The 72,089-nt window shown below is 38.8% G+C and overlaps 2 pseudogenes across 1 annotated transcript; both read right to left on the reverse strand.

Moving 5' to 3' along the window:
• Window positions 1-7,456: 7,456 nt before the first annotated feature.
• LOC143878982 (transcription initiation factor TFIID subunit 1-like) lies at window positions 7,457-40,614 on the reverse strand (annotated as a pseudogene). Its single transcript, XR_013251110.1, has 11 exons — window positions 40,611-40,614; window positions 40,160-40,417; window positions 39,763-39,929; window positions 38,124-38,295; window positions 35,464-36,578; window positions 34,360-34,562; window positions 33,918-34,154; window positions 27,657-27,993; window positions 16,611-16,820; window positions 16,322-16,414; window positions 7,457-7,964 (listed from the first exon to the last, which is right to left on the reverse strand). The product of XR_013251110.1 is annotated as a transcription initiation factor TFIID subunit 1-like (transcript).
• On the reverse strand, window positions 40,424-43,656 carry LOC143878983 (uncharacterized; annotated as a pseudogene).
• Window positions 43,657-72,089: the final 28,433 nt, after the last annotated feature.

Raw genomic sequence — 72,089 nt, forward strand, 5'->3', positions numbered from 1 at the left:
TGGGTGTATACCTTCCGAAGTGAAAAAAAAAACTTGGAATAGAACCTAGTTTACGTATCAGTGAAAGGCAAGAAATATCATGTCAGATACGATAAAGATACCCAGTTTCAAGCAGGGAGTGGTAGAAAGAATGAACCTTAAATAGTGGTCAATGAAAGGAGAAAACCTCAAGTGATGAACAACAGTGAAAGGAGAAATTTTCGGGCTCAGCAATTATCCTATCTTTATTCCAAAGAAAGAACCCGTGCAAATCCAAATTTCCCTTACCTACCCTGGTTCTTTCTTCCGTTAAGACTTTTGTCATTGAAGTACAATACACTAGGGGTATCTTTTATGACTTACGTCATAAAAGATATTTAGCATACAAAGGCAATCAGTGCCAATATTTTCATCAAGTTAAGATAAAAGAAGTACGAGCACGTCTCGAACCAAATCTCTAAACTCCTCAAATGAACCCTCTTTCTGAAAGAGTTAACTTTCAAAGAAAATCAATTTCCCCATCGGAGTCTAGAATTTACTCCCGCAATCTTCAAACCTCAGCAGAATGCTTTTCACCTGTTAAAGAAGGGTCAATATTCAAAACCCCGTCAAGTTACCTAAGTTCGGTTCTCAGGAAGGAACTCGTACTCCCAATTTCCTCGCAAGAGGCAATCAATCTTAGAAAAATGATTCAAAATCAATCAATTTTCAGCAACACCTATTGGTTCCCAAGGCTCTTCATGGTTAGCTAGTTAGGTACACCATGGACCCTTGCATTCCTGTGTGGCTCTTCATGATCTGTCTTTTAAGTTGTATCATGGACCCACTATCCTTAGTCATTCAAGGCTCTTTGTGGTTTATCATTCAGGTATACCATGGACCCTTGCTTCTTGAGTGGCTCATCGTGATCTATCTTTTAGGTTGTCTCATGGACCCACTATCCATACTCATTATATTCATCCCCATTACTTGTCATTGTTCATGCTGGGCTCTTCGTGGTTTATTGTCATGGACCCTAGATTCATTGCGTGGCTCTTCACGGTTTGTTACTGTGGACCCTCGATTTCTTCTTGCTTTTCGTAGCTTATGGCTATGGACCATCGATTTCCATTCTTCGTTCAAATCGATCACCCAACATCTTTCTTGCTAGGCTCTTCGTGGCTTATTGCCATGGACCCCAGATTATGGCGTGGCTCTTCACGGCTTGTTGCTGTTGACCCTTGATTATGGCTTGGCTCTTCATAGTTCATGGCTATGGACCCTTGATTTTCATTTTTTTAATAAATCAATCACTCAATATCTTTTGTGTGGTTCTTCATGGTTTATTACCATGGACCCTCGATTTACATTTTTTTAATATAAAAAACTTTTCCACGAGGCTCTTCATGGCTTGTCACCATGGAGCCTCGATTTCTGTTTTCTTGGCTCTTCGTGGCTTAATGCTACGGACCCTAGATTCCCGTTTGCTTGGCTCTTCGCGGTTTATCACCGTGTACCCTCGTTCTCTGCAAGGCTCTTCGTGGCTTGTCGTCATGGACCCTTGATCAAAATTTTCATTCTTTGAGTTGGAAAATCAACTCAAAGATCAATTGAAACCCTAATTCATTGAACATCTTATTTTCTACATGTAAAACGATTTTTCTTCCATCAAAATTAGTAATAATATGAATTGGCTCATCATAAATCATATCATGAACATGCAAGACAATATCTCATGAATTTCTCTACAAAAAATCATGGAAAAATAAGAAAAAGACACCCCTAAACATGTTACTAGTTTTACTCTTTTAAGATCATACAAAAAAATTGAAAGATTTTGTGTTTATTTATTATTTTTACTGGATTTTTTAATGAAAATATATTATTTTCCACATGTGTAAAAGAGATGTTACCAAATGAACTCTTCGGAAGCTGAAACTCGATAATAAGATGGATTGGCCCAGAAGAATAATATTATGAATTTTTTGTACATGATATAATATTTTTAGTGATTTTTATTTGAATCGGCTAGAACATAAATAAATCTATTAAAAATAGTAAATTTCGGAAATAATGCCTGAAATTTCTACTGTGATTTGTTAAACCTCCACAAATCATAACCCTAACCGTAACCTATAATCCTAACCATAACCATAACCATAACCATAAACCTTTTCCCTTTTATATATAGGGAAAAGGTTTCTGAGGTATCGTGCAGCCTGAGCAGCCCTCTATATATGCCATTTCCCATGGTGTCTGAGTCATCCAACCTGTTAATTCTATAGGACCTACCATAGGTAGGGTGCCCGTAAGAAATCATCTCTATAGGATCGTGGTATGTGTTGATTTGTGGAGTTTTAGAATGGACGGCTACAAACTAGGCGTCTATAGATCGAATGGTTAGGATGATTGTATGGAGCTGGTTTCTTTAAAGATCGAATGGTTAGGATGATTGTATGGAGCTGGTTTCTTAGGAACACCCTATCTATGTGAGATCCTATGTAATGAAGAGGTAGGATGAGTCATAGAACATGGGAGATGGTGTTATATAGAGGCTTGCTTAGCCTGCGCGATACCTCAGAAACCTCGCCTCATATATATATATATATATATATATATATATATATATATATATATATATATATATATATATATATATATATATATATATATATATAGAGAGAGAGAGAGAGAGAGAGAGAGAGAGAGAACATTTCCTACACACTTGTGTAGGTAAGTTACCTACACACTAGCTTAAAATACAGTGGGGGCCCACATTGTTTGGGTGATCCAAATAATTCATTTGAATGATCCTCACATAGATAGGGTGTCCACAAAAAATCAGATCCATAGGATCATCCTAACCATTCAAACTATGGAGGCAAAAAATGGACTAATTTGTGAAGGTTTATACACGTCCATTTTACCTCCACAAATCGTAGGGTTGGGATGATCCTATGGATCTGATTTTTTGTGGACACCCTATCTATGTGAGGACCATTTAAATGAATTGTTTGGATCACCCAAACAATGTGGGCCCCCACTGTATTTTAAGCTAGTGTGTAGGTAACTTACCTACACAAGTGTGTAGGAAATGTTCTCTCATATATATATATATATGAGGAAAGTGAAGCTACACCGCCGGTGTAGCTAACTTAGCTATACTGCCGGCTTAAAATACAATGGGCCCACATTGTTTTGGTGATCCAAACCATTCATTTGATTGGCCCTCACATAGATAGGGTGTCCACCAAAAATCAGCTCCATAGGATCATCCCAACCCTTCAAACTGTGGAGGCAAAAATGGACAAATTTGTGAAGGTTTTTACACGTTCATTTTTGCCTCCACAAATCGTAGGGTTGGGATGATCCTATGGAGCTGATTTTTGGTGAACACCCTATCTATGTGAGGGCCAATCAAATGAATTCTTTGGATCACCAAAACAATGTGGGCCCATTATATTTTAAGCCAGCGGTGTAGCTAAGTTAGCTACACCGGCGGTGTAGCTTCACTTTCCTCTATATATATATATATATATATATATATATATATATATATAGAGAGAGAGAGAGAGAGAGAGAGAGAGAAAACGGTTTCTACACACAAGTGTAGATAAGTTATCTACACACTAGCTTAAAATACAGTGGAGGGCATATTGTTTGGGTGATCCAAACCATTCATTTGATTGGCCCTCACATAGATAGGGTGTCTACAAAAAATCAGCTCCACAGGATCATCCCAACCCTACGATTTGTGGAGGTAAAATGGACGTGTATAAACCTTCACAAATATGTCCATATTTTGCCTCCACGGTTCGAAGGGTTAGGATGATCCTATGGAGCTGATTTTTTGTGGACACCCTATCTATGTCAGGGCCAATCAAATGAATGGTATGGATCACCCAAACAATGTGGGCCTCCACTGTATTTTAAGCTAGTGTGTAGATAACTTATCTACACTTGTGTATAGAAAAGAAACTGTTCTCTCATATATATATATATATATATATAGAGGAAAAGGAGTGTGCGGTCCAGCGCACCTAAGCTTAGGTGCGGTCGAGGGCCCAAACACATGGGTCCCACATTTTTTGTGTTGATCAAAACCATTCACTTGCAAGGCCCCATCATAGAAAGGGTGTGTACAAAAAATCAGCTCCATTGGATCATCCTAACCCCTACAAAAGTGGAGGGCAAAAATGGGCAAATTTGTGGCAAACAGTGTCTGTTCATTTTGACCTCCACAAATGGATGAGTTAGGATGATCCTATGGAGCTGATTTTTTGTACATACCCCATCTATGTAAGGGCCTTTCAAATGAATGCTTTGGATCATCCTAACAAATTGGGCACACATGAGTTTAGGGCCCTCGACCGCACCTAAGCTTGGTGCGGTCGACCGCACAATCTTATTCCTCATATATATATATATGAGGAAAGTGTTCATAAGCTATAGCTTATCTAAGCTATAGCTCAAAAACACATGTGGCCCCACATTTTTTGGGGCATCCAAAGCATTCATTTGGAACACCCTTCTATGGATAGGGTGTGTACCAAAAATCAGCCATATAGGATCATCCTAACCCAATCAAAGGTGGAGTGTAAAATGGGCATACACTGTGTGTCCATGTTTCTGCCAATTTTTTCCCTCAACAGATGCCAGGGTTAGGATGATCCTATATGGCTGATTTTTGGTACACACCCAATCCATAGAAGGGCGTTCCAAATGAATGCTTTGGATGGCTAAAAAAGGTGGGGCCACATGTGTTTTTGAGTTATAGATTAGAACTCAGGAACACTTTCCTTTATATATCTATATATATTATAGCAGAAGAGAAATTAGAGAATTTTTTGAATATTTCCAAAATTCTGTCAGATTTACACGTCCATGTTTACTTTTCTGAAAGGGAGGAATTTCGGGCGAAAATGCCATGAATAGCCCTATTTTATCTTCAAAATGATTCCCCATATCCCCTTCTAAAGGACGAAATGAAGTTTTATCCATCCTTGCAAGGGATTTGGCAGAAGGCATTTGCAGGTGAGAGCATCCACCTCATATATGAAGTCAAAATCTGCTGAAAAGTTAGCCTTAGTGGCTGCCCTCACCTTCAACAGACCATCCACCAAATGCCTTCCGCGATGGATGCTAGGAAATCCCAATTTTTAATATAAAATTTGAATGGAAAGTCAACATTTGCGGCTCTCTCCCTCTCTTTGCATATCTCCGACCTTATATGCTCTGTGGGCCCATTTCATATAAACGTTGTGGAATTTTTTGGCATTGGGCAGTGATAAATTCACCCCCCTTGCACTACAATATTCACCCCTATACAGCCCACACCATAGGATGATCCAAACCGTCTGTTTGATGGCCACATTTTAAATAGGTTGTGCCCCAAAATTGCTTTCCATAGGATGATCCTAGCCCCCCGATCTATAAAGAAACTCCATATAATCAAACCTCTATAGATCAGACGGTTAGGATCATCCTATGGAGATGATTTTTGAAGTAGAAGTTTTTTGGCATTGCGCGGTGATAAATCCACCCCTTTCTACTACAATATTCACCCAAGTTTTTTCAAAATGGACTATACAGCCCACACCACAGGATGATCCAAACCGTCCATTTGATGGCCGCAATGTAAATAGGTTGTTCCCCAAAAATCTTTTCCATAGGATGATCCTAGCCCTCCGATCTATAGAGAAACTCCATATATCCATTTTGGGTAGTGTTGAAATGAGCCTCATTTACTTAATTACTCTAATTCTTTTATCTAATTCCGATTCTTAACTATTTACAAATATTGCTTCACTTTTGTATTTTATAATGTACTATGTAATACGAAGCTAGCAAGCTTGGTACTTTGTTCTTTATCAAGAAGACCGACGCTATTCATGCCATGCAAACTGATTGAGAAAGTCATATGTTTCACTGAAAAAATAGAACCTGATTCTGTTTATTAAATGAATTCGAAGTATTTGTTTTTAAGGGATAAAATTGGCTTCCAGTAGTTTAGTCACATTTTTTCTTCCATCTTTGCTTTCGGATTGCCATTTAAGAGGCTTTGTTATGGTATGATCGTGTGCCTTGCTACCTTTTAACCTCTTTCAATCAAAAGTTCTTTCTGTTATATATGTCCGATTGAAATAATGATAATCAATGCATTTCTTTTTTTTTTTGTTAAATAATAGTAGTAAGACATCTTTTTATAACTATTAAGTTTTTTCTAGCCCGCGCATCGCGCGGGGTGCTTTACTAGTATATATATTATATATATATATATATATATATAGTAGAAGAGAAAATAAGAGAATTTTTTGTAGAATTACACATCACTCTTTTTGACTTTTTTTAACAAAGGCACCCATTCAACACACATATTTTCAATCATATCCCCTCCTTTATGCTTTTTAACAAAGGCACCCATTAGAGCCAAATAATTTCAATCCTACCCACCTCCTTTATGCTTTTTTAATAAAAATCCTATAGGGTGATCTTGACCATCCGATTTAAGAGGAACAACATATTATGGAAACCTCTATAGATTGGAGGGCTAGGATCAGCCTATGGAAATGATTTTTGGGGCACACCCTATTTATGTTGTGTTCCATCACATGGACGGTTTGGATAAACCCGTGATGTGGTCCGTATAGTTCTTTGTCCGCCTGTGCATCGCACGGGGTTTTTTACTAGTATATATATATATAGCTCGTGAGCTTGAGCTCACGAAGCTTATATGAGCTAGAGTTTCACAAACACATGGGTCCCACATTTAGCCTTTATATAGATAGGGCGTGTACCAAAAATAAAGTCCATAGGATCATAATAACCCATCCAAAAGTGGAGGGAAAAATGGATGGATAGACAATGTTTGTCGACAAATCTGCCCATTTTTGCCCTCCACTTTTGGCGGGGTTAGGATGATCCAATGGACATAATTTTTGGTACACACCCTATCTATGATGGGGCCTTGCAAATGAAGGGTTCGGATCACCACAAAAATTGTGGGACCCATGTGTTTGAGCACTCTAGCTCATATAAGCTTATATGAGCTCTAGCTTACGAACCATGTTTCAAAAATGAGCGACATGGATAAGGCGACAACGACAGTTGCCAGAGATGGCAACGGCGACGGTGGGCGTGAAGGAAAAGGCATAATCCTAATTCCTCTGCAAATGGCTTAAAACCAGTGACGAGGGTATTTATTTTGACATTAATCCCTCTGCAAATGGCTTAAAACCAGTGACGAGGGTATTTTTGTCCTCAAAATATTAACCGCAGTTAAAGTCATTCTCTCGTTAAACTAACGGACCGTCAACCGAGGGGGTCTACTTAAAAATGTCAGAAAGATGAGTGGATGTCTTTGATGAAGTCGATACCACGGTCAGGAGTGGAATTTGGCATAGTTGAGGGTGTGTAAATGTACTTCTCCCGTATTTTTATTTTCCCTCGTGGGGGGTCTGTTTTTTTCTTTTTCTTTTTTAAGAAGAGGCACAATAGATAGACAAAATTAAAGCATCATTTATTCCCTTCACTTCTTTTACCAACCGAAAATTGAAGAAATTTTTAAGCCTCCATATTTTTACAGATAAAACCAGCAGATAATGCACATTTGACAAAAGGAAAATAACGCTTTCGTAGATGTTTTAAGTATCTTTGAGTTTAATACCAGATTCAGCTTTGGTCAAGCCACCATCATGTTCCTTCAACAAATAGTCACAGAGTTCCAAGAGCTGATCCCCGAGGGGAGGGATGGAAGGGTTGCGGCTGTCGTTGTAGTAGTGCACATTATAAGTAATCTGCCACACATCATGCCTGAAGTCTTCCCTGCTCTTGTAGTTCTGCCTCCTCACCTTCTCTCCAATCGTCGAAAGATCCATCGGCATTGTTATGAAGTCCAGAAAATCAGGAGCTTCTTTCTTTGACACCGGCTTCAGGAAAAGATAAGATATTTCTTTCGCATCCCTGAGGCCTTCCACGATATTCCCTAAAATGTTTGACAGTGCAACCTATGCAGGAATTGTACAATCAGAGCCATGACAATGTATCTATGCATGCATGCATGCATGTAATTATGTACATTTTGAGTATATGTATACGTGTTTTGATGTGTATGCAGATTAGGATTTGGTTTGAGAAAGAAGTGGCAGAAGATACAGGCAACTTGGCCCAAATCTTCATGAAGTACCACAGAACAATGACTAGCATTAATTCATGATCATTCCATGGAGATTCCATAAGGCTACAAATATATATATATATATAGTAAAAAACGGGCCGACAAAGAACTATACGGACCACATCACGGGTTGATCCAAACCGTCCATGTGATGGAACACAACATCAATAGGTTGTGCCCTAATTTACTACCTAAACCTACGAATCAAGTCAATTACAAAGTTTCTGAAAAGAAAAAGCACCAAAAAGTACTGTACAGCTTGCACCATAGGATGATCCAAATTGTCCATAAGATGGGCCACAACGTAAATAGGTTCTGCCTCAAAAATCAAATACAAATTTAGGGATTAGAAAAATAAATGAAGGTTGAAATTGTCTAAAAATATGTAGAGATAACATAAAAAAAATTAATTGAATTTTGAATGTGGCATTTGCTAGGGAAAATTTGTGGGAAGCAGTTTCATGGCTACCTTTTGTATACGAAAATAACCACCTCAAATGAATAAAATGAGGACAAAATCTGCCGAAAAAATGAGCCCGTGTGGCTTTTCTAACATGCAAAAGTCAGCCGCAAAAATGGCTTTTAGTGAAATAATTGCCTAGCATATCCCGATGAATACATGCATTGTATCTTCCCAACCATGTGATGAGTTTTGGTAGGCCACAATGTAAATATGTTTTGGCGTAAAATAATTTCCATAGGATGATCCTAGCCTCCGATCTATTGAGGTTTGATTATACATAGTTTCTCTATAGATTGGTGGGCTAGGATCATCCTATGGAAATGATTTATAGGGCCCAACCTATTTGCATTGCGGTCCATCAAATCGACGGTTTGGATCATCCTATGGTGTGGGCTGTACAGTCCACAATATATTAAAAAAAGGAATTTGCTAGGCAATTTCTCGGAAAGCCATTTCTCCACAATCTTTTACATGTGAATTCGTGGATGCCATCATTTGTAAATAAAAACGGCTGAGAAATGGCTTCACGAGGTAAATTTAGAAAAGTGGTCTCAGCAGATGCATGCAAGAAGCAGACGTTACTTATATAATATGATGGATTTGCTAGCGTCCTTTGCAGAAAACACCTTTGCGCCTGCCCTTTGCATGTGAAGGCAGCCACGGCAGTGAATAAGACAAAATCTGTTAAAAGTCAACATAGATGCTGTCATCATCAACATAGATGGATGTCATCACATGCAAAGGAACAGCGCGGAGGTGTTTTTTGAGAAGGAGGGTAGCAATCCCCATAATATGATATTCTAATAGATTAGAGGGAGAGGAAAACAGCACACTGTATAGAGAGAGGGGTTGGGACAGACGTAAATGTTGACTTTACATCTATTCCTTCCACACACGGTATGGAGACAGGTTTATTTTGTCCTTTAGCAGAGGAAAGGGGAGTCATTTTGGAGAGAAATAACAGGCATTCATGCCATACTTGAACGAAATTCCAAATATGGATTTTTCAGAAAAGCTTATAGATTTTTCAGGGAAAAAATCTCTGACCTATCAAACCTGCTTTGATGTGACTTTGAGAGAGAGAGAGAGAGAGAGAGGGGAACTAAAAAGTCATAGGAAAAATATCTCTGACTCTGCAGCGGAGGACGTATTAGAAATAATCTCATCCTTACAATCTTACCCTTGTATAAGAGAGAGAGGTAGGTATAGCATAACTTTATGTTAAAGAAATGAAACAGACGTGTAAATCTCACAGAATTTTGAAAATATTCAAGAAATTCTCTAATTTCTCTTCTGCTATAAATATCCCCAATCCATATCCGGGATCAAATGGAAAACGTGGATCCTAGAAAATCATCAGAAAAAATCCTGAGAAAGTTCAATTTGAATCCCCACATACCCTGTTTGGATTGCAAGAAAGAATTTCTAGTGGAAATTTTTTCTTGGGAAAACTTTTTCATTCCACAATTTAGAGAGAAATGACGTGATTATGGTTAATTTCGATGGATATTTTCATAAATTGAAGGTTTCTCAAAGTAAAATTTGAATACGTTGGTTCAATTATCCTTTTCAGGGCGTAAAAAAGTTGGAAATTTTAGAATTTTTTTTTCCTTGGCCTAAAGGTAAATGTCCCTTCTGAATCTCAAATTGCTGTATCTCAAATTGTTTGTAGTTTATTGGAAGAATGGCATCAATACGAGTGGCTCGGTTTGCATTTAGAAAAAGTGAAATGAGAGCATGCCTTGTCTTTCCATGCAAAAAACATGGAGAGCATCCCAAAACTTCATTAGACTAATGATGGGTGTACCAGTATTATAAGACCAGACTCAAGCAATGTAGTAAATAGGAAGATGCAGGAATACAAGATTACCTCTCCCGCTCTACGGCGCTTTGTTGGAGGGGCATATTCTGTGGCATAATTCCCCAAATCAAACACAGGCCGCCTCTTGGCAGCTCGGTCCCTTTCCGGAATCCTTCGGTCTTTTCTATTTTCCCTATGCTCCTCTAAATACTCATCCTTTAACTTGTGTCCCTTATTTTTCTTTTGCCTTTCCTCTCGCACCCTGCCCTGCTTTCATGCCTTCCAAGATCTAATTCTCTCTGTTGCTCTTCTCGCATCTGTCTTTCTTCTCTCCAAGCCCTCTCGTCCCTCATCCTCTCCTTGCTTCTCCTCTTCTATTCCTCTTCCCAGAATCTCCTCTCCTCATAGGTTTTCCTTTGTGCCTCCTGCTCAGCCAAATATTTGAGGTCCTTTCTGCGGGGAATAAAGCTTGACAGGTCAACCATCTTCTCAGGCCTTCTAAATCCATCCTCGATTCCTGGGCCCAGTGCATTTTTTATTTGCTCCACATTAATAATCTCCTTCGGTTGTCTGAATGAAATCCTAACAAACCACAATTAGACCTTTCATAACAAATGGAACCCTTTGGAACCCTAAATGAAACCCTTGAAAACATAGAAACCCTAAATTAAATCCATCGAAACCATAGTCAAATACATGGAAACTAAGAAAATATTTGGTTTCTAAAATATATTTCTTTCATTCCATCCAAACCCTAAAAAAACGAAAATCAACAAAATGAAACCCTTTCCAAACCATTTGAAACCATTGATTAACCTAGAAATCAACTAAAACCTTTTGAAACCTTAACACAGGAACTAATTATAGCTTTATACAATTTCAATAATGGTTCCAACTATGTCATATCCAACCCCCCAACAAGAAAACCCAAAAAATGAACCCTAGATTAAATGGTTTAAAAATAACCTTGGGAGAGTTGAAGTAGTGGTTTTCGCAAGAGGAGCTACACTTTCCGGCGAGGAGCGAAGCTTTTTGACGCGGACCGAAGCTTTCCGGCAAGAATAGTCACCGTCGGCGAGGTACAAAGGGGAGAACGAGTGAAAAAAGAGAGAAAACGAGTGAAAAAAGGTAAAAGGGGGAGAAAGGGTAAAACGAGTGGTTAAAGTGATGGGAGGGTATTTTAGTCATTTTCCATTCCCTACCGTACCTGCCAGCCCTTTTCTCATGAATTTGAAAATCCCACCCTTGATTCACAATATAACGTAAACTTTGCATTTTTTTCATAATTTTTCCTATATTTATATATTAGAATTTGCTAAGCAATTTCGCAGAAACCCATTTCGTGGCTCATAATGCATCTGAGGTGGCTGTTCTCTCCGGCAAAAGCGAGTCACAAAGTGGCTTTCTACAAAATTACCCAGCAAAACCCTGATATATTTATTCATTGACAGTTACATATAATGGGAAAACTTGGGGCTTTCTACTCGGCTATTAAGGATTTGCTAGGCAATTTCATTGAAAGCCATTTCGTGGCTGACTTTTGCATGAGAGAACACACACGGGCACATTTTTTAGAAGATTTTGTCTTATTCATTTAAATGTGCTTGTGTGGCTGTTCTCTCATGCAAAAGTCACCCGTGAAATGGCTTTCCACAAAATTCCTATCTCTCATGCAAAAGTTAGTCGTGAAATGGCTTTCCGCAAAATTGCCTAGCAATTAAATAACTTATACATTTTTTTTTTAGAAATATTAAATAACTTATATCTATCGAGGTTTTTCATAAAGCCTTGCCCCATTTTGTCTCTGATCATAACCCACTTATCCTTGATCCTAGATTGGAGTCGTGGGGGCCTCCTCCTTTTAGATTTGAGTTATCCTGGCTTTGCATTCCTAATATGGTGGAAAAAATGGGTGAATGGTGGTTATCTGTTCCTGCAGAAGGTCCTACTAATGTTCTGATTGGCCTCAAATTGAGGTTTGTGAAGAAAAAATTGAAAGAGTGGGTTGGGGAGCGGAATCAGCAATATGGGGGTAGGAAACTTTAGATTGAGAATCACATGATGGAGTTGTCTGCCTTAGAGGAATGTGGCCTTGGTGATGAAGTGGAGTGGGAAGAATTGGGAAGATTAAAAGAAGAGCATAAAAGCGTGCTTCTTCAAGACGAGATATCATGGCGTCAAAAATCTAGAGTGAAGTGGTTCTTGGAAGGAGATAAAAATACGGCATATTTTCACGCTATGGCTAGTGCTAGAAGGAGGAGAAACATAATAGAGTCGCTAAATGTCAATGGAAATATGGTGAATAGCAAAGAGGAGATTTCTAAAGCTATCTTGGATTTCTATTCTTCTCTATACTCATCAGAGAACATGGTTCGCCCCATCCCTGAGGGTGTTGAGTTGTAACCTATCATTAGAAGAGTGTTCGAGCCTGGAAAAACCTTATGGGGAAGAAGAGATAGAAAGAGCTTTATTTTCCATGGGTAAGGATAAGGCTCCTGGACCCGATGTCTTTTGTTTAGTGTTCTTCCAATCGTCTTGGTCGTATGTGAAGTTTGACATTCTACAGTTTTTTAACATATTCTATCATGGATTGACTCTGGATAGGGGAACAGGTGCTGAATTTATTACCCTTATCCCTAAGGTGGAGGGAGCCTCAAAGGTGTTGGAATACCTCCCCATTAGCTTGGTGGGGTGCTTGTATAAATTGTTGGCAAAAGTTTTGCTAGATAGACTGAAAAGTGTCCTTCCATCAATTATTTCAGATAGTCAAAGCTCCTTTGTTAGCAAGAGGCAAATTTTGAACTGTTCTCTCATAGCGAATGAAGCAATTGACTACTATCAAAAGTCTGGGAAAGGTGGTGTCTTATGCAAATAGGATATGGAGAAAGCTTATGATAGAGTTGAGTGAGACTGTTTGGGTTACCTCTTTGGGAGGATGTGTTTTGGTAGCCAGTGGCGAGGATGGATCAGAGAGTGTGTTTCCTCGGCTTGGTTCTCTATTCTTATTAATGGTTCCCCTGGAGGCTTTTTGAAATAATCTAGAAGTCTAAGGCGGAGGGATCCTCTTTCTCCCTTTTTGTTTGTTATATTTACCGAGTCTCTGAGCAGGTTAATAACAAAGGGCAATATTTTGGGGCTCTTCGAAGGTTTCAAGATTGGTCGTGACTCTATGGAAGTGTCATTACTCCAATTTGCTCATGATACCCTTCTCTTTTGTGCTACTGAGGAATATCAGATTTTGAACTTAAAAGCCACTCTCAGATGTTATGAAATGATTTCTGGTCAGAAAACCAACTTCCAGAAATCTAGGTTGTATGCTTTGAATTCTTCATAGAATGATCTATGCGGTTTTGCTCGAATCTTGGGCTGTAAGGTGGAGGCCCTGCTGTCTTCTTATCTTGGCCTTCCAATTGGAGTTGGGAGACCCAATAAAGCATTATGGGAGCCTATTGTTGAGAGAATTGAGAGAAGATTAGAAACTTGGAAAAGGAATTTAGTATCTAAAGGAGGTCGGCTAACTCTTATCAAATAGGTGTTAGGAAACATCCCTATTTACTTCCTATCTCTTTTCAAGTGCCCTGTGAGTGTGGTGTTGAGGATTGAGCGAATTCAGAGAAGATTTCTATGGGGGGGGGCTCTAAGGATAAGAAAGGAATTCCATTGATTAAATGGGAATCTGTTTGCCTTCCTTTCGATAAGGGGGTCTGGGTATTAGAAGAGTTAGAGACTTCAATCATGCTCTTTTGGGAAAATGGTTATGGAGGTTTGGGCTGGAGGAGTCTTCATTATGGGTGAAAGTGATAGGAAGTAAATACGGTTTCTCGGCTGGTAAATGGGGCTCAAAGGATTTATATAATAAAAAGTCATTGACTGTGTGGCGGAATATTTACAAGCTGAGGCACCTTTTTTATGGTAGTATTAGATATAAAGTCTACACTGGTGACCGTATTAGATTCTGGGTTGATGCGTGGTGCTCAAGTGAACCTCTTATGGTTTGTTCCCTGACTTATATGTGATCGCTTCCCAGAAAGCGGTTTTAGTTTGTGAATGCTTTGTTTGGGAGGGCAGCAGTGTGAATTGGATGCCGAGTTTCAGAAGGAATTTTTTCGATTGGGTATTGGATTCAGTTTCCCAGCTATTAAAGTTGATTGGGGGATGCTACATCAAAAGATTCGAATTTGATAAGAGAGTATGGATTTGGAATTCGTCGGGCTTTTTCTCTATTAAATCCTTCTATCATCATCTTGTGCCCTGCGGTGTACCCTCTATCTCAGCCAAGGTATGGAAATTTCATTGTCCTCCTAGAGTTAGTTTCTTTGGGTGGGCGGTGATACATTGCCGGATTCAAACGATTGATTTTCTTTGGAAACGAGGGATGTCGCTCGTGGATCATTGCCCCTTATGTTTGGAAGATGGTGAATCTATTAACCATCTATTTATCTATTGTAAGGTTGCTAGGGAGGTGTGGAGCCGCATCCTAGGGCGGTTTGGTATTTGTTGGATTTTTCCTCGGTCAATCCCTGATTTGATGGCATATTGGGAGGTTATTTGGAATGAGAAAAATTCTAGAGTCTTTAATGGGGTGACCAAATCTCCATATTGGCCATATATCAAAGTAATTGCTCTTTCTATTGCTTGGGCGAAGAGCCTTACATTGTTTCAATTTGTCTCGGCCTTTGATTGATGGGAAGGATGGCAAATAGTGTGCAATGAAAGTGAAGCTAGATCTCGAATCATTGAACATTGGGAGCCTCCTTCGGTGGATTGTCTCAAGTTCAATTTTGATGGGTCGAGTTTGGGCAACCCAGGGCCGAAGGGTATTGGAGGTCTGCGTAGAGACTCTTTTGAGTCAGCTTTATGGTCCTTTTCTGGCCCCATTAGAGTTGGTGAATGCACTGAGGCGGAGGTTAAAGCTGTGTATCAAGGAATTATTAAAATTGACAAGGCTCTCTATAATAAAACAATTCTAGAGGATGATTCTAAAAATGTGGGGCGGTGGCTCTCGGGTTCAGCGTCTCCCCCTTGGAGATTTTCCTCTTTTTTGAGAAAATCGCTGACTTAACTTTCGGATCCTCTATTGTATTTAGGCATGTAAGGAGATCTACTAATTCTGGCGCAGACTCTATATCTAGGGATGGTGTGTTTAGGGTAGGGTTGGAATGGTTTGCTTTCCTTCCCCCCTAAATTCTCGATCTGTTTTGTATTTCTTTCTTTATGCGGCTTTGAGGACCTTCTTGGTTCTCCTTATTAATTCATTCTTTTACCATTTAAAAAAAAAAACAAAAACAAAACCTTATATCTATCGATTGTATACAATAAATAATGGGAGAACCTGGTGGGCCTCAAGATCATTTGAAACTTTATGAATGTAAATTTCTGGAAGTTATTAGGTACGTTACAAATGTAAATTTCTCTATGTTTCTTAAATCTCTTATTTATCTAAATATGCTCTCTTTCCTTTGAATCTAAATATGCTTACTGTATAATGGGAAAAAGTGAGTGGTCCCAAGGTCATCTAAAAACATATTGAACGTAAATATCCCCTTAGCTATTAAATATGTTATACCTATTTATATAATATATAGTAGGAAAATTTGGGTGGCCCTTCAAAACTTTTCAATTTAAATTTTTCTTAGCTATTAAATCCTTTACAATCTATTTTTACTCGTGTCGGACACGTGCCAGATTCCATTACTTTAGGATTCACCGTGATACGTCTAGATCTCTTTTATCTATTTTTTTCTAACCAAATGCTTCAGGATATGGTTTCATTTTCATATGATGGATACAGGCTTTCCCCATAGTTTTTGATGCATTACTGCTATAGAAGTAGTATAGAAAATACGATGACAACATGACAAAGAAACAAAGAACAAGGTAAGAATGAAACTTAAACAAAGAACAAGGTCAGAATGAAACTTACATTCTCTGGCATCATCACCCTTCTCAGTTCTTCCTCTGATGGGATACGGAAACCTCGCTTCATAACCCAAAACGTGTGCCCATTTGGTCCAATCTGATGGGTTGCATGTGCAGAAAGAGTTTCAGATTTAGCCCAGAAAAGTAACATAATTGATGTTCAAAGAGAGCACAGAATAAGTAAAGAGCAAAACCTTAAAAGTGAGTTCAGAAGGAAGGGCAGAATCAAACTGTATCACTTAAACATGAAATGGTGCAAAGACAAATCACAAGAATACAAAAAAAATGGCTACCTGTAAGTCTGCACAGTTCTTCAACTTTTTCTTTAGATTGACTTCTGAAAAGTAAGGAAACTGTGCAGACAATTCATCCGCTCGAACACAAGGTGGGAAACCAGGCTTTTCAGTGGCACGAAACTGGCGAAATATGTATAGCAATAACCTGTTCTCAATATATGCTTGACGACCCTTTGATTTAGGAGAAATTACTTCCATGTGAGGCTCCTGAAGAGAACAGTAGTTAAACAAATCTCATCTTCAAATGTAGTTCTAAAATACTAAAAACAAGTAGTTTGCCTAACTATTCACATCAAACAACGGTGAGCTCTTCATACTTAGCCACATTATGCATGGAAATGCAAACAATACCAAGTTTATAACCAAATGGAATTATTATGTTTTCACCAAATGGAATTAAAACCTATTTGAGTTTCCCGATTTATTGAAAAATTAACTGTGTCAATCATTGACTTGCCTGAGTCGACTACCTTTTACCTTGGCTGAGGTCTTTTCCGGGTCAGAGTTTTGAAACACTGCAATGCGTGATACATTAAAGGTAACTTGTGATGATCCCATATATTGGTTTCTAATATAGCGCAAAATCCAGCTCAAGTAAAACCCAGACATTGCGAACTTTAGAAGGGCATAAGTTTGTTCCTCGGTAACCGCTAGCTGCAATCCATATCTCATCTGAAGACTAAATAGAGCCGGTAGTTTTTAGTTGCCATTTCTGTTTTAAGAGTCCCGACTCCCAAGTCATTAGGAAATTCTTTTAGGATTTTGGTAAGGGAAGAGATTCCTTCAAGAAGGGAAATAGAGATCTAAAGTAGGTTATGGGTAGTTCAGAGCCTCCCTCTCTCCCTCCCTCGATCGATCGAAAAGTGTTTCTGCTCGATCGAGTAGATACGTTATCTACTCCGTCGGCTTAAAATACAGCAGGGGCCCACATTGTTTGAGTGATGCAAACCATTCATTTGATGGGGCCTCACATAGATAGGGCGTGCCCAAAAAATCAGCTCCATACGATCATCTAAACCCTTCGATCAATGGAGGTTAAAATGGACGGGTATAAACCTTCACAAATCTATCCATTTTTTAACTCCACAGTTCGAAGGGTTAGGATGATCCTATGGAGCTGATTTTTTGCGCACGCCCTTTATATGTGAGGACCTACCAAATGAATGCTTAGCACCATCCAAACAATGTGGGCCCACTGTGTTTTTGGAGGACAGAGTAGATACGTTATCTACTCAATCGAGTAGAAACACCTCTCTCTCTCTCTCTCTCTCTCTCTCTCTCTCTACCAAGGTTTTAAATTTCAATTTCGGCCGTAATTTCGGTGTTTCCAGAAACTGAAATTTCAGCCGAAATCACGAAATTTCAGCTGAAATCACGAAATTTCAGTCGAAATTGGGTACTGGCCCAAAAAATACCGGTTTTTCAGCCAAAATTTTGGTAATTTCGGTCGAAATTTGGTAAAGTAAATAATCAAAATTAAGCATTTATTACGGCGAAATTTCTGAAATTTTGTAATTTCGGTTTCGTACCCTGTAACGACTACCCTCGTTCATCTATAAAGTTATTTTTTAAAACTGTAAATTCTAGACCATTGAATCAAAATTTAGGGTCGAGATTATCGATCTGCCTTGGATCGATTCTCGAGAGTGATTGTTTCGTCCTTCCTTGATTATCTTGGATCAAACGATTTGAGAATCAAGGGCCCTAATTTAATTCAATAAATACATGAAATGGCTAGTAATTATAGGATTTTCCTTGGAAATTATTTTACATGGAAAAACAACTTAAAAGTGGAGAATAAATAGCCAGTGGGGAGTCCCACATTTTCCCTCTTGTGGGAAAACGTGTGCACTTTCCTTAAGGAGTGTGGGCTCACTTGAAGATCCTTTTTTTAAAATCCAATGTTTTAGTATGTCTTGATGTTAAATTGATCTAACATTCAAAAGCCATTCAATATGCATAATTAGGGTCATATGATGGCCAAGTTAAGAAGGTTAGTAAGGTTGAAAAGGAAAAACAGTTGGAAATTTTGGGGATGAAAATCACGATCCCTAAAATTGAGAGAAGAGTGGGCAAAACTCAAGATTTCTGTGGAACGTATATTTTGTGGGACCACCTATCCTTGCTTTGAAACCTAAAAATCCCACCAAATTAGCTACACTACCTTATTGTTAAGATAAAAAACAAAACAAAAAAAGGGGGGGAAAGAATACAGTGAGAGAGGAAGAAAGAGAGAGGCTTGGGCACAACATCCTTGTTCTTGGCCGGGAACCCATCTTGCTACTTCGTCTTCAACCACAGCCGAGAGGTATGCTTATTTTGGGTTTTCTTGAAATTCCTTGATCAATAACTACCCTCAATTCCATGGCAACTTCTTCATCAAACCTTTTTGAAGCCATGGAATTGCATCTCCAACCTTATATGCAATGGAACCCCCTTTGTTTGTTTCTTTAAAACCCATTCCATTTCCAAGATTTCTTCCATGCCCAATCTCACGTTCCAACACCTGCAAAACCCTCACCTGTGTTAAAAGAAATATAGGGATTCTGTAATCATAAGAAGCAAGATACAAAAAGGGAGAAATAAATAAAGTAATATATATATATATATATATATATATATATATATATATATATATATATATATACTTATGCACTAGTTTTACCCTTGAGACACCCCCTTTTTGTTTATTCGTCTTTTCTAAAGACATACGTCAGATTCTGTTCCAGCATTGTTATATTTTATTGCCATTAATGAAACATATATGAGGAATTTTTAATTTTCCAAAAGTTATTATAAGAGACTTTAACAGTTAGAAGTCTATTTGAGAAGTAAACTGTAAATATGATATTTTCCCTATAGCTACTAATAAGGGATAGCAGCATTTGAGTACGTAGTAGTGATTGGATTAGTTCCTAAATAGAAAACTTTAATAGTTAGATATTTGAACAATTAAAGTTTTTCCCAAAGGTTGTAATGCATGGTTTTATCAAAATTCCTAATAGATCCTACAAAATGATTTTCTTTTATAATTTTCAATCTATCAGTTCTATGCTATTAACCCTCTTAGTACAATTTTGTGTACAGTTAGTATCTCATCAGTGATGCATATAGTATTTTTTTTAAATAATTGATCTACATGCCTTGCTTCTAATCTACAAAATCAAAACAGTAGGTAAAACCCAAAACAAAATTGCAACAAAGAAAGAAGATTGTACTGTGGACTAAAGAGTTTCCAAATAAACCCTCTTTTGAGTGTATCATCTAATTTTGTGAGTGCCCCAATGATTTTTTTTACCAAGTAGTTATACTCAGTAAGAAAAGATTAAATGACTTCCGTACAGATTTCCACATAAATGTCTTCGTACACACACATTATTTTATTTCGTCAGGTTCCAAAGAGATGCTCTCATATATTCCACGTTCTTGGTACTAAAGATCAAATAAATTTTATGAGAAAATCTTCTAGAACAATAAAATTCACCTATTAGCATATCCACTTAAGGTTCTAAAGTAATGGTAAGGTCTAATTCACCTTAATCAAAATTTTAAGCTTATGACAAACTTAGCGTATGATTCTTTGCTTTCAGGCCTACTACTTCCTTCTCCCACTTAAAGGGGCCCATTTTAATCTCTCACACATCTCCAGGTTTAAAAAGGCAGGTGACAGCTAGACCTTGCTTTGTAATGGTTTCCAATATAACTTGTCATATGCAATATAGTTATATTTATAAAATTTTGTCTTATTGATACCTGCTTAGCTTAATTATACTTGCTTACCTGGAATTAAATGAAATGAAAAATAAATTGTTCTAAACCTTATGCAAAAGAATGCAGGAAAGAAGACAAAGGTAATGTACTTTAAAATCCCTAATTGCATATCATACATGGGGGAGAGTGAAAGGGAAATTAAGGGTGTGGTGATATCATCCTGGGACCTAAGGTCCAAAGGCCAACGCGAGAAGCGTGTACAGCCTTTCGTTGGCAAACCATCCAAATGGATAGTATCCCCGAAACGGCTCGGCATTAAATGCGAGACCGAAATCCGAGTCCATAACACCACTACCCTTGGACTGGGTAGTGGGTAGTCGTGCGGCAAGGACACCGGCAAAAAGGAGAAAGTCAAAAAAGAACTGACAGTAAGGTAAACTGGGGAAAAGCCGGATGTACCTGGAGAATGTGCTGTCTCAATTTACATAATCGTTGCATACATAGTATAAACTTGAATCATTGTCACTCATTTTTATTATATTTCCATGGATAGTGTAATTCATTTTCAGTCGTTATTATTGTTTCTAGATATTGCTAAGGAATTTGATTATATTGTATGCACTTTTTATATTGTCTCTCTTACTCTGCTCGGTCTCTGGAGGACCCTGCTCTACCGTTATTTTCTCCACCACAGGGGTTGAGGCGTTAAATGGCGGAACATTTGCAAACGAAGAAACCATGGGATAAGGGACCGTGTGATCGGAGAGTTCGCTTCATGGATTTCTGCGCTATGACGTCTTGCGTCATTTTCTATTTTTATTTTGTCGGGACTTTCTTTAGTTTGAACTATAGTGATTAAAACTTTACTTTTCCAAAACTTTCTTTAATTTGGAATAAGATTTTTGTCGTGGTTGTTGATTGTCTTAAAAGAAAAAAAAATATTTCCATGATTTTTGCGTTGTTCATTTGCTCGTAGCGACTTGACGGAATAGGGTCGTTACAGTTGTGGTATCAAAGCTCTGTGTTTTTGTCAAATACCTGGACTACGTGAGTGTGGGCAGGTTATAGGATTGGGGTAGACAATTAAGACTTGGTGACCAAAATATATGCACTCTGATTTCTATACCCTTAAAGGGAAGACACGGTACTAAATTTTTAATACTACTCAATAAATGGCAAACAAAGTCTTCTAGTAGTATGATACTTCCTAGCAATAAAAAGATTATGTCATTGATATATATACATATGACTATGTATTGTTCATTTTGCAGATGTATCAGAGGGGAGTTGCTAATAAGGCTAATGTCCCTAATAATGATGGACATGAACAAGCTCAGCCCGGTGCGCATGGCCAGGATGGACCTGACCCAGCTCAACCCCAAAATCAAGATGGTCTGCAAATGCTGGCAGAGATTCTTAGACAAAATCAGGTAGCTAATCAGACCGCCCTTCAGGCCATCGCAGCCAATCTCGGGGCTCGTCAGGAGTCGAGGCCTTGTGAGGATGCCCCTCAGGTACACCGTCAGTTCCGAGACTACCATCCATCTGAGTTTACTGGTTCAGGTGACCCCTTAGCGGCAGATCATTGGCTTACAGAGGTAGAGGGGATCTTTGCCGTGATGGAGTGCACTAGCATTCAGAAGATTCGTCTTGCTTCCTTCCTACTGAAGGGAGAGGCGGGTGTCTGGTGGCGGACTGTGATTCAGAACTATCCCGCAGACTTGTCTGGAACTTGGGGACAGTTCAAGTCCCGCTTCAATGAGCAGTTCTTCCCAGAGCGCATAAAAGATCAGTTGGCGGGGCAGTTCGCAGAACTAAAGCAGGGGACATTGACTGTGGCTCAATATGGAGCCAAGTTCAGAGAGCTGTCACATTTTGCACCTGGATACGCAGGTACGGAGGCAGATCGGGTTCAGAAATTTGTTAGCGGTCTTCGCCCTTCCACTAAGGCGAGGATCATTAACCTTGGTACTAGGACTTTGGCAGAGGCCTGTGAGAAGGCCGAAGTGGCAGAAGACTGCGAGAAATCAGTACAAGTAGCTAGATCTCAATCAATTGTTAGCAAGAATCAGGGACCTCCACTCAAGAAGCAGAGAATAGATGGTGGTTCGCAATCCAAGACATTGTGCCCTCTTTGCGGAAAATTCCATTCAGGCCACTGCTGGAAATCAATGAACGTCTGTTTCAATTGTGGGGATCCAAACCATAAGCAGAGGGATTGCCCTAAGAAGAAGCGTCAGCAGTATGCCAGGCAGCCATATCAGCAGCAGCAGCAGATGCAGCAACAATCCATGCCAGGCAGCCATATCAGCAGCAACAATCCACACTGGCGTGATAAGACGCCAACCAGTCCATGCCTAAGATGACCTTGAAGTCATTCATATTCAACAATACAAGGTCTCCCAAAAGCTCACGGTCCCCAATTTTAATTATACAACCCTTACATATCATGTCAGTAACTACCACATCGCCTACTGGTGTGACCACTCTCAACGGATGTAGTAATGGTACAGGAGATAAAGCTAGTTCTCGAACAAAATCAGGTGATATAAATGATAATGTAGAGCCAGAATCAAATAAGACATGAACAGATATACCATTAACGAGAAGCTGACCTTCGATAACTGCATCAGATGCTTCAGCGTCGCGCTGACTCAAGGCAAAGACCCGATTGATAGGAGGTTGGGGTGCATTTCTTCCCTGGACCGGTATGTGATTTGGGTTTCCCCTCCACTGATTTTGCTGCTGCGGCTGGGGTGGAGGTCTAGGAGGAGCCTGCTGCTGCTGCTGCTGATATGGCTGCCTGGCATACTGCTGACGCTTCTTCTTAGGGTTTTCCCTCTGCTTATGGTTCGGATCCCCACAATTGAAACAGACGTTCATTGATTTCCAGCACTGGCTTGAATGGAATTTTCCGCAAAGAGGGCACAAGGTCTTGGATTGCGACCACCATCAGTTCTCTGCTTCTTGAGTGGAGGTCCCTGATTCTTGCTAACAATTGATTGAGATCTAGCTACTTGTACTGATTTCTCGCAGTCTTCTGCCACTTCGGCCTTCTCACAGGCCTCTGCCAAAGTCCTAGTACCAAGGTTAACGATACTTGCCTTAATGGAAGGGCGAAGACCGCTAACAAATTTTTGAACCCAATCTGCGTCCGTAGCTGCGTATCCAGGTGCAAAACGTGACAGCTCTCTGAACTTGGCTCCATATTGAGCCACAGTCAATGCCCCCTGCTTTAGTTCTGCGAATTGCCCCGCCAACTGATCTTTTATGCACTCCGGAAAGAACTGCTCATTCAAGCGGGACTTGAACTGTCCCCAAGTTCTAGACAAGACTGCGGGATAATTCTGAACCACATTCCGCCACCAGACACCCGCCTCTCCCTTCAGTAGGAAGGAAGCAAGACGAATCTTCTGAACGCTAGTGCACTCCATCACGGCAAAGATCCCCTCTACCTTTGTAAGCCAATGATCTGCCGCTAAGGGGTCACCTGAACCAGTAAACTCAGATGGATGGTAGTCTCGGAACTGACAGTGTACCTGAGGGGCATCCTCACGAGGCCTCGACTCCTGACGAGCCCCGAGATTGGCTGCGATTGCCTGAAGGGCGGTCTGATGAGCTACCTGATTTTGTCTAAGAATCTCTACCAGCATTTTCAGACCATCTTGATTTTGGGGTTGAGCTGGGTCATGTCCATCCTGGCCATTCGCACCAGGCTGAGCTGGTTCATGTCCATCATTATTAGGGACATTAGCCTGGTTAGCAGCTCCCCGCCCCTGATACATCTGCAAAATGAACAATACATAGTCATATGTATATATATCAATGACATAATCTTTTTATTGCTAGGAAGTATCATACTACTAGAACACTTTGTTTGCCATTTATTGAGTAGTATTAAAAATTTAGTACCGTGTCTTCCCTTTAAGGGTATAGAAATCAGAGTGCATATATTTTGGTCGTCAAGTCTTAATTGTCTACCCCAATCCTATAACCTGCCCACACTCACGTAGTCCAGGTATTTGACAAAAACCCAGAACTTTGATACCACAACTGTAACGACCCGATTCCGTCAAGTCGCTACGAGCAAAAGAACGCAAAAATCATGGAAATATTTTATTTTATTTTTTTATTTTTTTTAAGATAATCAACAGCCACGACAAAAATCTTATTCCAAATTAAATAAGTCTACCATAACAAGAGGTTCTTTCAATACTCATACTCCAAATGAAAAGTAAAGTTTTTAATCACTAAAGTTCAAACTAAAGAAAGTCCCGACAAAATAAAAATAGAAAATGACGCAAGACGTCATAGCGCAATAATCCATGAAGCGAACTCTCCGATCACATGATCCCTTATCCCATGGTATCTTCGTTTGCAAACACTCCGCCATTTAACGCCTCAACCCCTGTGGTGGAGAAAACAACGTTAGAGCAAAGTCCTCCAGAGACCGAGCAGAGTAAGAGAGACAATATAAAAGGTGCATACAATATAATCCAAATCCTTAGCAATATCTAGAAACAATGATAACGACTGAAAATGAATTACACTATCCATGGCAATATAATAAAAATGAGTGACAATGATTCAAGTTTATACTATGTATGCAACGATTATGTAGATTGAGACAGCACATTCCCCAGGTACATGCGGCTTTTCCTCAGTTTACATTGCTGTCAGTTCTTTTCTGACTTTCTCCTTTTTGCAGGTGTCCTTGCCGCACGACTACCCACTACCCCTGTCCAAGATTAGTGGCGTTATGGACTCGGATTTCGGTCTCGCATTTAATGCCGAGCCGTTTCGGGGATACTATCCCTTTGGACGGTTTGCCAACGAAAGGCTGTACACGCTTCTCGCGTTGGCCTTTGGACCTTAGGTCCCAGGATGATATCACCACACCCTTAATTTCCCTTTCACTCTCCCCCATGTATGATATGCAATTAGGGATTTTAAAGTACATTACCTTTGTCTTCTTTCCTGCATTCTTTTGCATAAGGTTTAGAACAATTTATTTTTCATTTCATTTAATTCCAGGTAAGCAAGTATAATTAAGCTAAGCAGGTATCAATAAGACAAAATTTTATAAATATAACTATATTGCATATGACAAGTTATATTGGAAACCATTACAAAGCAAGGTCTAGCTGTCACCTGCCTTTTTAAACCTGGAGATGTGTGAGAGATTAAAATGGGCCCCTTTAAGTGGGAGAAGGAAGTAATAGGCCTGAAAGCAAAGAATCATACGCTAAGTTTGTCATAAGCTTAAAATTTTGATTAAGGTGAATTAGACCTTACCATTACTTTAGAACCTTAAGTGGATATGCTAATAGGTGAATTTTATTGTTCAAGAAGATTTTCTCATAAAATTTATTTGATCTTTAGTACCAAGAATGTGGAATATATGAGAGCATCTCTTTGGAACCTGACGAAATAAAATAATGTGTGTGTACGAAGACATTTATGTGGAAATCTGTACGGAAGTCATTTAATCTTATCTTACTGAGTATAACTACTTGGTAAAAAAAATCATTGGGGCACTCACAAAATTAGATGATACACTCAAAATAGGATTTATTTGGAAACTCTTTAGTCCACAGTACAATCTTCTTTCTTTGTTGTAATTTTGTTTTGGGTTTTACCTACTGTTTTGATTTTGTATATTAGAAGCAAGGCATGTAGATCAATTATTTAAAAAAAATACTATATGTATCACTGATAAGTTACTAACTGTACACAAAATTGTACTAAGAGGGTTAATAGCATAGAAATGATAGATTGAAAATTATAAAAGAAAATCATTTTGTAGGATCTATTAGGAACGGATAAAACCGTGCATTACAACCTTTGGGAAAAATTTTAATTGTTCAAATATCTAACTATTAAAGTTTTCTATTTAGGAACTAATCCAATCACTACTACATACTCAAATGCTGCTATCCCTTATGAGTAGCTATGGGGGAAATATCATATTTACAGTTTACTTCTCAAATAGACTTCTAACTGTTAAAGTCTCTAATAATAATTTTTGGAAAATTAGAATTCCTCATATATGTTTCATTAGTGGCAATAAAATACAACAATGCTGGAACAGCCTCTGACACATGTCTTTAGAAAAGACGAATAACAAAAAGGGGTGTCTCAAGGGTAAAACTAGGTGTATAAGTATGTATAAATTACTTTATTTATTTTTCCCTTTTTGTATCTTGCTTCCTTTGTTTACAGCATCCCTATTTTTTCTTTTAACATAGGTGTGGGTTTTGCAGGTGTTGGAACATGAGATTGGGCATGAAAGAAATCTTGGAAATGGAATGGGTTTTAAAGAAATAAACAAAGAGGGTTCCATTGTATACAAGGTTGGGGATGCAATTCCATGGCTTCCAAAAAGGTTTGATGAAGAAGTTGCCATGGAATTGAGGGTAGTTATTGATCAAGTAATTTCAAGTAAACTCAAAACCAGCATACCTCTCGGCTGTGGTAAATGGCGAAGACGAAGTAGCAAGATGGGTTCCCGGCCAAGAACAAGGATGTTGTGCCCGAGCCTCTCTCTTTCTTCCTCTCTCACAGTATTCTTTCCCTTTTTTCTTTTTTTTTTTGATCTTAACAATAAGGTAGTGTAGCTAATTTGGTGGGATTTTTTTAGGTTTCAAAGCAAGGATAGGTAGTCCCACAAAATATACGTTCCACATAAAAATCTTGAGTTTTGCCCACTCTTCTCTCAATTTTAGAGATAGTGATTTCCCTCCCCAAAATTTCCAACTATTTTTCCTTTTCAACCTTACTAACCTTCTTAACTTAGCCATCATATGACCCTAATCACTTACCCTAATTATGCATATTGAATGGCTTTTGAATGTTAGATCAATTTAACAGCAAGACATACTAAAACATTGGATTTAAAAAAAAAGATCTTCAAGTGAGCCCACACTCCTTAAGGAAAGTGCACACGTTTTCCCACAAGAGGGAAAACGTGGGACTCCCCACTTGCTATTTATTCTCCACTTTTAAGTTGTTTTTCCATGTAAAATAATTTCCAAGGAAAATCCTATAATTACTAGCCATTTCATGTATTTATTGAATTAAATTAAGGGCCTTGATTCTCAACTCGTTTGATCCAAGATAATCAAGGAAGGACGAAACAATCACTCTCGAGAATCGATCCAAGGCAGATCGATAATCTCGACCCTAAATTTTGATTCAATGGTCTAGAATTTACAGGTTTAAAAAAAATAACTTTATAGATGAACGAGGGTAGTCGTTACACAAACATTTGGTAAAGGCATGATTTTGGTCATTATTTGTAGCCGCAGGGAAACTAACCAAAGGAAAACTAACCTATTGTCCAACAACATACAATTTATCAATGCGCCTCAGAGAAAGCCTTCCCTTTGCTAAGCGAACCAACAGATAATCAGTTGACGATAGTTTGTGGGGAAATATAGGAGCTCGATACATATTGGTTTCAAGAGACGATTGGCTGCAACCAGGTCTTACATCTCCAAGGAAAGGAGATTTGTCGGCAGGATCAAGAGTGACAATTGTCCCCAAACTATTGCTTCCATTTTGGAGCAAGGAAGAGGGCTGGTCCCCAGGGGCTGATTTCTGATAATAAGTGCAAAGTCTTGCACCCATCCCAACATTCCCTAAAAGTAAAGGTCTCTCCTCGCAATACCTGAAAAGATCACAAAAAAGATGGCTGACAAAAATGTTTCCAGAAACCAATAGAGGAAACAGCCCAACTTTAATTGAACAAATATTTAGCAGTAGCATTAGCATTTGACCTATCCACAGTTCCACCGACATGAATATCGAAACAAAATAGAGCAAAGACAAAACAGAGGAACTATTTATAATGAAAAATACAGGGAAACCCTCCATGGCAGTGGTTTTCTCCTAAAAATAACAAGAACAAACAAAACATGTCACTATATTATATGCTATGTTCAATTTTCAAAAAAAAAAATTATATGCTATGTTGGATCCTCAAATACCTGTTTGACAAGTCCGTGGCAATTTATTTTCTTTTTACAGAGTTTGAGATTTTCCTGTTATGCTCGCATTTGGCACTCCACAGAAATAAATCTTGATCAAATCTACATTTGCTCAGTTCGAAGATCCAAGAGCAAGGACCACAATGGGCAGTGGGGAATGTGTAGGGCTCACACAATTGAAGGACACCCCCTAGGGGGCTTTCTGAAGTGTGGGCCACTAGGAAACACGGGTACTCAAAACAGCCTACCGTACCCGTGTCGGGTGCGTATCCGGTACGTTCCGAGTACATACCAGGTACGCACCCAATTAAGTTTTTCTAAAAAAAAATGAAAATTAAAGGTTGGGTGCATGTCAGGTGCGCACCCTGACGCACCTGACACGTTTTAAGTTTTTCTTTCTTTCTTTTTTAAAAAAATTACGGGGCAGTGGGGTGAAAAAAAAAAGGGGGGGGTTATGTTAAAAGAACATATTCTATTTTAAAGAGGGTGTCTGGAGTAAAGAGGGAGGGGGGTTAAACAAGACATGTTTTAACCTAGGTTTTCTTTCCCCTCTCTCTCTCTCTCTCTCTCTCTCTCTCTCTCTCTCTCTCTCCTAGGTTTTCTTTCCCCTCTCTCTATCATAACTCTCTCTCTCTCTCTCTCTCTCTCTCTCTCTCGACGACGACGATCTCTCCGGACTCTCCGCCTCTCTCGCAATCTCACCATACTCTCCCTCTCTCAAAGGTAAACCCCTCTCACTCCCCAACTCTCTCTCTCTCTCTCCAACTCTATTGCTCTCTCTCTCTCTCTACAACTCTTTCTCTCTCTCTCTCCCATTTTTTGCTTTTTTAGATTATGACAACTGATTGTGTTCCCCAAACCCTTTTTTGGTTTGGGCCCTGTTCTTTTGAGATTATAGCAACTGATTGGGAACCCCAAGCCTATTATTGGGCCCAGTTTAGGGCTGATAATAAGTTGTCATAATCTGAAACGAAGAGGGCCTTAGGGCTGGCAATCGGTTGTCATAATGAGTGGGCTTTAGGCCCTGTTCATTTCAGGGAGCCCATAACTTATTTTTGGAGTGAAATTATGATTAATTTTAACTCCAATAATCAGTTTTGAGCTCACAATTACTGGATTAGGGAATTAGGCCATGTTAATTTCAGATTGTCACAATCGATTGGGAGCCCAAAACTGATTTTTGGAGTCAAAATTATGATTTTGACTCTAATAATCCGTTTTGGGCTCACAATTAGTGGATTAGGGCTTTAAGCCCTATTAATTTCAGATTGTGACAACCGATATAAGAGCCCAAAACTGATTATTGGAGTCAAAATTATGGCAAGGTTGCCAGAGCAAGAATCGAAGGCTCCCGGGATGGTCGGAAGCGGGAACCGTGAAGTCGCCGGAGAGTCACCGGAGAGTCACCGGGGAGTCGCAAGGGAATCGTCGGGGAATTGTCGGGGAATCGCTGGGGAGTTGGGCATCGCCAGGGAATCTCCGGGAAATCGCGTTTAACATAACATTAAGCTGTGGTTCCCAAAAGTAGGAATCGGATTTCCGGGGAATCATAAACCGCGATTCTCAAAAGTGGGAATCGGGTTTCCGGCGAATCCAAACCGGGATTCCAAGTTTTTGGGGATTCGAGAAGATTCCCGCTTCGAATTCGAGAACCCAGGAATCGAGGTTCCCCACTCCTAGGGACGAATCCTGCTTCCTTGGTTTTGAGCTCACAATTAGTGGATTAGGGCTTTAGGTCCTGTTAATTTCAGATTGTGACAACCGATTGGGAGCCCAAAACAAATTTTTGGAGTGAAAATTATGTTTGATTTTGACTCCAATAATCAGTTTTGGGCTCACAATTAGTGGATTAGGGCTTTAGGCCCTGTAATTTTAAGTTTAATTGTGTAAGTAAAATAATTTTAGTGTAATCTAGATTTAGGCCTTGTTTGTTTGAGATTGTGGCAACCAATCGACAGCCCAAAACATGTTACTGGATTCAAACTAGAGTCCAATAATTGGGTTGGGGCTTGGCTCACTAATTTAGGCCTTGTTTGTTTCAGATTGTGGCAACCAATTGAGAGCCCAAAACTAATTATTGGATTCAAACTAGAGTCCAATAATCTATTTGGGGCTCACAATTTAGGCCTTGTTTGTTTGAGATTGTGACAATCGATTGGGAACCCAAAAGGGCCAAACCCAAATCTTATTTAGGTTTCAATTGTTGCCTGTTTTGTTTAGTTTTCTACCTTGCGTACTGAGTTTTTTTTTTTGGTTCTTTAATAGATTTAAGAATATCTTCATCCAGGGCTAGAAGTGCCGCCCAAGCCGCACATGCACCTTCTAGTGATGAAGATATCTCGAAGCCCTTTTGGAGTCTAGATTTGATAGAGATCCTGAGGGTGGAGGGAATGTGAAATGGCAATGCAATTATTGTCATAAGAGTTTCAGTAGCTCCTACACAAGGGTTAGGGCGCACTTGTTGAAGATAACGGGACAAGGAATCAGAGCAAGTACTAAAGTGAAAGCAAGTGATCTACTTGCAATGCAAAGGTTGAAGGAAGAATGCAAGGAGCTTATGAAGCAAAATGCTCCCAAGAGAGTGCCATTGCCGCATCATCAAGTGGTGGATCATTGGGTTGCACGAGTAGTATGTTTGTCCTTCCAAGTTTTGATCTAAAGAGGAGGAAGACAAGTGGTCTAAGTGGAAGTGTGAGTGCTATTGAAAAGGCATTCAACATGGCTGCCCGTGATCAACTACATGCCGAGATTGCTCGGATGTTTTACTTTGGTGGCGTGCCATTTCGCCTACCAAGGAACCCACACTACTCGAGTTCATACTCGTATGCCGCCAATAATGCACTTTCCAGATATTTGCCTCCGGGATATAATTTGCTAAGGACGACTCTACTATAAAGAAAGAGGGCAAATGTTGATAGGTTGCTGCAACCCCTTACAGATACATGGAAAGATAAAGGAGTGAGCATTGTTAGTGATAGATAGAGCGACTCACAAATGAGGCCTCTCACTAACTTCATGCGGTAACCGATGGTAGGCATATGTTTCTCAAGGCAATAGATTGTTCAGGGGAGACAAAGGACAAACATTTTATTGCCAACTTGTTGAAGGAGGTAATTATAGAGGTTGGGCATGAAAATGTTGTCCAAGTAATTACCGACAACACCCCAAATTGCAAGGCAACCAGACAACTTATTGAGGCGCAATTTCCTTCCATCTTTTGGACCCCATCTGTGGTGCACACCCTCAACCTTGCTTTGAAGAATATATGTGCGGCAAAAAATGTGAAAACAAATCAAGATACATATGAAGAATGTAGTTGAATCACGGATGTTTCGGGAGATGTTATGATCATTAAGAATTTCATAATGAATCATTCCATGAGATTAGCCATATTCAACGAATTCAATACTTTAAAGTTGCTTTCCGTGGCAGAGACACAATTTGTGAGTGTTATTGTCATGCTTAAGAAATTCAAACTCTTAAAGCAAGGTCTTCAAGCAATTGTGATTAGTGACAATGATGTGGGGAGAGCAAGGTTTGTGAAAAACAAGGTGTTAGATGACATATTGTGGGATTCTATCGACTACATACTCTCATTTACATCCCCTATCTATGACATGCTTAGAGAGTGTGACACGGATACGCCTTGCTTTCATTTGGTTTATAATTTGTGGGACACCATGATAGAGAAAGTGAAGGCGGCGATATATAGGAAGGAAGGAAAGAGGAAAAAAGCGGAGTCCACCTTTTATGACGTGGTGCACAAAATTTTTGTTGATCGTTGGAACAAGAGCAACACTCCACTTCATTGCTTGGCTCATTCATTGAATCCAAGGTTAGGTGACTTTATATTTATTTGGATTAGTAGCTATCTATGTTTATTTCTTACTTTTAATTTGAAAGTTGAAACTAAATTAATTTTTTCTTTCTTAAAGGTATTATAGTTAGCAATGGCTTAGTGAGGATTCAAGCCGGGTGCCTCCACATAAGGATGCAAAAATTTATACGAAGAGAGTAAAGTGCTTCAAAAGGTACTTCCCCAATTCCGAGTATCGCACGAGGGCTAAAGTGGAGTTTGCCCAATTCTCTATGAAGTCCAGATTATTCAATGAGATTGATTCCATCAATGAACGATTCACTATCAAGCCTCCTGAATGGTGGGCCATCCATGGTACATGTACTCCTATGCTTCAAAGTATATCATTGAAGCTTCTTATGCAACATTTATCTCCATCTTGTGCCAAGAGGTATTGGAGCACTTACTCTTTTGTGCATCCCTTCAAGAGGAACAAGATAACTCTACAACGAGCTCAAGATTTAGTTTTTGTTCATAGCAATCTTCGTCTCCTATCAAGACAATCTCCAAAATATAATCAAGGAGAGACAAAGATGTGGGATATAGGTGGGGATACATTTGATTCCTCTGAGGATGTTGGGGTACTTGAAGTTGCTACTCTTTCCTAGGATGAGTCGGAATTGGAGTCCATTGTTTATACCGACAATGTAGAGGACGATATTGGAGATGAGGCAACGAACTTCTTTTCTAATGAAAAATGATGCATTTGGTATTTTGGTGCGTTATGATGAAATATGGAACATTGGAACTTAATCACTTATGAAATGAAGAGAAATATTAGAATCTTCCATTTTGGTGATGTTATTGTTATTTGATTGCTCTCCTATTATTTTTTTAATTTTTAAAATTTTTATAAATATATAATAAAATCTAAAAATATATTATTATATTCGGCGTACCCAGGCGTACCCACACCCGGGTTTTTCGAAAAATCACGTACCCGCGTACCCGTACCCACATCTCGTACCCGTGCTTCATAGGTGGGCCACATGCTCCCAAATTTACAATGGTGTTTATCTAAACCATCCACTACATGACATTAGGATTTTCTTCTCAAATTCAAAGATAAGCAAAAGAACTAAGTTTCCTAAACATTCTAGTTATTTTTATTGCTTTTTCTTTTCCTCCTTGTATTTCTCTTTGTGGACCATCTCGGTTCCTTTTTAATATATTGCCATTTCAAAAAAAAAAATTACAAGAACAAAAAATGAGACAGAGAACTCTATGCTACATAGAAAAGAGTGTGCAGTACAACAGGGGCATAGATATGGATATGGTAAGGGCAGAAAAAATGGATGTGCATGTGGGTAAATCTGTAATATGAGTTATTGAAAACAAATATAAACCCGTATGAGTAAAATCCAGAAAAGAACGAAGGAATGCTACTCCTAAATCATGTAAAATGCCAAGAAAATAATCCTGATTTTGAAGGTCCACTGGGATGGATTGCCAAGTATGAAAACTCTACGGAGGGACATAGGTTTATAAACCAAATTTTAGACCCACAACTTTACCTTTTGATAAAACTAGGAGAAAAATATAAGATTCATATGAAGGTTGACAATGGAACTTAAATACGAGGCAATAATGCTACTTTTATGAAGTCATGATTTCAATTCCAACATAAGGGTAATTATACCTGTCAATGATTCAAATATGTAATTATATTTGATGGCTTATTGGTAGTGCCAATCCCTATATGATTACAAGAAATGGTGCATTCAAGAAATAGTTTAGAAGGCCCCTTACTCCATTAAGAACACATGTCCAACTTTCACAGAAAGCTCAGATTTCTTCTTAAATGCCCCAGGAGGACGCAAAGGTTTATTCTCACCTGGAAGCTTTTGAGCCCTAGCCCTAAATGAATTTTTGTGCGCACAAGATGGAGCAAGGAATTTGGCCGCACATTTTGCATGGCAAGAGACTTATCATCTTCAAGCTCCTTCCCAGAATAAAATACTATTACTTTCTCGGATGGTTTGAAATCTGCACAAGGGTTCCAAGATAAAATTTCTTTATTTAAACTTAAATTGATCAATTAACAAACAACAGCAGCTATGTCAAATTACAAATCAGTAGATATGTCTAATTAACTAATAGCATGAACACACACAGAAAACAATTAACTACGAGAAACAAGAAGGATTCAATAAAAAAACAAGCTTAAGGAAGTAACAGCAAGATGACTGACCTAACTTTTTTTATGCTTTCTCTTTGACAGAGGCCATGGTCTCCTCAGCAACCACATTAATCTTACTCCCTTTACCCCCCATGCTCTTCAAGATAATTTTCATAGGTCCCTGGTTAGAGAGCTTTCCCTGTCCCTTGGCAGCAACTTCATTGTCGTGGGGGTACCATAGAGATTTAGGTCTATGAAAATTAGCAATATATTTACTGCAAACAAAAGGACAATAAACTTTAAACAGTTGATCTTTTGCAAAAAAAAAAAAAAAGTAACAAAATCCAGACCAATATTTTGAAGAACCAGATATTCCTAAAAATGTAAAAACTTGGAGATCCAACAACAAGGCGGCAAGTAGTATCACATAGCATAACCAGAGATTTAGAATTTATCATGAATGGATGATGGAGTACTCCGACAGAACCAGCCTGTATTGATTAATTAAACTACTGGTTTCAAAATCCAGTGAATTCTAGGTTGAGTAAAGACACATCCTGAAGCACATTTTCTTCTCATTTCGATCATTTTTCACTGTTTCGGCATATTGCCCCAGGATGCCATATAACAATTTTCTATTAATTTTTACTTGAATTGAGAATCAAACATATGGAAGAAGCACAAATTGACAGATAGAAGGCATATCGACGAATTTGGGAACATTCTCTTCATAAGTAATGAACTAAGCTTTCCCTTTTCCAGTCTAGGACTAGTTCCAAATCAACAAAAACATAAACGGTTCATTTAATCTACATGATTTCAGCGTGAGTTGGGGCTCTATGAATATTTTTCTCATTTTTTGTTTTAACAAACAATCTGTTTTTTCTAGATCACCATATTCGGTATAATCTATGTATTTTCCTTCATTGCTTAATGCTTCTAAACTAAATTAAAGATAACATATTCAATAAAGAAGCTTAATCCAGCCATTCATAAAATTGAAATCCACCCATTCCTCGTCTAAATAAAAAAATAAAAACTAAAGAGTTTCACTTTTACGATTTAGAGAAAACAACGAAAATAGTTTTCAATGTGACTTACAACAGAAGAAAATTTGAATACATTACAAATACGTAGTGAAACATCACAAAAGGAATGAATAGTTCTGATTCATACTTGCTCGACTTGGGATTCATTGTCTGCAGTCTGAGAGCGGGTACTGAATGCAAACTTTAATACCATGCACTGCACGTTTCTTCGCATGGGATTTTGATTGTTGAGAGGATTTCCTGTTGGAATAATACTTGTCATTAGAAATATTGAATCGACCAATAGATGCCCCTGCTTGACCATGTTGATCAAAAGAATCATCAGAGCCGCCCTTCAAGGAACGAGTGATTATCATAGACCTTGCATGAGAGCGAATATTTCTACCATCCTTGTTGTCTAAAATTTCAAAAAGCATTTGATCATCTTGAAGATCAAGAATCAATTTTGGTCTGGGAATAGAATCACGTTGTTCCCAGATAATTTTGTTTAACCAAGACCCACTAGCAAGTCCTTGTTTTGCAAGGAAAGTTTGCTCAAGTGCCGCAAGGCATCACCTCTACAATTTTCTTCGGATCGATTTTCCATTCTTACTACAGAATACTGTGAATCATCTAATTTCGAATGAGATTCTAATCTCAATATTTGAGGATGATAATTCCTTTCTGAGGATGGAACATTTGTTGGTTCTGAATATTTTCTTGAACCAAGTGGCTCCACCAAAACAGGACAGCTACGCAGAAAAATACTATGATCCTTCTCATCTGGCTCCACATAGAAGTCTGTCCTCAAATTGTGGGGCCCATGATTCACTTCTACTTCAGAATTCGTAAAAGCTTCAGAGTCAGGTCCAGGGATTACACAACTCTCAAAGGACTCGTGACTAACCTGGGGAGAATTTTCCCAAACAATTCCATCCTCCCAGTCTTGCTGATCAAGAGGAAAAAATTCTGGACATAATGGTGATTGCCATCCAGCGAAGAGATCTTCTGTCACGCCCTCCTTCATTGGCTGTGCACAGAGACACGAATTTTGCCTTTGCTTATCTACCTGAGTAGACACCAAATCAACCCCTTCCCAAACATCAAATATCTCCAGCTCCCCATCACTGTCCCTCCCCATAACATAATCATCTTGAGTTAAGCAGGAGCGTCTACTAATAAGTGATCCTTGAGATGAACCTTTCAGAAAAACCTCCTCATCCTCTTCAACACTATCAGAAGCATCCATGGTTTTATGCCCTTCTGAAAGCATTTGCATCATATAATCACCCAAACGATGCAAGTTAGCAAAACAGGCAAATCCATGACAATATGGAAGGAACAGGAAGAAGTTTGCTAAAAAAAACAGAAAGAAAATCAGTCTATGACACTTACTCAAAATCATCATTATTGCATAAGAAATGCGATAAAAGCTATGATTTGTGGACACCGACATGAGTGTCGCGTATCGACACGGACACGGAGTGTCAGACACGGCAAACCCCCAAACTTTAGAAACGAGGACACGTCTAAAATAGGAAGTATACGTAATCATGATTTGTGGATATGGATTTGTGTGTCCAATTTCGACATGGATACGAGTTGTCTAAATGAGGTGAACACAATAAAACAACAGAATATCAACTTGACACAGTACAAAAACATGTCCACACACTAACATTAGGTCTAACACTTCCAGCAATACAAGTAAAAGTGTCCAAAGGAGTTTTGACACATTTGGACACGCGTGTCGTGTCGGACACGGCAGGACACATGAGTTGGCAATAAATTCGAAGTGTCGGCCAAATCATAGGATAAAAGAAGACTGGTAACAACTAGGGCAGAAATTGGCAATTGCTATTTATGTTGAAATGCATCTAGAAATAATTTAAAACAGAAAATTGTAACGTCTATCCAAAGTAAAAAAAAAATCATCCATATTTTGTAATTTTAACTTGTACCTCACAAATTAAGGCATACATCCTGCCTCTCTTTTCCTAATTAAAAGCATTGGTGTGGATAAGGATTGCGAGGTGCAAAAGGGTATTTAGCATTAAATAAAGGCTAGTTATTTTGGCACTACCATGTTTTGATAATTGCCCGGACTCATGTTGCCTTCTATTAGTTAAACAGTTGTCAAAGGTAATTACAGTTCCCAAAAAGCTCTCAAAAGCCAATAAAAGAAGAAAAAGATGTTGTGCTTCAAAAAAAAAGATAAGCTGAGTTTGTGCAATTATTAAAACATGGTAGTCCCAATATCAGTAGCCTAAATAAATCCCAAAACATGTATGTGTTTTCCTTTTCTAATCAGTTGGCATGTTTGGTTGTTTTTGAGAAAGGTAGCCAATTTCATAAATCATCAGTATGTTTCAAAGTTAAAGTTACAAATAATTAAAAAGATCTTTGAGATCTCTAACGACCATATTTATGGCAGCTCTAGAAAGCTGTTAGACAGATCAACTTCTTCATTTTGTACTCAACTACACTCAACTCAACAAAGCCTTTGTCCCAAGCTAGTTGCTTCTTCATTTTGTACTAGTCCCAAATAATACCTTGCAACCAAAAATCTCACCCATGCAGCACGATATCAACATTTCCAGGCAACAACCATTCAAAAAAAAAATAACATTTCATGGCAACAATTTGTACGGTATAATTGTGTAATCAGTGAATGCGCATATAATGAAAATCACGAATTACAACCAAGTTTTGCATGAACAGAATAGTTTGCTACAACCAAAATGATAATATCATATTACCAGTACACTTCTTTAATATTGTTAGCAGCTACTTGAAAACACCACATACCTTTAAGAATAGAATACCTACGACGGTCCCTCTTCTCCCCTTTCTTCAAGGGCTCATGAACGCCAAAAATTTCAGAGAACCGTAAGATTGCCATCCCATCTTCTATACACAAAACAGGCAAAGAAGTGCTCCTTTTACCATCAAATGTCTCATGCTGAACTGAAGGCTCTTCCTATCAGGTCATATAAAACAACACCAAGGTTATAAAAGGAAATTACAAAAATTAAATGCTGCACTATGGAGTTGCTTGTACTCTTACTTAGTAAATAACTTTCACAAGAAATTGAGAAGCATCAATAAAACCAGAGCACGATAGTATAATGGGCTAGCCAACTCCAACGAAAACAATACAAAGATCTAGTACAAAAAAATAAGCGGGTCTTAAGATTAGCCATTACCAACTGTTATTTCTAGTCAAGTGGTAACACAGTGGGAACATAATGTACTAATATTAGCCTTAAGCATGTCTCAAGATTTGTCTAAACTCTTATTCTTCTCCCTAGTGCATATAAAACAATATCCTAACCCACATGTTATTGCCCGTGGAAGAAGTTTGGAATGTAGTGTCTTCTCCAAGAAGTACAACTAAAGCTTCATTTTCTATTGGTAACTTGATCAATGAAATAATGATTCTCTAACAAGTTCTATTTTTTTAAGGGATGGAAATCTTTATTTTAATAGAGGCCTAGACTGTTGACCTCACTTTGCAAACCAAAATGAGAGTTTTCTGACAAAAGGAAGTATGAACTATATTTGCCATTGTTAACCAAGTGGTGTTGGTTCCTTACAATTATTGTAATGATTCATGGGGGCTGATATGTGCACCCATTTGTTTTGATCTTAGCAGCCCTCTCTTTAAATTACACTCTTCTCATTGGCTCTTACACTCCCAACATGTTATCTAACAACCATCAGAAAAGATCATAAAATAGATAGAGAAGAAAATATCAAAACTAAATAAAGTGGACATCATCCTCTCAGCTCAAATATTGGAGCACAATGTCAAAAGTGAGATAACTTGCTTCATGTCAGCAGTTGAGTAGCTAGAAGATCCTTGGTGTGGAACAAGTTGAAAAAAGAATTAACCTTCGTTCACAAGGGCATAAAGGATGAAATACGAATCAATGCAAAATTACGGTTTCAGTCAGTAAGTCAAATGTTTTCTAAACCAATTTAGAAAAACCATTAATCCAAGAGCTTTATCAGATGGCCTTCATTCATCAAACCCTACAGTGGTGCCTCAAAGGAACTTGTGACTTGCAACTCTTAAGAAGATGTTCACATTCATTCTTTTAGAGTATAAATATGAAGTTATCGTTGGTTGTTATTGAATAATGGGAGCTTTTTGGAAAAAAAAAGTTCTTTTATTATTATTATTTTTTATAACGTAGAGATTTTATTAAACTAGGAGACTGATGTGGTCAAAGGAACAACATAGGCAGAAAAAAATGCAAATACAGCAGTACAATCGAGGTAAAGAGGTTCAGAAACATAGTATAGAAGTCTTCTGTTATGAATATTCCTACAAGAAATAAAGGATTGTGGACAGGATGGCAATTGCAAGGACAAGCAGATAATACCATGCCCTCATGAACAAATAATATCTAAAGGAACAATAATAATAACCATATAAGCTGACCTCCTGAAATTCATCCAAATCAACAGAGACATTTTCTGCTTCAAAGGATCCAAGAGAAGGCAGATCATCAGTGGGAGAAATATCTTTCTCAAATGATAAGTTGTGACTGGTTGTAGGTTCGAAACCTATTTCGGGAGAGTTGACAGTTTTCGCTCCAAGATGCTCACCTGAAGAACTAACAAATCAGTCACTAAACCGATGTTGCAAATTTGTAACTTAAAACTTAAGACATAAGATACATTTAAAAATTAAAGCAGAAATGACTGGTTATTAAAATGTTTTGTCAGAATGTCAGATGAAAAATCACCTAAAATTATGAATTATACCAACATAAAGAATAATAACATGTTTACTTGAAAACGAACTTTAAATTCAATAGCTAGTAGAATGGGATAACCTCGTGAAGAAATTGCCGGGGGTTCAGAATTAATTTCAGCCATCTCGTGTTCCTTAGCAGCATCCTCATCATCATCATAATCTTCTTCATCAACGACCGAAGCCCTATGATCCAAAGAAGCAAATGAAATTTCAGCAGATAAATATTCTTTCTTTGGTAGCAAGTGGTCTTCCTCCGAAACCGCCTGAATCTCTCGCACATCATAATCCTCGTCAATATCTTCATAATCAACAGCATCTTCATGCTTTTTATCATAATCTACAGCAGAAAAGTGAACCAACACCAACCATTCAAAAAAAAACGAAAAAAAAGGTGTTCTACACGAATTTATAAAATACCTTCCCAGGCAACCAAAAAAACAATAAACAATGAGTCTTGGACGATAAATCTAACTCAGATTCTCTAAATCTATGGTTTATGTCAGATAGGACTCATAGGAGGCCAATCACACCCATTACAGAGTTTGAATCTCTATCCTAACATTAAGTAACATATAGAAATAGCATCAGTCAATATTGTTAGGAAAACCAGCATACATCAATCTGCCTAGCTCTAATTGCCTTAATACTACCATTTTGAATGGATTAGAACTAATTATATTAGTCAGCAAATCTTCCAACAGCATTGTTTTAAATACTGAAAGCCAGGTATGTCTAGAAAACGACACTGCAAGCATGCAAGAAAATTGATTTAATTGGATCCCCATGGAATTGGGAAGTTCAATCTCGTACCAACATAGCCCCTAGCCCTCTCCTTCCGATGATTCCATGAAACCTACGGTCGCATAACATGGGCTAACAGCAGAGGCATTTAGGGTGGGCCAGGCCACTGCACTAAGATATTATGCCAAGGAAAAAGGGGTAGAATTACGAAGTTCTTCTGATGAAATTAGGGTAGATAAGAATCTCACTGATAATATGGCAAAAAGTTTCACTGATAAATCCACCATATGGATTCCAAGACCAGAAACCAAGTGCAAGAAACAATAATGGAACATTGGAGCAAATCAAAAGATAAAAATGGTGGAATAAATATTTATTTGAATTACATGAGAAATTTGCTGCGTACGAAATTATCAGACGTGCGTGACAGTGCATTTCACTAGGTGTTCGATGTTTTAAACCATTATGGATGGCTGTCTTGCTCATATGATGGTTTTTAAGTGTGTATTTGTGCTTTCATAACATCAAGGGATAGAATTGCTTCACTTAGAAATTGTCTGAGAGATGCAGGAAATCATTTACATCATAAAGGAAGCAAAGTGACCAAACAATGATAAACGAACTATACAACTACACACCTGCAAATGAAACACGAGATTTTTTTTTTTTTTTTTTGAATGGTTAATGAAACACGAGAATAAAAAAGTGGAAGTGGTAAAGGAGGACATGTTACAATAAATTGTATACTGTTTTCTGTCTTAGGATCACTGTTAGACAGTATACTCTTCAATGTCCCAACTCAGATCTTCCTCATCATTAATAGCACTTCAACACTGGCGTATTTTTTACCCTAGTTGGGCTTCAGCCAGCAGTCACCTTCTTCTCATCACTACTACCGAGATCTTCAATTTCATCCCACCCAAGGTCATCATCCTCTTGTACCAATGGTTGGCTTGACCAAAGATTGAAATTTCGGTTTCGGTTTCAGTTTCGGCCTCAGCCGAAAACTCCAAAATTTCAGTAGCAATTTCAGTTTCGTTAAATTTCGGTAAAAATGTTATAATTTCGGACGAAATTTTTAAATTTCGGTTTCGGTTTTAAATTTCGGTCATGGCCGAATCCAAAATTTCGATATTTCAGCCGAAATTTAAAATCATGGGCTTGACACAACCGAGAAATCACTATCCTTGCTCGACTCACTGGGATCTGTTTTCCCTTCCAGAAACATTTTCTCATCGAATTTTGCCACTGATTCATCACTATTTGTTTCAGAAAGGTCTGCCTCTTCCTCCGGACAGCACTTTCCCATCAGACTCTACTGCTAGCGGGTTTTGTGACAGAGCCCAAGATCCGTAGCTTTGCTATCAGAACTTTTCCCCGTCTTAGCAACAACCTGAATATGCTCAATCTGCAACACATAAATAGGTTTTTTCTCCATTAACAATTCTGAAGCTTCAAAATTGTCTTCCACTCTTCCTTATTGAACTCGGTTTTCAGGCAAATCATTCTTGGACTCCAAGACATTAGTCTCTTCTTCTTCTTCATCATTGACCTCCCAACATTCTTTTTTCGTTTTTTTCTTTTTTGAAAATTAAAATAAAGAGTAAGAAACTAACCCACTGACCTCCCAACTTAATTCCTCTTTATCTCCCCTCAAAATTGCCCCTCTTTACAAGGTTAGCCCTAGCATCCTCCACCTGCTTGAGCTTGTGAATTCTATAAAAAATACCCAATCCAGAACGTCTAGTGATCAACAACATTCGGAACAAGCTTAGTAAACATCCCTTCCACAATCACATTCAGAACATCTTGTGATCAAAAACATTCGGAACAAGCTTAGAAAACATCCCTTCCACAATCACATTCTCACTGCAGAGATTCATAATCTCCTCCCGCTTCTCCGTCAACGAAAACCCCAATTTCCATTGATTAAAATTATCCAAATCCTCTGGTTTGTCTATTTGAATCGGACTGAAGTCCAATAACCAGCGCTTCAAATCTAATGTACAACTTTGAATTCAGAGTCGAACTACTAACATTCTTACATCAAAAGAATCGCTATCGTGATCTGCAGAGAGAATTGCATCCTTACCTTGGGAGATGATGTCAGTTGTCCACACCAGACAGAGATCCAAAGTCGTTGATCGCCTGCCCAAGGGATTCAGGCGACTCTTGTCCAACGGAAACACCAGTCACACTGGGAGTTCTTTCACAGCACCGCTAACAGCCTCACAGATCACCATCGTGCCCTTCTTTAGCCCGGAGCTGAATTCCTTGAGAACGCGGTGGTATGTCTGGAGAACTGAATCAGATTTTGTGGCAAAGGTTTTGAACAGCCCACCAAAGCTCCAACCAACCACCATTGCCAGAGAAATTATGGTTAGGATTGAGGTTTTGTTCGTTGAATTGAAGTTCTTGTCCTGGATCCCCTTCTCTTTTCTATTTTTCTTCTTCTCCTTCTACAAGTTCAAATGGATTTGTTGGAGATTTGGATTCGGCATTCTGAAATTTCCGAGGAAGTGAGGGTTCTAGATCATTGGAGAAGAAGGATTTGAAGAAATCCATGGAAAATCCGGAAGTAAATTGGAAGGAGTGAAAGAATAGGGTTAGGGTTTGGAAAAACTGCCTTCTGGGTATTTCCATTTTTTGCAAGGAGCAAGTCTTGAGAAGATGGGAGAAGTCAGTATTTGTGCATACTGTAGCATTTCCTGAAGTTTCATCTTTAAATTCTATCATTTGCAAATGTTTCCGTATGTTTCCGTGATTTTACAGATTTCCACCGAACTTTCCAACCGAAACCGAAATGTTTCTGTTTCTGTGGCGACAAAACTGAAACTGATATTTAATACCTTTGTTGAATAATGTATTAGGTTAGTTTAGACATTACTTGTATTAGTTAGGGGTATTGTAGTCATTGTATGTTGTTGCCCTAGTTTGAGCCTATATATACATCATATTTATGAGGAGCTCCCTAAGTGGACACTCTCCATCCTTCACTCCTCTTCTTCTTCTTCTCTTCTAACACTAATCTCATTTCTAACATGGTATCAGAGCCAATGGGCTGATCCTTCAAGAAGGAAAGAAGAAGAGTATCTCCCTCCATGCCATCATCCCTTTCTCTCGTATCTCTCTCGTATCTCGTTTTTCTCTCTTTATCTCTCTATAGTTTCTCCCTCAATTCTCCTCCTCCTCCTCCCATTGCCCATCTTCCCTTTCTCCTAACTCCTCCATTCCCTGATACAGTAAGCCACAACAGTACTGCTACAGTACCGCTACAGTACCGCTACAGTAACGCTACAGTAAATCGCTACAGTAAATCGTTACAATAACCTGCTACAATACCCAAATAAAAATAAAAAATAAAAAATAAAAAATAAAACCATTTCTATACCCTAGAAATCTCACTCTTTCTCTTTCATTTCGTCAAACCCATTTCGTTTTTAACCCATTTTCCCTCTATCGTATATCTCAAAACAAAACAAAAATCAAGTTTGTATTACTTGTGTAAACCCATTTTGGGTTCTCCTCCACTCCAAAGCTCTCTTTATTTTCTCTTCTCTATAGCTTTTTTGGCCTATAGCCTTTGTCTTTCTCATCTCATCTTCAAGGTGCACCCCAAGTGTTTGATGAAATGTCTCAAAGGGATTTTGTGCCTTGAAAGTGTTCTTTTTGTTTCAAGTTGAAGGCCTTTGGCCTCAACTTGAGGGGGAGTGTTGTCTTGTATTGTTTCTTGTTGTTCTCTCGTGCTTGTCTTGTTGTCATCTTCTTATCATCTCTTTCTTTCTATTACCTTCTGTCTTTTATGTAGTTCTTCAAGGCGCGCACCAAGTATTTGATGAAATGTCTAAGAGAGGTGTGGTGCCTTGTTTGTCATCTTTCCATAGTATTCTTCTCTACGGTGCACACCAAGTGTTTGATCAAATGTCCGAAAGCGGTGTAGTGCCTTATTTGTCTTCTTTTTGTTGCAAGTTGAAGGTATTTGACCTTCAATTTGAGGGGGAGTGTTTTCATTTAGTTCTTTGTGTCTTTTCTTAGGAGTGTTGTCCACTTTGTTGTCTTTTCTTGAGGGGGAGTGTTGTTAGTGTTGTCTTTGTCTTCTCGAGGGAGTGTTGTCTTGTTTTCATGTCTCTTCGTGTTGTTCGGCTTTTTGCCTTATCCCTTCATGTTATCTTCTTCCTCATTTTCCGGGCGATGGCTTCCATATCCATCGTTGGTCGGCTCTCTTACAGGCGACTGTCTTTTCCCGTCGACCTCTCCTTTCCGGATGATGGTTTCCCCATCGTTGGTATGCTCTTTTCAGGCGACGATGTTCATGCCGTCGACCTTGTCTCCAGGCGATGATGTCCCCATCATTGGTTGGTTATCTTCCTCTTCTTATCTTCAGGCGACGATGTTCATGCCGTCGACGTTGTCACCAGACGATGGTTTCCCGATCGCTGGTTGGTTATCCTCTTCCTATCTTCTTATCTTTTCAGGTGACGATGTTCATGCCGTCGACCTAGTCTCCAGATGATGGTTTCCCATCATTGGTTGGTTATCCTCTTTCTCTCTATCCCTTCTCTCCAGGCAACAGTTTCTCCGTCGACCTTGTCTTCGATGGTTTCCCCATCAGTTGCTATCCTCTTCACTTGGCGTTGTGCTGCTTTGCCAATGTTCGTTGTGCGCACCTTTGGTGTGCCTCTTTTGCTTGATGAATTATAGTTGTTCTTGCCATGGCACCTCCATTGCCCTCGATATGCGGATATGTTCGTCGTGCTCTAATTCAGGGAGAGGCCCTATTTGATCGCTCTCGTTGTTGAGCTACTTCAGGGGAGCTACTCTTTTGATGGACATTGATCTCGATGCTGTTCATAGTGGCTTTTGTTTTTTTGTTTATGTTTTTCATTATGTATGTACCACACCAGTTTGAGGATGAGTGTTATACCAAGCTGGATGTGCATGAGCTTCTTGTACTTTTTTAGTTGTTGACATAGTTCTTTGTAGCAAGCTGGAGCTTCATAGTATATACACTCCAGCTTGAGGGGGAGTGTTGAATAATGTATTAGGTTAGTTTAGACATTACTTGTATTAGTTAGGGGTATTGTCGTCATTGTATGTTGTTGCCCTAGTTTGGGCCTATATATACATCATATTCATGAGGAGCTTCCTAAGTGGAGACTCTCCATCCTTCACTCCTCTTCTTCTTCCTCTCTTCTAACCCTAATCTCATTTCTAACAACCTTGCCCACAAGCTTATTGTGCAAGTATCAAAAAGAGTTTTTGCCCTAGCCAAGATATAGATTCAAACACAATTCCTATTGAAAATGAAGTCTGACTATGTTGGTGCTTCATGCTTGCAAGGATATTTTCGAAATCATCACAGCAGGGGGGGGGGGTGTTCCTAAACTAGTTAAAGGCTATGTTTGATAGAAGTTTACAAAGGTCAATAATTGATGGGTGTGAGTGACATCATGTAAGAAAGTTTTGGTTGGACTATTTCAGACCATTTAGTAGTTTCATAATCCTTCTCTATGCAAATCAAGATATCCGTTCACATGAAATTAAAGTGGAAGTTATGGCTCTAGAGATTGATTTAAAGTTAACTATATGATCATGCGATAAAAGTTGTGGGTTTAAGGGGACCCTGTGCTTAAAGTTGGATAATTAATAAAGAAGTTTGTGGTAGAATGTTCTTCCTCCGAGGAAATTCTTCTCTCATGTTAGAGACACTGAAGCTTTTTTGTCCTCTTCTGAGAATTCCATCATCTCGTGTTCATGGGAAAATAAGTCTAAGGTGCACCCGCTTGCTAAGCTTAGTTGTGGGCCTTGTGGCGTAATGGCATATCTGTATGTGGCAAAGGTGTACATTAATTTAATGTGCCAGAAACAATTGGAAATTTTTGTTCCATTACTAAATTGGTGGGAAGTTTATCCCTCTTTCATGAATCATGCTTGTTTGTTTTAATAAATTATCATTCCACTAATTAGAAATACTATAAAAGAGAATCTTTTTCATCGTCCCTAAAAATAATAGCCATCAAATAAAAAGAAAGAACATAAGGTAGATTTGGTTGGGGCATTCTTTTCATTCCCAAACTATCTCCCACATCCGCTTGGAATATTCAGAAGGAATAAATTTTTCATAAATACTTTTTTTTAATCGGGTCGAAAATACTACATTCACTAAATTTAGTAATTTTGCTGAGAAGAAAACTTTAATCAAGACCACCAATGTAGGAAAGCAAGATTGGTACCAAAGTTAAAAAAACATAATTTTTTTAGAGCATGTACCTCACCCTGTTCAGAAGCATCTGCTGGTGTAGACGGTGATTTAATAGACAACTACAAAAGAAACAAGTTAGCTTAGTCTCAAGCTTAAAAGATAAGGCTACATTCTCAAGGCACTTTAAGGGATGGGCCAAGTTTGTCAGCCAATGCAGCAATATGCTCCTTTGCATCCTGAAAGACAACAATAAATATTTTTCGAATTAATTTGCAGATAAACTACCCGTCGAAATAGAATGCCATAATAGCACACAAGCAAGAAAGAGTATCAGAAGAAAAAAAACATCAGAACTATTAAACCCACATGCACTCACAAGTTGGTTTTGTTAATGAAACACAAACATGGGAAGCTAAGCTTCAATGCCATACAAAATAAACTAGAGTAATAATAGAAAATGACCACCTAGTATGCATACACGTTCAAAAAGAACAAAGTTTCTTTTTTATTGATAAACAATAAAGATTTCAATCAACAGACCATGAAACAGCAAGTTTAGAACTTTCGTTTTAGATCCAAGCATTAATTTATGGATAAAGAATTTAACGTACAGCTCTTAATCATAGTGTCTAAATGCAAACTCTAAATCATAGTTGCTACAGTGGGAAGTGAAAGCAAGAAGCGAGGTGGGATTGGATGCAGGAAGTGAGGACTGAGGAATCTAGAAATAAGAAAATACGGGAATCGAAAAGTTCCAAGGAAAGTAAAGACGAAACGTCGGAAGAATTATAGAAAGTCAACATGAAATATGGAAATATAGAAAGTCAACACGAAGCAAGTAATAAGCCTCATTAAAAGCAGGCAAGATGCGTATAGAAAGCATAAGAGAATTGTACAGCTGATTAGAATTACAAGTCTTAGAAATATATAGTTGTATATGTTTTATTCATAAAGATTTAAGGTTAAGTTTTTGGAACAATATCTACATAGTTTATTTGAAACTAACAGATATTTTAAAGTTTTAATTTCACTTCTTCGACGTTATCAAAGGAGAAAACACTCTTTTAGGAAAAAATAATCATCTAAACAAGAAGCGTACTCTTATTTAAGAGAAGCACATAGGAAGGACGCTTCTCCTAAATATGGGAAATGAGAAGAATTTAGCTTTCACAAAAGCTTCTGTGAAAGTGCACTTTCCACTTTCCACCCAACTAGGAAGCATATGGTAGCTATTAATTCTACATATTGAAGGGTTGAGAGTGGAGAAGAGAGGAGAGGAGAGATGGTGGAGAATGCGTGAATGAGAGAGTGATTCAATTCCTCCCATGCACACAATATACATATATCTACGTGTGATACATAGAGAAAGACATAAATACCCCCAAAGTGGGGCACGCACATATACAGCCATACTCAACACTCCGCTCAAGCTATATTCAACACTTCCCCTCAAGCTGGAATACGTATATCATACATTCCCAACTTGTTACATAAATCGCTTAATCTAGCCTTGCTCAATGGTTTTGTAAACATGTCTGCTATTTGATTATTTGATCTTGTAGACACAGTGCAAATCTACCCTTCTTGAATCTGACGACAAATAAAGTAGCAATCCATCTCTATATGTTTTGTCCGCTCATGAAAGATTGGATTCATGGCTATAAGAATGGTGAACTTATTGTCACAGTGGAGCGACGCATGCGACGAGTAGGGTAACACAATCTTTGACATAAATGACCTCAACCGGATCAACTCGCAACCTGTATAGGCCATGGCTCTATACTCAGCTTCTGCACTTGACCTTGATACGACTTCTTGTTTCTTGCTTTTCCACGACACTGTTTTTTTGTTCAAAAAAAAAAAAGGACACTATGTTACCTCTAATAAAAGTACAGTAACCATTTGTAGACCTCCTGTCTGCAGGAGATCCTGCCTGATCTGCATCTGAATACTTTACCAGGAGCTTTCTTCAGATATTTCATTATTTGAATAACTGCCAAACAATAAGATGTCTATGGTGCACTCATATACTGACTGACTACGCCAACTGCATAAGCGATATCCGGGCGTGTGACAATAAGGTAAATCGATCGCCCAACTAAACTTCAATATCTGCCTGGATCCTCTAATAACTCCCCCTGATCAGGTGAAAGCTTGGCATTTGGGTCCATGGGAGTCTAGGCTGGCTTTGCTCCCAGAAGACCAGTCTCCTCCAATATATCCAGTGCGTACTTTCTTTGTGATAAAGATAGCCCTCCACGTGAATGTGCTACCTTTATCCCTAGAAAGTATCTCATACGACCAAGATCTTTGGTGCAGAAGTCCTTCTGAAGAAACTCTTTCAACTTCTACATACCTACACTGTCACTCCTTGTAATTATGATATCATCAACATAAACAATCAGGAAAATCCTACCATCTTTGCCTTGAGAGCTGAACACTGAATGGTCTACGGCACACTGTTTCATGCCAAATCGTATCACTACCTCAATAAATCTTCCAAACCATGCACAAGGGGACTGCTTAAGGCCATATATTGCCTTTTGTAGCTTGCAGGCACAATGCTTCATCTCCCCCTGAGTAACATACGCAGGAGGTTGCTCCATGTATATACCTCTTCCTGCATATCACCGTGCAAGAAGGCGGTCTTGACATCAAGCTGATAGAGAGGCCATGACATGTTCACTGCAAGGGATATCAAAACTCATATTGTAAGGGATTTTGGCGATAGGTGAAAAGGTTTCAATATAGTCAATGTCATAAGTCTATGTATACCCCTTTGCAACCAATCTAGCCATCAATCTTTATATTGTCCCATCTGGGATGTGTTTTACTGCGAACACCCACTTGCAGCCTACTAACTGCGCTTCTAGAGGAAGGGAGACCAAGTGCCATGTATGATACGACTTCATAGCACCCATGTCTGCCTCCATTGCTGCTCACCAACCTGGATGGGCCATAGCCTCTATAACAGAACGTGGAACATAAACAGAGGATATAGATGATAAAAAGGAGCTATAAGTGAGTGAAAGATGAGTATAAGAGACCACATCATAAATGGGATGATGTGTAGAACGAGAGCGTGTATGAGATGAAATAGGGGCCTCATCAAGAGAAATAGTTACCTCGGAGCAGTAGGGAGTCCTGTGAGCTATGAGAGAGCTGGTAGGCATGAGGTGTCGTTTGGACATGGAGGCAGTGAAGACTGCTAACCTCAACGAGAACAAACCTCCAATGGCTTGGGTTGTTCCACAAGCGACAAATTCGGGACTGGAAAGGATAATGGCAGCGAAACTTGAGAAGCAGGAACTGGTATAGAAACGGACTCAGTAAAATAAGGGGTATCCTCAAAAAACGAAACATCGGCTGATACGTAGACATGGCGAAGTTGAGGACTATAACATCTATAGCCCTTCTGAGTACGAGAATAGCCCAAGAATACACATTTAATAGCATGTGGATCTAACTTATCGTGTCTAGGAGTAAGATCATGAACAAAGCATGTGCAACCAAAGACTCGAGGAAGTAAATGGAAAGGATTACCAGATGGATTTAAAACTGAAATGGTACAGGTTTTGGACGTGATTCAAGATAATTCTAAAGATGATCCCATATATATATATATATATATATATATATATATATATATTTGAAATGGAGGACGATCCCAGATATTGTACATGGTATAGTGTTGATCAGGATATGTATACTATTAGAGCATATAATATCCCATAGTATACAATTGTACACGTCTGCATTACATATGGCAAAGTACTTAAACATTAGATAGTAGTAGATTAGTCACATATATTCTTCTCCAATTATACTTAGCATAGTAGCCAGAAACTCCTTGGGCAGGTGGGAAACTCGTTTCCCCTATAATGCGTTTCGGAAAGGAAACTCATTTCTGAAATGCATGAGAAACATATAAGAAACTTATATGAAACACGTGAAAAACGTATGGAAAACCTGTAGAAAACGTATGTGAAATGTGTGGGAAATATGTGTGAAACTTATGAAAATCATTTTAAAAACAAAACACGCAGAAAAATTGTGGAATAGATATTTAAAAGGAAAACAACAACGTATACCGTAATAAAAATAAAAACTAAAAGTAATAAATATCCAAATAGAAACTTGAACTTAACAAATTTTTTTCAAAGGCGACATATATTTATTGATACCATGAAAGATACAAAGGGGACAAGAAGTCCCTAGTAACATTACATAGCATCTATAAGGGCAAGTCAGGGCATACCCTGACTTACGAAAGTAGCATTGAGACTATCACTCCTGCACATTCAATGATCATTTACTCTTTAGATGAAACACCATATATTTTCCAGAAGCACCTATATCTCTTCCAGTATTAGGACCCCCACCCGAGCTTCCATCAAACCGTTCTTTCTTCCAAAAAAACAGAATTAAAATTCCACAAGTGTATCATCCATATAAACTATTAAAAAATTCATTCTTCTTCTTCTATGTTTCAGCTTCCAAAAAACCATCCATCAATTTCCAAAACAAATTAACAAAACGAGCCTTAGCTTAATACTATCACACACATTCGCTCAGCTCCACCATTAGGATCCCGATGTCTAATCAAGGTTTAAAATTTCGGTTTCGGTACCGGTTTCGGACCTTGAAATTTCAAAATTAGGTTGAAATCTGGTACAAAAATCGAAACAAATATTTTATTCATTATTAAATTTCGGTTGAAATTTCGGTGAAATATTAAATTAATTATAAAAAAAACAGATTTTTGTGGGTCAAATTTCGGAAAAACCGAAATTTCAGCCGAAATAAATGACCATTTCGGTTTTGGGTGGTTTCGGTGTTGGTCTCCACCGAAATCCGAAATTTCGGTCGAAATTTAAAACCATGTGTCTAACTCCTGTTCCATATCATCCGGGAAAAAATTCGAGGCAAACTGCGGATAGGGAACCTCTTCCACCGGGTTCTTCTGGAGAGCTATAAGCTCTGCTATCTTGTGAAAGCATAGGGTTCGTTTTGCGTCCCATTCTAGCCGTCACAGGGTATTGGTATATTCCAACCAGCCTTGGAAAAAAGGAAGTTTATACACCGGTGTACAAAACTCCTTTAAATTAAGTGTACCTGTTAGAGGGAAAAACTCTTCGGAATGAGTTTGTAGTCTTCCTGAAATTGCTTATGTTAAAGTATAAAAGATAAATAACGCCTTTCTCCAACAGCTTAAGCTTTTGGAGAAGTTGGTTAGTTAACAGCTTCCACTGACGCTTAATAATCCCTTTAACTTATTCCGGGATGGTGAGGGCTTCCACCGAGGCTTTTGTAATATTATATTGCAGGCTACGAACCCATTGACGATGTTGAAACCACTCCTTGTAATATGGAATCTCTTATAGGTACGGGGAACAGATGAAGAAGCAGCCATTCTCTGAACCACCAGATAAGAGTATTACTTACCTTTGCTTAAGAATACGAACAAACCTAATAAATTGACCTATTATCCCATTAAATAAAACCCATATCTTCGCATCCTTGGCCCACAACCTCTTTTCGATAATGTCAGTTGTTATAAAATTAGGTTACTTGCCCGACAAGGCATATCCTAATATCGACAAAGAGACGTCACCACCAAAAGTGGCCGTCATCACACACCCATATCCTTTTTCACTACGCAAGATAATACTGTATATACTACTAGCTTAGTCAAACCACCCTCTTAGCAGAAATATCCAAAATTTTAACTAATAGATGCCTATCTACAAAATAGGAAGCCTATCTACCAATCAGGATAACTCATCATCTACAAGAAACGAGGAGATTACGATGCAGGGTGGGCTTACCAAATGAGCCCAAGGGGGGCCCTACTACATTTTCCTTTATCTTGGACCGGGATCCCCTACGAAAGATTGCATCGTGCATTGTTATTATCTGGCGATTCTTCACACGACCCCCTTGGCAACTTTCCGGAAGGGATATGATAGATCTTTCTCTGACAATACCTAAATATTTCCTCGCTCCTGCAAAACGTCCTTTCCTTGACCAAGTGTGAAAAGGACTGACATGCCTTGACGGGCTCTGCATCGGAGATTTCTTAAATTTTAACCCATTTCCGGTTCTAGATATAGCCCAGGCCACAGGTAGGAGACCATTCTGACAAGGAGGAAGGTTTGAAATTTGAAATCAAAGGGGAGGGCCCCAAGGGTCCAACGGCTCCCCGGCCAAGATTTTCCAGTGAAAGAACAGGCGGACATTCCGCCACCAACACAAAATTTTCCAGAATTTGAGAGCAAAAATTCAAGGGGCTGGAGCATGATAGGAGTGATTCTTTATTCGGAGACGATAGTCCCCTACTCCCCAAAGGTTCAATTCCAATTGTATAAGCTTGTCCTGAAATTTGAATTTGAACAGAGGGTGGTAAAAATTTGCACCACGGAGCAAGAATCTTAACAGAGACGAAGGTCATACACTGATTATGGCTCCCTTCCATTTTTACTTTTAGGACTCGACCAAAAAGAACTGTTGATGTGGCCCAAACATGAAGAGGGATACCATAAAATCTGACCCAAAATTCCTCCAGCCCTGGGGAGAAATCTTTGGACCAAGGGAGGAGGGAGTGGAGGCGATCTTTCCACAAATCATTGCCTTTGTCCAGGATCTTTGCAGCTTCTTGTTCTGATTTGAAGATAAATAAAACTTCGCCCGCAGATAGCAGACAAGGGCATGAGAGGCAGGGGAGGTTCCAGATTCTTTTGGCCCACCGCCAAAGATCATAAAGATTATCGCTAGCCGATATAGAGAGGGCCGGAGATCCAAACTCTTTTGTTTTGCCAATTAGACATCTAAGTGACGATAGTCCTGATTCCACCTCAATTCCGGAAAAGGAAAGGACCGGAGAGCCTACCTTACAGATAATGGAAATTGTCCTCGAGTCGGGCCAAAGATCATCTTGATTAAGATCCAATTCGGGGTCCATATTATTGTATTTCTCACCCGGAGGATGAGTCCAATTCTTTGATTCCAGAATACATCTCCGCCATCTATCTCTCCAGCTAAAATTGAAATATTTACAGGAGGGGCACCCCCAATCAGCTAATTCCCGATTTAAAATCCTCTTCATCTCTCTTTTTTCTCCTTTTTTGTTTTGTTTTTTTCTCCACTGCTATGAATTTGGGGGAATACTTTCGGGTGCATTTTGCCGATTATGTTGCTTTTCCCAGCGACAAAGCCACCTCCATTGGAAGTTCCGATAAGCACAAACGTCGCAATACCAATCCCCCATGGCCATCCTTGATTGAACTTAACAAAATTTAAATCAACAAAACCATGCATTTGATGTTTTCATTGTGTTTCACATGCGTTTTCATAAACGTTTCTCTATCGTTTCTGAAACATTTCTAATGTGTTTCCTAAGACGTTTCTCGTACGATATTTTATTCTTTTTCCGTTTCTCGTTTCCCCTCTTTTTTTTTTCTTGTGTTTCCCATTTCTATTACCCGTTTCGCTTCCCGAATCCATTTGCCATGCTGGCAACTATGATACTCAACCCAATAGGGTCCTCTGAAATTTACATTTATCACAAGTTTTGAGTTTCTTCATCTTAAAAAAAAACTTCTATATAGAAAATGAAAAATTAGGTTGAGAAAACTTTCCCATTATATCCCTACTATGTAAAAATATTAAAATTAAAATTGATTAGTTTCTTTTACTGAATCTAGCCATAAAAAATCTCAATTTTCTGGCTTTGTCAAGTTTGACACTCCCACAAATTTTCCAGTTCATATTTAATAAGTTTTCGGCATGTGATCGAAAGGTAAGAGAATCTGGATTTCAGGATTTTTCTAGAAAATTCTGTTTGTAACAGACGGTAAGAAATCCCAATACGAAACTCTGAACATCACTTCTGTCTGGCGTTTCCCTTATATCTATTGTGAGGGACTGGTTATATCTACTTGTGTAATTATCAAATGAAAATGATGTCCTCACAACTTTTATCCTACAATCTTTCAAACAGCATTAATTTCATAAATTTCTTATATCATTTGTTATATGTCTGACTAAACTCAAGAATAGTAATAAAATCTGTTTCACTGTCTGGTCATGAAATTGGAACGAAATTGCTTGAATTTCTGGTAACTTTGTAGTACAAATTTAGTATAGAAATTTTGTGATGTAGTATTCTAGCTTGTCAAGGATCATAAGAAATTAGAATTATCCCTTTCGGACTTCTATACTTTTAGATGTAGAATTTATAAAATCGCGTGTTTGAAAGAAATAAACTGACAAGTGAACTTTAAAACATTGGTGACCATTTGGTGGGTGATTGGTAACACTTTGAAAATTCAGAATGGAATTGATGCTTAAGTTCATGAAATCTTGAAGTCTATTATAATGTTTGCAAATTAGACTTTCACTTGGAATTCAAACTTTCAAAGTGAGTTGTTCGAATTATTGAGAAATGAACACAACTCTAAGTTCCTATTTTGTTGTGGTACATTGATTTATAACAATTCATTGACTGAATAATATAGAGGTATTTAAACGCTTGAATCGTACTCGTATAGTACCTGCTTCATTATTCGAGAATGAGTCAATGACTTATTGCCAGAATTATTTAACATGCTTTCGCTCATTGTTACATTATACAGCGTTTATTGTCTTGCTTCTTGTTATTGAACCTCTTGATTGTTAATGATACCTTGATTTGCTTGACACTCTTGGTCCAATGAGTATTGATCATTATTGGTTATTATATGCAACATTTATTACTTGACATGCATTCATGCATAGCATAAGCATAGCATTGTTTACTCAGCTAGTGTGATCCATTCGTTGAATGGATGTAGATTGAGGAGCATTGCATGTGAGAGGGCCGCTTTTGGAGATTTACGGGGATGAGTCCGGTTTCTATTGCCCCCTCGGTGTTAGTGGTGTTTTTGTAAGTCCGTGCATTTTGGACTATCGTATAAAGTTGATGAACAAAACTTATATGGGTTGTATGTATTTGGCTTTATAGACTTTGCCCTTTTGATAAACTTGTGTCTTATTTTACCAAAATTATTATGTTGATTTGGACAGATTTTTATGTACAATGACAAATATTTTAAGTTACCCTACCTTATGTTAATATAAGGCCTATTTTGAAGACTTAATTATCAAACTTGATTAATCTACCTTTAATGACATTATGGATGCCACACCATCTCTGTGGAAGACCCAGGTATTACACCATGCATACCTTTAATTGAGAGGCGGGTCAAGCAGTGGAGGATTTTCAACACTGCTGAAACCAGTCACAGCACATTTGTTTAATTTATTAGAACTTTTCAGAGATATGACAACTTGTTTTAATATATTCTGGGAATAAATGTACAATTGGATCTCCATTAACTTGTTTGAACTTGATCACTTTTGGTTACAGCTATAGTTTCCAGAGTTTGAGGAGTTCATGTGTTCGGCATTACAGAGAGCTTTTTGGCTTTCCCATCTTCTCTTTTGTGATTGTGCATGTTGGATACAGTGTCAAACCGTTGTTGGAAGAACCATCTCAGGACCTAGCAGCAAACTTCTCTCGGCATGGGAGCTCTACAGAGTCATAAAAGGAATCCAATGGCCACTGCTACGAATGTACTGCTCTGACCTGAATTAATACTAACATGCTACTCTTGGACAATGGAGCAAAGAAAACAAGCAAGGAGAAGTATTCGCTAAATAACTTCTTTAATTCTGGGTAGAGGCGAACTTCAGGCTAGACACACAATGATACTGGTTCAACCAATTCGTTCTTTTTAATAAAATTGATCGTTTCTCAGGCGCAGATCCAAAAACCCCAGTGAAGACTCCCCTAATCAACTAATACCAACTAATTCCTTTTATCTTGTAACGAATTGAAGGTGAAGGACTGATTCTACTGTATCATGGATCTACGTTTTTTAGGGACATACCCAGTACTAAACAAGTATCCTTACCAACTAGGCAATTGAACTTCATGGCGTGTGAGAAATTAGTAGCTTCCATAAGATATTTTTCCATCATGACAGGAAAGAGGAGATGATAAAGAGAACCAGGAGGAAAGCCTTAAACATTAATTTATCAACTACAGAAAGGAGGAATTCAAGTCAGCCTCATGATGTCCCCTCCCTGTATACAACTACAAGTCAAATCATCTTACATAATAGCCCCCTAACCAAGCCATTAAAAAAATTCCATTAAAAAAACATAATAGCCGCAATGCAATGCACCTAAGCCGAAGGGCATAAAAGAAAAATCTACTAAATTATATATACTTAATTATATAAGTAGATTACAAGAGGTTCTACCCTACAACGTGTATACACCAGTGAATGGTGCATATAACAGTGGTGTATATAAGTCACATGCATAGCCAATTTTCCACGGTCAGGACATAATTTTCACTGCTTTTCCTAGATAGTGTTTCCCGTGATTTTATGTTACCTCCTCCCAAAAAAAAAAATCTACACTTACGAGCCAACATTATTACAAACAATGAACACATAAATAATTCCATACCTGATTTGTACATGCCACAAAATTGCTACTTAGATTCCATGGAGTTATCATCAACTCCCTCTTGATGTGTGATGCCGCGGCAAGAGCAATGGCTTCATCAGGGAGTTGGTTCATTGCAGAAGAAAGACCCGAAGGGTGTGTCAACCTGCTAATTCCTAAGCGTTTGAGTCGGTAAAGGCCAGCTTGCATACTCTCAAAGGCACAGACCTGACGACACAATCTTTCAAGGGCTCATATTACAGATAAAATATAGCAAATAAACATCACATGCACTACATAAACATAAAATAAGGAGCGGAAAGCCATTTCGCAGCTGACTTTTGGACGAGAGAACAGCCACACAGGCAAACGTTTTAGAAGATTTTGTCTTATTCATTTAACTGTACATTACATTTTGCTGTTTTCTGATGCAAAAGTCAGCCATGAAATGGCTTTTGCCGATTTTGTCTTATTCATTTAAATGTACATTACATTTTGCTGTTCTCTCAGGCAAAAGTCAGCCGTGAAATGGCTTTCCGCAAAATTGCTTACGACCATTTCAAAAATAAATAAATAAACATAAAATAAGGGCATAGCCTGAAGAAAGTCCAAGCTTCGGGAACCCAAATATGACTATCAAATAAGAGATAATGTAAATGTGCAAGTCACAAATAAAAAGTAAAGGGTAATGCAACCACATACAACATAGAAAATGAGACTTATGCATGCAAGACTATTTGCACTTCATATTAATAGCCTGAGCTTCGGCAATTTAACTCCACAAAGAATGGGAAATCATCCAAGGAAACTCTCATGATGGAATCTCAAAGTTGGTTAGTTTTTTTTTTTCTTTTCCTCCACTTGCAGGCCTAATCTTAATTTCTAAACAAACTATTATCGATCTATATATATATATATATATATATATATATATATATATATATATATATATTTTTTTTTTTTTTTGAACGGTGACGAACTATATATTTATGGAAAAATTATTAAAAAAATGCAAAGTTTATGCTAAATTGTGAATAAAGGGTAGATATTTAAATTTTGTAAGAAAAGGGCTGTCAGGTGAGAGAGTATGAGTTTTAGGACAAATATACCCCCACTTTCATTTTCCCACCATTTTTATGCTCTAATCCCTATGTTTTTTTCAGCTACCCACTTCACGTTTTTCTTTCTTCTTCCCCACCCATCCAACGTGAAAAACACCCAGTGCAGCCATTGCCATCCTTTGGAAGCTCCAATCCCATTGTATTTTGTTAAAAAAAAACACCATTACTTATGACAAATTTGAACTTGGCTGATAAACATAGCTCCAAGTAGGTCCATGCTCCTCTACTTGAATAGGTTTTAACATTTTATGAAGGTTTTCATGTTTTGTTGGGTTTTAACATTTTATGAAGGTTTTCATGTTTTGTTGGGTTTTAATATTTTATGAAGGTTTTCATTGTTTTCATTGTTTTGTGTTGAAAAAAACAGAGAAATTACCCAAGTTGTTCTATGTTGGTTGTATAATTGTTTTCATTATTTTCTTGTGTTTTAAAAGAAAGTTAGAACCACCATTTTCTCTCTTAGAAAAAGACCATTACTTGTTTCTACCTAATTTGGTTCGTACTGGTTCCGGGGTAGAAAATGTCGCTCCGTACTGGTTCCGGCGTATAAAATGTGGTTCCCTAGTGGTTCTGAGGTATAAAATTTGGTTCCGTACTAGGTTCAAGGGAATAAAATGTGGTTCCCTAGTGGTTCTGGGGTATGAAATGTGGTTCCCTAGTGGCTCCGACGTATAAAATGTGGTTCCCAAGTGGTTCCGGGGTTGAAAATGTGGTTCCCTGGTGGTTCCAAGGTATAAAATGTGGTTCCCTAGTGGTTACGAGGTATAAAATGTGGTTCCGTAATGGTTGCGAAGTATAAAATGTGGTTCCCTAGTGGTTCCGAAGTATAAAATGTGGTTCCCTAATGGTTACGATGTATAAAATGTGGTTCCGTAGTGGTTGCGGGGTATAAAATGTGGTTCCCTAGTGGTTCCGAGGTATAAAATGTGGTTCCGTAGTGGTTCAGGGGTATAAAATATGGTTTCCTAGTGGCTCCGGGGTATGAAATGTGGTTCCCTAGTGGTTCCGGCATATAAAATGTGGTTCCCAATTGGTTCCGGGGTATAAAATGTTGTTCCGTACTAGGTTCAGGGGTATAAAATGTGGTTCCCTAGTGGTTCTAGGGTATGAAATGTGGTTCCCTAGTGGGTCCGACGTATAAAATGTGGTTCCCAAGTGGTTCTCGGGTAGAAAATGTAGTTCCCTAGTGGTTCTGGGGTATAAAATGTGGTTCCCTAGTGGTTACGAGGTATAAAATGTGGTTCCGTAGTGGTTGCAGAGTATAAATTGTGGTTCCGTAGTGGTTTCGGGGTATAAAATGTGGTTTCCTAATGGTTCCGATGTAAAAAATGTGGTTCCCTAATGGTTCTGATGTATAAAATGTGGTTCCGTAGTGGTTCAGGGGTATAAAATATGGTTCCCTAGTGGTTCCGAGGTATGAAATGTGGTTCCCTAGTGGTTCCGGCGTATAAAATGTGGTTTTCAAGTGGTTCCGGGGTATAAGATGTGGTTCACTAGTGGTTCCGGTGTATAAAAAGTGGTTCCCTAGTGGTTCCAGGGTAGAAAATATGGTTCCCTAGTGGTTCTGAGGTATAAAATGTGTTTCCCTAGTGGTTACGATGTATAAAATGTGGTTCCGTAGTGGTTGGAGACCTCGGTGTGTAGCCCAGTCAAAGCTTGTTGAGCCGCCAATTGGTCCTGATGATGGGATTCTAGAAGCTGATGAACCGTGGTAAACTGCCCGTCAAGGTACAAACGATGTGCGCGAAGCTCCTGCGCAACAAACCCCTGTGATGCAAAACGCTGACCCGGCTGACGAGGAGGGAGAGCAGGGCCCTATACATCAAGCCGCATGGCCTTTATAGTTTTAGCATTGAACGTAGTAGAGGGACTAAGGCGTTCTTCACCACCTTGTATCAACATCTCATGCTTCAAGACATGCGTGAGAAGCATCTCGAATGGTAGACTAGCCAAGGCCTTCGTCCTCGTATCCTCCATGAACCTAAGGAGGATGCTAAGGTGAAGGGCCGTGCCGCGAAGAAGTCGGTGCATAATAAAAGCCTCAAAAGGCTGGACCATGTTAGCATTGCCTCTGCGAGGCGTGATATTGCTCGTCAGAATCTTGTGTAGGACTTTGCACATAGGGCTGAGGGAATTGTATGATATGTTGGTTGAGCCGTCAGTAGGTAGGCCTTCGCAACCAAGCTCCCTATAGGCGGCGACTGGATCATGTATACAGGCGCTAATGTCATCCATATTACCGGGCCAAAAGTAGATTTCGTCGCCTATTGTGGGAAGAGAGACAACTTCACAAAACTTTTGAAGTGTCATATGCATGGTTTTATTGTTTACTCTGGATTGGAAGACCTTCGAATCTCTATCGAATCTGTAATTGGCATAGAATTGCTTCACGAGAGTCGGGTACGAGTCACAGTGAATTTCGAGAAAATTGACCCATCCAAAGGCCAGAAATAAGGGTTTCACATTAAAATCTTCAAGATCTTTAAAAATGACTTTCCTACCTCGGAGTATGCCTTTCGTTTCTATACGACCGAGGGAGCCGACCTCTACATCTTTATCGTCATCGCCCATATCCTCGTAGGAGGCAGAAGGAGTAGGGGAGGGCTCACAGATAGCCTTCCCACGCCATTTGCGGGTGGAAGACCCTTCGTCTACATTCACATTCTTCTTTGTTTGCTTAGCATGCCGCATGACTATAGGGGTTTTGGCTTAGGTGGTTAGAGGGGTTCACAAAGTAAAAAGGGAGCAGCTTCCGGTCCTTATCTGCAGAAAGCAGGATAATAAACTTGGAGGGGAAGATATTTCAAGTAGAAGATAGTTGAAAAGTTGAAAAAGAAGATACTTCGAACAAAACCATGTTTCATAATGTTCGTACAAAAACCACTATTTAGAGACTTGGAACAACTTCAAACCAATGTTAGAGGATCCATGAAACCACAAATACGACACTTGGAACCACATATTAGAAAGTTCAAACCACAATTACTGGATAGGGGAACTACGGAACCACAAATTAGACCGTTCGAACCACTATTACTGGATAGAGGGTCCATGGAATATTGGTTTCAACTTTGTAATATGTGGTTTCATGGATCCAACTTCCATGGAATAATGGTTCCAACTTTCAAACCCCTAATTGAAACCCTTCAAACACATTCAAAACATTGCAACCATTGAAAAGCATTGAAAACCATTGAAACACCAAATGAAACCCTTCAAACCATTGAAAACCTATATGCAACCATTGAAACCCTAAATGAAACCATTGAAACCACAAATGCGACCCTAAAACATTGAAACCCTTTGGAACCAAAAATTAACTATTGAAACCCTTCGGAAACAAAAATGCTTCAAACTATATACAAAAAAGAAACGAATGATGAACCCATTGAAAAATGCAGAAATAGAGGATCCTTGGAATCACAAATATGAGGTTGGAACCACAAGTTAGAGAGTTGGAACCACAATTGAACCAAAATTAACAATTAGGATAATTATTTCCATAGAAGGAACAATAAGAACCACTATTTTCAAACTTGGAACCACTTGAAATACAGTATTAGACAGTTGGAATCACAATTACTGGTTACAAGGATCCTTCGAACCATACTTACTGGTTTCATGGGTTCTAAAGTCTCAAAAATCCCATAAATAATCGTTCTACCTCTTTCCCTTATGTCGAAAGAGTTGAAGTAGTGGTTTTCGCAAGAGGAGCTACACTTTCCGGCGAGGAGCGAAGCTTTCCGACGGGGACCGAAGCTTTCCCGCAAGAATAGTCACCGTCGGCGAGGTAAAAGGGGGAGAACGAGTGAAAAAACGAGGGAAAAAAGAGAGAAAACGAGTGAAAAAAGGTAAAAAGGGGAGAAAGGGTAAAACGAGTGGTTAAAGTGATGGGAGGGTATTTTAGTCATTTTCCATTCGCTACCGTACCTGCCAGCCCTTTTCTCATGAATTTGAAAACCCCACCCTTGATTCACAATATAACGTAAACTTTGCAATTTTTTCATAATTTTTCCTATATTTATATATTAGAATTTGCTAAGCAATTTCGCAGAAACCCATTTCGTGGCTCATAATGCATCTGAGGTGGCTGTTCTCTCCGGCAAAAGCGAGTCACAAAGTGGCTTCTACAAAATTGCCCAGCAAATCCCTGATATATTATTCATTGACAGTTACATACAATGGGAAAACTTGGGGGTTTCTACTCGGCTATTAAGGATTTGCTAGGCAATTTCATTGAAAGCCATTTTGTAGCTAACTCTCATGCAAAAGTCACCCGTGAAATGGCTTTCCGCAAAATTCCTATCTCTCATGCAAAAGTTCGCCGTGAAATGGCTTTCAGCAAAATTGCCTAGCAATTAAATAACTATACATTTTTTTTTTGAGAAATATTAAATAACTTATATCTATTGAGGTTTTTCATAAAGCCTTGCCCCATTCTGTCTCTGATCATAACCCACTTATCCTTGATCTTAGATTGGAGTCGTGGGGGCCTCCTCCTTTTAGATTTGAGTTATCCTGGCTTTGCATTCCTAATATGGTGGAAAAAATGTGTGAATGGTGGTTATCTGTTCCTGCAGAAGGTCCTGCTAATGTTCTGATTGGCCTCAAATTGAGGTTTGTGAAGAAAAAATTGAAAGAGTGGGTTGGGGAGCGGAATCAGCAATATGGGGGTAGGAAACTTTAGATTGAGAATCACATGATGGAGTTGTCTGCCTTAGAGGAATGTGGCCTTGGTGATGAAGTGGAGTGGGAAGAATTGGGAAGATTAAAAGAAGAGCATAAAAGCGTGCTTCTTCAAGACGAGATATCATGGCGTCAAAAATCTAGAGTGAAGTGGTTGTTGGAAGGAGATAAAAATACGGCATATTTTCACGCTATGGCTAGTGCTAGAAGGAGGAGAAGCATAATAGAGTCGCTAAATGTCAATGGAAATATGGTGAATAGCAAAGAGGAGATATCTAAAGCTATCTTGGACTTCTATTCTTCTCTATACTCATCAGAGAACATGGTTCGCCCCATCCCTGAGGGTGTTGAGTTGTAACCTATCATTAGAAGAGTGTTCGAGCCTGGAAAAACCTTATGGGGAAGAAGAGATAGAAAGAGCTTTATTTTCCATGGGTAAGGATAAGGCTCCTGGACCCGATGGCTTTTGTTTAGTGTTCTTCCAATCGTCTTGGTCGTATGTGACGTTTGACATTCTACAGTTTTTTAACATATTCTATGATGGATTGACTCTGGATAGGGGAACGGGTGCTGAATTTATTACCCTTATCCCTAAGGTGGAGGGAGCCTCAAAGGTGTCGGAATACCGCCCCATTAGCTTGGTGGGGTGCTTGTATAAATTGTTGGCAAAAGTTTTGACAGATAGACTGAAAAGTGTCCTTCCATCAATTATTTCAGATAGTCAAAGCTCCTTTGTTAGCAAGAGGCAAATTTTGAACTGTTCTCTCATAGCGAATGAAGCAATTGACTACTATCAAAAGTCTGGGAAAGGTGGTGTCTTATGCAAATTGGATATGGAGAAAGCTTATGATAGAGTTGAGTGGGACTATTTGGGTTACCTCTTTGGGAGGATGTGTTTTGGTAGCCAGTGGCGAGGATGGATCAGAGAGTGTGTTTCCTCTGCTTGGTTCTCTATTCTTATTAATGGTTCCCCTAGAGGCTTTTTGAAATAATCTAGAGGTCTAAGGTAGGGGGATCCTCTTTCTTCCTTTTTGTTTGTTATATTTACCGAGTCTCTGAGCAGGTTGATAACAAAGGGCAATATTTTGGGGCTCTTCGAAGGTTTCAAGATTGGTCGTGACTCTATGGAAGTGTCATTACTCCAATTTGCTGATGATACCCTTCTCTTTTGTGCTACTGAGGAATATCAGATTTTGAACTTAAAAGCCACTCTCAGATGTTATGAAATGATTTCTGGTCAGAGAACCAACTTCCAGAAATCTAGGTTGTATGCTTTGAATTCTTCATAGAATGATCTATGCGGTTTTGCTCGAATCTTGGGCTGTAAGGTGGAGGCCCTACTGTCTTCTTATCTTGGCCTTCCAATTGGAGTTGGGAGACCCAATAAAGCATTATGGGAGCCTATTGTTGAGAGAATTGAGAGAAGATTAGAAACTTGGAAAAGGAATTTAGTATCTAAAGGAGGTCGGCTAACTCTTATTAAAGAGGTGTTAGGAAACATCCCTATTTACTTCCTATCTCTTTTCAAGTGCCCTGTGAGTGTGGGGTTGAGGATTGAGCGAATTCAGAGAAGATTTCTATGGGGGGGCTCTAAGGATAAGAAAGGAATTCCATTGATTAAATGGAAATCTGTTTGCCTTCCTTTCGATAAGGGGGGTCTAGGCATTAGAAGAGTTAGAGACTTCAATCATGCTCTTTTGGGAAAATGGTTATGGAGGTTTGGGCAGGAGGAGTCTTCATTATGGGTGAAAGTGATAGGGAGTAAATACGGTTTCTCGGCTGGTAAATGGGGCTCAAAGGATTTATATAATAAAAAGTCATTGACTGTGTGGCGGAATATTTACAAGCTGAGGCATCTTTTTTATGGTAGTAAGTCTACGTTGGTGACCGTATTAGATTCTGGGTTGATGCGTGGTGCTCGAGTGAACCTCTTATGGTTTTGTTCCCTGACTTATATGTGATCACTTAGCTTGTGAATGCTTTGTTCGGGAGGGCAGCAGTGTGAATTGGATGCCGAGTTTCAGAAGGAATTTTTTCGATTGGGTATTGGATTCAGTTTCCCAGCTATTAAAGTTGAATGGGGGATGCTACATCAAAAGATCCGGATTTGTTAAGAGAGTATGGATTTGGAATTCGTCGGGCTTTTTCTCTGTTAAATCCTTCTATCATCATCTTGTGCCCTGCGGTGTACCCTCTATCTCAGCCAAGGCATGGAAATTTCATTGTCCTCCTAGACTTAGTTTCTTTGGGTGGGCGGTGATACATTGCCGGATTCAAACAATTGATTTTCTTTGGAAACGAGGCATGTCGCTCGTGGATCATTGCCCCTTATGTTTGGAAGATGGTGAATCTATTAACCATCTATTTATCTATTTTAAGGTTGCTAGGGAGGTGTGGAGCCGCATCCTAGGGCGGTTTGGTATTTGTTGGATTTTTCCTCGGTCAATCCCTGATTTGATGGCATATTGGGAGGTTATTTGAAATGAGAAAAATTCTAGAGTCTTTAATGGGGTGACCAAATCTCCATATTGGCTATATATCAAAGTAATTGCTCTTTCTATTGCTTGGGCGAAGAGCCTTACATTGTTTCAATTTGTCTCGGCCTTTGATTGATGGGAAGGATGGCAAATAGTGTGCAATGAAAGTGAAGCTAGATCTCAAATGATTGAACATTGGAAGCCTCCTTCGGTGGATTGTCTCAAGTTCAATTTTGACGGGCCGAGTTTGGGCAACCCAGGGCCGAAGGGTATTGGAGGTCTACGTAGAGACTCTTTTGAGTCAGCTTTATGGTCCTTTTCTGGCCCCATTAGAGTTGGTGAATGCAACTGAGGCGGAGGTTAAAGCTGTGTATCAAGGAATTATTAAAATTGACAAGGCTCTCTATAATAAAACAATTCTAGAGGATGATTCTAAAAATGTGGTGCGGTGGCTCTCGGGTTCGGCGTCTCCTCCCTAGAGATTTTCCCCTTTCTTTGAGGAAATCGCTGACTTAACTTTCGGATCCTCTATTGTATTTAGGCATGTAAGGAGATCTGCTAATTCTGACGTAGACTCTATAGCTAGGGATGGTGTGTTTAGGGTAGGGTTGGAATGGTTTGCTTTCCTTCCCCCCTGAATTCTCGATCTGTTTTGTATTTCTTTCTTTATGCTTGTACCTTTGAGGACCTTCTCGGTTCTCCTTATTAATTCATTCTTTTACCATTCAAAAAAAAACAAAACAAAACCTTATATCTATCGATTGTATACAATAAATAATGGGAGAACCTGGTGGGCCCCAAGATCATTTGAAACTTTGTGAATGTAAATTTCTGGAAGTTATTAGGTACGTTACAAATGTAAATTTCTCTATGTTTCTTAAATCTCTTATTTATCTAAATATGCTCTCTTTCCTTTGAATCTAAATATGCTTACTGTATAATGGGAAAAAGTGAGTGGTCCCAAGGTCATCGAAAAACATATTGAACGTAAATATCCCCTTAGCTATTAAATATGTTATACCTATTTATATAATATATAGTAGGAAAATTTGGGTGGCCCTTCAAAACTTTTCAATTTAAAATTTTCTTAGCTATTAAATCCTTTACAATCTATTTTTACTCGTGTCAGACACGTGCCGGATTCCATTACTTTAGGATTCACCGTGATACGTCTAGATCTCCTTTATCTATTTTTTTTCTAACCAAATGCTTCAGGATATGGTTTCATTTCCATATGATGGATACAGGCTTTCCCCATAGTTTTTGATGCATTACTGCTATAGAAGTAGTATAGAAAATACGATGACAACAAGACAAAGAAACAAAGAACAAGGTCAGAATGAAACTTAAACAAAGAACAAGGTCAGAATGAAACTTAAACAAAGAACAAGGTCAGAATGAAACTTACATTCTCTGGCATCATCATCCTTCTCACTTCTTCCTCTGATGGGATACGGAAACCTCGCTTCATAACCCAAAACTTGTGCCCATTTGGTCCAATATGATGGGTTGCATGTGCAGAAAGAGTTTCAGATTTAGCCCATAAAAGTAACATAATTGATGTTCAAAGAGAGCACAGAATAAGTAAAGAGCAAAACATTAAAAGTGAGTTCAGAAGGAAGGACAGAATCAAAATGTATCACTTAAACATGAAATGGTGCAAAGACAAATCACAAGAATACAAAAAAAATGGCTACCTGTAAGTCTGCACAATTCTTCAACTTTTTCTTTAGATTGACTTCTGAAAAGTAAGGAAACTGTGCAGACAATTCATCCGCTCGAACACAAGGTGGGAAACCAGGCTTTTCATTGGCACGAAACTCGCGAAATATGTAAAGCAATAACTTGTTCTCAATATATGCTTGACGACCCTTTGATTCAGGAGAAATTACTTCCATGTGAGGCTCTTGAAGAGAATAGTCGTTAAACAAATCTCATCTTCAAATGTAGTTCTAAAATACTAAAAACAAGTAGTTTGCCTAACTATTCACATCAAACAACGGTGAGCTCTTCATACTTAGCCACATTATGCATGGAAATGCAAACAATACCAAGTTTATAACCAAATGGAATTAAAACCTATTTGAGTTTCCCGATTGCGAACTTTAGAAGGGCATAACTTTGTTCCTCAGTAACCGCCAGCTGCAATCCATATCTCATCTGAAGACTAAATAGAGCCGGTAGTTTTTAGTTGCCATTTCTGTTTTAAGAGTCCAGACTCCCAAGTCATTAGGAAATTCTTTTAGGATTTTGGTAAGGGAAGAGATTCCTTCAAGAAGGGAAATAGAGATCTAAAGTAGGTTATGGGTAGTTCAGAGCCTCCCTCCCTCCCTCCCTCGATCGATCGAAAAGTGTTTCTGCTCGATCGAGTAGATACGTTATCTACTCCGTCGGCTTAAAATACAGTAGGGGCCCACATTGTTTGAGTGATGCAAACCATTCATTTGATGGGGCCTCACATAGATAGGGCGTGCCCAAAAAATCAGCTCCATACGATCATCTAAACCCTTCGATCAATGGCGGTTAAAATGGACAGGTATAAACCTTCATAAATCTATCCATTTTTTAACTCCACAGTTCGAAGGGATATAGGAGATCCTATGGAGCGGATTTTTTGCGCACGCCCTTTATATGTGAGGACCTACCAAATGAATGCTTAGGACCATCCAAACAATGTGGGCCCACTGTGTTTTTGGCTGACAGAGTAGATACGTTATCTACTCAATCGAGTAGAAACACCTCTCTCTCTCTCTACCAAGGTTTTAAATTTCGATTTCGGCCGAAATTTCGGTGTTTCCAGAAACCGAAATTTCAGTTGAAATTGGGTATTGGCCCAAAAAATACCGGTTTTTTCAGCTGAAATTTCGGTAATTTTGGTCAAAATTTGGTAAAGTAATAAAATAATCAAAATTAAGCATTTATTACGCCGAAATTTTCGAAATTTCATCCGAAATTTTGTAATTTCAGTTTCGTACCCATTTCGTTTCGGTCCCGACCGAAATTCGAAATTTCGGATTTCGGTCGAAATTAAAAACCATGCTCTCTACACATATATATATATAGAGAGAGAGAGAGAGAGAGAGACGAATAGAGAGACATAGAGAGAGAGAGAGACAGAGACGAATAGAGAGACATAGAGAGAGAGAGAGAGAGAGACGAATAGAGAGACATAGAGAGAGAGAGAGAGACGAATAGAGAGACATAGAGAGAGAGAGAGATGGATAGATGAATAGATAGATAGATCATGTGTTCAGGAATTATAGAGGTTACTAAGTCTGAAATCCGGTGTATTGGTTGTCTTACAGAGGTTACTAAGTCCAATTGATATAACATGAAAAGTATATCCATCGCTTTGGATTGCATTTGAATTGCTTATGTTATATTTCGTATACCCATTAAAAGCATTTTTCACATATCCAACTATGTTTCCCTCACATTTTGTACACGTTTGCGTTATGTTTCATGTATGTTTTCCCAGTGTTTCCTTGAGAGCGTGATTTTCTCTTAACATCAGAGAAACAGAATGTTTGCAGGTACCAATGGAAAATGCAGATGTGGAATCATAACTTCATAAAAGTTCAGTAATCATTGAAGACCAAAACAAAAGAGAGAAACACCAATAGAAAAGTTTAACTATGCAATAAATGGCTTTACCTAGAGATAGGGACTATGCACCGCCTATTGGTTCTTACTGTTATATGGATCCCAAAGAAAAGACACAACCAGACAAACATTTGGTAAAGGCATGATTTTGGTCATTATTTGTAGTTGCAGGGAAACTAACCAAAGGAAAACTAACTTGTTGTCCAACAACATACAGTTTATCAATCCGCCTCAGAGAAAGCCTTCCCTTTGCTGAGCGAACCAACAGATATGCAGTTGAGGGCTGATAATGAGTTGTCATAATCTGAAACGAAGAGGACCTTAGGGCTGGCAATCGGTTGTCATAATGAGTGGGCTTTAGGCCCTGTTCATTTCAGGGAGCCCATAACTTATTTTTGGAGTGAAAATTATGATTAATTTTGACTCGAATAATCAGTTTTGAGCTCACAATTACTGGATTAGGGATTTAGGCCATGTTAATTTCAGATTGCGACAATCGATTGGGAGCCCAAAACTGATTTTTGGAGTCAAAATTAAACATAATTTTGACTCTAATAATCCGTTTTGGGCTCACAATTAGTGGATTAGGGCTTTAAGCCCTATTAATTTCAGATTGTGACAACCGATATAAGAGCCCAAAACTGATTTTTGGAATCAAAATTATGTTAATTTTGACTCCAATAATCAGTTTTGAGCAAGGTTGCCAGAGCAGGAATCGAAGGCTCCCGGGATGGTAGGAAGCAGGAATCGTGAAGTCGCCAGAGAGTCGCGGCCGGAGAGTCGCTGGGGAGTCACCGAGGAGTCGCAAGGGAATCGTCGGGGAATCGCTGGGGAGTTGGGCATCGCCAGGGAATCTCCGGGAAATCGCATTTAACATAACATTAAGCTGTGGTTCCCAAAAGTAGGGATCAGGTTTTCGGGGAATCATAAACTGCGATTCTCAAAAGTGGGAATCGGGTTTCCGGCGAATCCAAACCGGATTCCAAGTTTTTGGGGATTTGAGAAGATTCCCGCTTCGAATTCGAGAACCCAGGAATTGAGGTTCCCCACTCCTAGGGACGAATCCTGCTTCCTTGGTTTTGAGCTCACAATTAGTGGATTATGGCTTTAGGTCCTGTTAATTTCAGATTGTGACAATCGATTGGGAGCCCAAAACAAATTTTTGGAGTGAAAATTATGTTTGATTTTGACTCCAATAATCAGTTTTGGGCTCACAATTAGTGGATTAGAGCTTTAGGCCCTGTAATTTTAAGTTTAATTGTGTAAGTAAAATAATTTTAGTGTAATCTAGATTTAGGCCTTGTTTGTTTGAGATTGTGGCAACCAATCGACAGCCCAAAACATGTTACTGGATTCAAACTAGAGTCCAATAATTGGGTTGGGGCTTGGCTCACTAATTTAGGCCTTGTTTGTTTGAGAATGTGGCAACCAATTGAGAGCCCAAAACTGATTATTGGATTCAAACTAGAGTCCAATAATCTATTTGGGGCTCACAATTTAGGCCTTGTTTGTTTGAGATTGTGACAATCGATTGGGAACCCAAAAGGACCAAACCCAAATCTTATTTAGGTTTCAATTGTTGCCCTGTTTTGTTCAGTTTTCTACCTTGCGTACTGACTTTTTTTTTTTGGTTCTTTAATAGATTTAAGAATATCTTCATCCAGGGCTAGAAGTGCCGCCCAAGCCGCACATGCACCTTCTAGTGATGAAGATATCTCGAAGCCCTTATGGAGTCTAGATTTGATAGAGATCCTAAGGGTGGAGGGAATGTGAGATGGCAATGCAATTATTGTCATAAGAGTTTCAATAGTCCCTACACAAGGGTTAGGGCGCACTAGTTGAAGATAACGGGACAAGGAATCGGAGCACGTACTAAAGTGAAAGCAAGTGATCTACTTGCAATGCAAAGGTTGGAGGAAGAATGCAAGGAGCTTATGAAGCAAAATGCTCCCAAGAGAGTGCCATTGCCACCATCATCAAGTAGTGGATCATTGGGTTGCACGAGTAGTATGTTTGTCCTTCCAAGTTTTGATCTAAAGAGGAGAAAGACAAGTGGTCCAAGTGGAAGTGTGAGTGCTATTGAAAAGACATTCAACATGGCGGCCCGTGATCAACTACATGCCGAGATTGCTCGGATCTTTCACTCTGGTGGCGTGCCATTTCGCCTAGCAAGGAACCCACACTACTCGAGTTCATACTCGTATGCCGCCAATAATGCACTTTCCAGATATTTGCCTCCGGGATATAATTTGCTAAGGACGACTCTACTATAAAGAAAGAGGGCAAATGTTGATAGGTTGTTGCAACCCCTTAGAGATATATGGAAGGATAAAGGAGTGAGCATTGTTAGTGATAGATGGAGCGACTCATAAATGAGGCCTCTCACTAACTTCATGGCGGTAACCGATGGTAGGCCTATGTTTCTCAAGGCAATAGATTGTTCGGGGGAGACAAAGGACAAACATTTTATTGCCAACTTGTTGAAGGAGGTGATTATAGAGGTTGGGCATGAAAATGTTGTCCAAGTAATTACTGACAACACCCCAAATTGCAAGGCAACCGGACAACTTATTGAGGTGCAATTTCCTTCCATCTTTTGGACCCCATCTGTGGTGCACACCCTCAACCTTGCTTTGAAGAACATATGTGCGGCAAAAAATGTGAAAACAAATCAAGATACATGAA

Source organism: Tasmannia lanceolata, unplaced genomic scaffold, assembly GCF_043159265.1.
Source record: "Tasmannia lanceolata isolate RefF3 unplaced genomic scaffold, GAP_Taslan_0.1 ptg000006l, whole genome shotgun sequence".
Taxonomy (NCBI): domain Eukaryota; kingdom Viridiplantae; phylum Streptophyta; class Magnoliopsida; order Canellales; family Winteraceae; genus Tasmannia; species Tasmannia lanceolata.